The sequence below is a fragment of the Camponotus vicinus genome, unplaced genomic scaffold (genome assembly GCF_025532165.1).
Source record: "Camponotus vicinus isolate PSW18456_S1 unplaced genomic scaffold, iyCamVici1.0 SCAF_14, whole genome shotgun sequence".
Lineage (NCBI taxonomy): Eukaryota > Metazoa > Arthropoda > Insecta > Hymenoptera > Formicidae > Camponotus > Camponotus vicinus.
Window position 1 is genome coordinate 11,324,534 of NW_028141950.1, and position 72,089 is coordinate 11,396,622.

The 72,089-nt window shown below is 34.5% G+C and overlaps 2 protein-coding genes, 1 long non-coding RNA gene and 2 pseudogenes across 4 annotated transcripts; all 5 read left to right on the plus strand.

The window, feature by feature from the left end:
* The first annotated feature begins 22,409 nt into the window (after positions 1 to 22,409).
* Positions 22,410 to 22,834, plus strand: LOC145964994 (uncharacterized). The gene is made up of 3 exons (XR_014436585.1): positions 22,410 to 22,545; positions 22,621 to 22,696; positions 22,809 to 22,834. It is a non-coding gene; the product is annotated as an uncharacterized LOC145964994 (long non-coding RNA).
* A 151-nt stretch (positions 22,835 to 22,985) lies between these two features.
* LOC145964858 (uncharacterized) lies at positions 22,986 to 26,886 on the plus strand. Its single transcript, XM_083088020.1, has 2 exons — positions 22,986 to 23,050; positions 25,542 to 26,886. Exons 1-2 carry the CDS (start codon positions 22,986 to 22,988, stop codon positions 26,884 to 26,886), a joined length of 1,410 nt encoding a protein of 469 aa, XP_082944146.1.
* Positions 26,887 to 32,627: 5,741 nt separating this feature from the next.
* LOC145965340 (uncharacterized) lies at positions 32,628 to 35,302 on the plus strand (annotated as a pseudogene). The gene is made up of 5 exons (XR_014436674.1): positions 32,628 to 32,708; positions 32,984 to 33,069; positions 33,499 to 33,620; positions 34,127 to 34,365; positions 34,440 to 35,302. The product of XR_014436674.1 is annotated as an uncharacterized LOC145965340 (transcript).
* A 2,166-nt stretch (positions 35,303 to 37,468) lies between these two features.
* Positions 37,469 to 41,606, plus strand: LOC145965704 (uncharacterized). Its single transcript, XM_083089363.1, has 7 exons — positions 37,469 to 37,661; positions 39,447 to 39,680; positions 39,748 to 39,885; positions 40,031 to 40,272; positions 40,349 to 40,448; positions 41,121 to 41,189; positions 41,449 to 41,606. Exons 1-7 carry the CDS (start codon positions 37,469 to 37,471, stop codon positions 41,604 to 41,606), a joined length of 1,134 nt encoding a protein of 377 aa, XP_082945489.1.
* A 10,543-nt stretch (positions 41,607 to 52,149) lies between these two features.
* On the plus strand, positions 52,150 to 55,858 carry LOC145964859 (uncharacterized; annotated as a pseudogene).
* Positions 55,859 to 72,089: the final 16,231 nt, after the last annotated feature.

A 72,089-nucleotide genomic window follows, 5' to 3' on the forward strand; every position in this document is an offset into this window, starting at 1 on the left:
AACTGGGACATCTGATACACGGATGGCTCGGGGGCAGAAGAACGATTTGGAGCTGGAGTCTACGGCTCAAGGACTAACCACAGGGAATCTTACTCCCTAGGGGAGCTGGCCACGGTTTTCCAAGCTGAGGTTCTAGCAATCCTTGAGTGTGCAAACACCTTAACCTTAGTTAAAACCACCAATAGAAATATACTCATCTGCTCCGATAGTAGGGCAGCCATTAACGCTCTAGCCAAGACCACCACTGAGTCCTCAGTGGTTTGGGACTGCATGCTAGCGCTCAACAGACTAGGCGAATAGGATCACCTTAGCCTGGGTTCCCGGTCATCAGGGAATTCATGGCAATGAAGTGGCGGACGGCCTGGCAAAGCTAGGCACCCTCGAGGTCCCGGCTAGACAGGTCGTCGGTGTCCCCTTTACCATAGGTAAAAGACTCATCAAAGAGTCTTTAAAACGGGAACATCTGGTTTCGTGGGGCCAGGTTCAGGGCTGTCGTCAAGCCAAGTTATTGCTGAACCGATCCCTTTCTAAAAGGACGGATGAACTCCTAACCATGAGCAGAAAGAAGCTCAATATCTCCATTGGCCTGCTCACGGGCTATGTGGCCCTCAGGACCCACTTATTCAATCTCGGCTTGGCCGAGCGGAAAGACTGCCGGCTATGCGGCGAAGAAAAAGAGGACAGCATTCACATTCTGTGCTACTGTCCCGCACTTGCTCTTAGGAGATACACACTTTGGGGTCACATGTTCGTTGAACCCAGTGCATTACAAAACGTGAGGGTGGGCGATCTATATAACCTTCTTGTAAGGGCCAAATTGGATCGCCACATATAACCTCAGACAACCACGGGGTTACAGAAGATCTTTTAGATCTAGGTGACATCAGGGACTGATCTAGCCCCACCCGTTCTTATTACTACTACTACTACTACTACTACTAATTGACATAATTTTAATTTAATAGTTACAAACTACGTTTTAATATATATTTTAAGTTTTTTCATAATTTTTACATACAATATACAAAACTTAGTATAGACATCGCAAAAAAATTGCTTTTTGTTACGTTAATATATATTTGAAACAGTCATTTATTCACTTACTTGCCGTTGCAAAAATGCGGATTACTTTGATCGTGTCCCAATTTTCGGCGTCTACTTCCTCACACTCAGAAATTGCTTTGTGAAGTAATTTATTACTTTTATACGGTGGCCAAAAACATCGGATTTGCCGATCAGCCACGTGCAAGGCACTAAATGTAGCCCGTCTTCAAATTCGACGACGGAAAATCGAGGCATTTCCACTTTGTATTCGATATTGATAATACTATACATATAATAATAAATAATAATAATAAAAAATAAAAAATAATTTTTAAAAAATATTTTTTAAAGAAAAAATCTCCCGACTTCTGTCAATAAAGGTGCAACATTTAATTATTAACAAAATATAAAAAAGTTAAATAAAAAAAATATTTAAAATAAAAAAATAAGCTCTTAGAAAAGTTAGAAATAATATCTTTGCTTAAATATTGATATAATTAATTACAAATTATTAATAAATATTAAATTAAAAAAATACACATGTCAACAAACACTAATTATTATTAAGTATCAAGTATAAGAAATTACACAAATAAGTTTATTTGAAGTAATATTTATTCTTTATTATTTTAATTATGGCTACGCAAAAGATTCACAATACTTTATTCCGATATTCACTGCCTGTTGAAACTAGAAATTCGAACTAAATTATTTATTGTTTGAGATAGGATATCCTGTATATAGCACAAAACAAATAAAAAGTTATATACAATGAAAATATATAGATAAATTGTTTATTTCATTACTCTCTTCTTCTAAGTATGCACGATTGGGAAAACAACGAATTCATTGTGAGTATATGGCATTCTCCACATTTTACTCCGAATTTTATCATACGGCCAAAGGCGTACTGCAGTGTCTTCACACATAATTTGCACACCCAATTCTTTTGATGCACAAGGATATGTGGGATTTGAATACAAATTTCCGACTACTTTCAGTTTGTTACCAATTATAAATTTTCTATTGTCGTTACATTTAACAAAATTTAAAACTGACACTACAGTTCCGTTTTCAAGTAAAATACAATTATTATTTAAGCTGTTCGCATGGATTGTATATGTTTTCGTGCGTAATATTTTGAATTGACAAGAAACGTTACATTCTTCAATTAACGGTCCATTTGAGTGAGGTTTTTGAAAATATATTTGGTGACTATTTTCCCGTTTGTTAATAAGCGATAAGTTACAGTTGTTTCAGCATATCTTCTTGATAATTGTTGAAGAGGTTTCTCATGCTTTCGAAGTATTTTTTTTATATTTGACATATAATTTTCGAATCTGAAAGCACTAAATTCGTCGAGAGGTCCGTACTTCTGCACATCAGAACAAATGTATAACAAATTATGTAAATTGTGAGACATAAATGCAGCCCCGTAAATTTTTTTAAAACATTTAAAAAAATATTCCAATAACATTTGAGCCCACATAAAATATTATTATAATTATTTGAAAGAGTAGGACTAACAAGAATTGTTATGGCAATGTGTAGAGTTATAAAATTTATGTAACAATCTTCTCTTAATATGCCTTTTAATACAACAGGACCTGTGTAAAGAATAAATTGGCGTAATTCCGTTGCCTTCCACATTTTTATATCTTTTAACGATCGAGGGCGTCGAACAAAATCATTCAGTACACTATTTTGTAAATTTAATAAAGATCCGGAAATCTGATTGACTAATTGTTGAGACAATTTTACAGTACGAGGGCCTTGAACCCAAATTAATATTAATTTTTTTACAACTCCTAAGCATATCAAATGCATATAATCTAGTACTATGCTAGAAACTAATCCAAAATTAGGAATTTCTTTCAAAATTGTGTCTGCAGTTTGATAATCACCGTATTTATTATCAGCAAAATTTTGATCGGTTCGTAAATTATCAATTACTTTCGTCGTTGGAAAACATAACCGCCCATCAATGTATTCACCTTTAACAGTGCATCGTGTACAGCTATTATAACCACAATGATTTTTTATACCTAAAACGAAAGCTTTTGCCGGGGCATCACAAATCAAGCCATGTAAATTAATTTTTAATTTAATCTTTAATTCCGTTATTAAAATAAACCATTATTTATTATTAAAATCGTTTCATCGACAAAATATCGAAAAAATTCATTATTACTGTGTGGTTTGGTTTTACCATAATATGCACCGACAATAAAAACTGATTTTAAAACTGTGTCCGAACACAAAATAGGCCATAAAGCGCAATTATTTGATTTGGAAATCGGTAAATCGTCTATATTTATAAAAATGTCAAGATTATTAGTAATTTGACCTATAACTTTCATGTATTCATCTAACATACGCGTTAAAGCGTTTTTTAAGCCAAAATGGCAATATTGTCCAGGCCCCATTTCGACAATTGCAGTATGCCTTGGCGTTTTCAATAAAGTTCGAGGATCTTTTGGAAATGGATGGCTCGTGTATTTTCGTAATACAGCCAAAAGTGCCAACAGTGCAACATGACAAATATTGAATATAATAGCCCAAGAAACTATACCCTGAATAAATTGATTATCTTCAGAAGTTCCAATTTTATCGACAAGTTCATTTCCCATATTATAATCTGCCTCTTCTTCATCTAACTCTGTACTTGTATCATCATTTGCATCAACAATATTACTCTCTATCGGTTCTTCATTCGATTCCAAATCATCTACTGTATTGCTATTGATTAGATCATCATGTACACATTCTTCAAATTCTTCCATCAACTCTAAGTTATTAGTTGTGTTACGATGTGGTAATTCATCGTCCCTCGATTCAAAGTTTTTATTGATATTTGGAAAATTTGAAATGTTTAATAAATCAGAAGCAGTTTTATTTACTTATATAATTCTACGAATATGTCTTTCAGAAAGAGAAAAATATTTTTTACGTTTTCTATCCATTAAAACAGTGAAATTATATACACGTTTTTGGCTGAAATTATAAATACTTTGCAATTAAAGTATAAAGTAATATTATTGAGTAAATTATTTCAACTTTCTTAAATTTATTTTCAGAAACTATTCTAACTAAAAAGCAATATATTTATTGAATCACATACCATAATATATTAAGTGATCTGTGTATGCTACAAAACTGTGATATAAAAATGGAACGATATAATGTAAATATGTAAATGAAAATAAAAGAAAAAGAATACGATCCAGAGCAATAAGAAAAATAAAATATCAGATCTTAGGAGTAAAAAATAGATAAAGTACAATTTAAAAGTATATATACAAATAGCACTGTAAATTCACTTTGCGAATAAATAAAATATTTTGTAATTCTTGCAGTATCTATATACTAGCATTTGCAATAAAAAATTAGAAAAAAGGATATACATACCGTAAAAGTGAAGTATATACCAGAAAATAAATACAGAAAGTAAGTCGAAGATGAAAAATTATTTATAATAAGAATATATAATGATACGTAAAACTTTTAAGCAGGTGAAATGGCATCAGGTCCTAAAAGCCCTGTTAAACAAAAACATTATTTTATTTTTATTGTGTCAACGTACTTGTGTTTTTATTATAACTGCTTGAACATTTTATTGTAATTTGTTAAGGTTTTTTTAAATGCAAAGAATTATGAATAAAGTATAAAAGATTATTAATCTGCAATACATTTAACCTCAAAATTTTAGGGAACAAAAATTAAAATTACTGACAAACTCATATTTATTAAAATAAAAATAGTTTAAATAATGACATACATTAAGTAAAAAAGCATGCACTGGTTAAAAGTATCCAAAAATACGTGTGTTAATGCGGTTATAACCTCTTTTTCTCGATACTTAGAAATAAAATCATAAAAGTAATACCTTGAAAGTAAACGTCCGATTTCTTATTTTATTAAATGAGTGGATATTATTTAATATATTATTCCTTTATAAAACATTCCCTTTTGGAACCAATAGACAGTCCTATTTATAGCAGTCCAAGAGTCTACGATCTAGCAAGCGTGCTCCTGTTCTTCGTTGCCTTCGTGCGAGAGACCTAAAAAAGCGGGAAAGAACCTGATTGGTTGTTTCTATAAGAAACGATATATTATTAGGTATATACAGCGTGTTTCTAAATGATTCATCCGATTTCACAAGGCTATAACTTTGAAATGAATGAAGATAGAATCTTCGGGTAAATTTTAATATACGTATAAGAATACCAAGTTTAAGAATACCAAGTTTTCACAAATGTTCAATGTGCCCTCCACCGGACGCATGGCATACGTCTAAACGGTAGTCAAACTCGTTCCATACTCTTGCGAGCATGTCATTTGTTACTGCAGCCACTGCCGGACGCGCTCTACGTTTTGCTCAGTCACACGGGGGCGACCTGTGGATTTTCCCTTACATAAACAACCAGTCTCTTTAAACTGCTGGTGCCACCGTCGAATGCTCTGAGCGGTAGGAGGTTCAGTGCCGTAATGTCGACGGAAATCACGCTGCACAGTTGTAACTGACTCACACTTGTTGAAACGGAGAATACAAAACGCTTTTTGTTGCTGTGTTGTCACCATCTCGACGCATATTGAACGTCCACGCCAGTACCAGCTGTAGCAGCACCAGGGCGACACCTACCGGCAACCAAGTGAACCGGCAACATCCAACATGCGCCACGGAAAACTTGACGTTTCGATATGTAGTTTCACATTTGCCGCGAGGTTCTACCTTCATTCATGTATAAGTTACAGCCTTGTGAAATCGGATGAATCATTTAGAAACACGCTGTATATAAATTGTAATATACATATGCAGATATAAATAAAAGATTATATATAAGTTTTCATAATACATACCGCCAATTATTTTCGTTGATTTGTCATATAATATATGTATATACATTTATATAAAATCACTATTAAAAAATCATTTCACAGTTTCCAAAATTATTTAATGCGAAAGCTTTTTGCAACACTCAATTAATTTTTCAAATTTACTGCATGTGATAGATTTCAGAAACATTTCTATTGCATCATTTCATGTGACATATTGTAGAATTCTTTCAGAAATGTTGCACATGAAATGTGAAACATTGAAATGATTTTGAAATCTTTCTGTAACAATTTGTGCTGTATGGGTATTATAGATTTCATTATTATTGCATTATTCTTTATTATAAAATAAAATTTTGTTTCACGTATGAAGAATCAAAGAAAGTTTTAAAAGTTTAGATTTAATTGAACGATAAGACATGTTGCAATTCTGTCATTGTATTAGATCTTAAATAAAATTGAAATTTAGCCATTACTAGGTCTATAAGAAAAAAAGAAGTTAAAAATTCGAAATAACAAACAGATGTATGTAATAAGTAAATAATAATAATATAATTATCATAAAAGTTTGATATAAGTTTGTTGCATATCGTAATAAATATTATTTTATAAAGCAGCATCAACATATATAATCCATCCTCCCACAACTTAAAATATAGTATATAATATATATATTGGTGTAAAGAAAAAACATAGCTGTTTGAAAAAAAAATGGAATTGTTAATTGCAAATTACATATTTTTTCTTAAAAACAACTATGCTTTTTCTTTACACCGATTGATTCCTCTCATTATTTTGTACATAAAAGTATTAAGGTAAGATAATCGAAAAATGAATATTTTACTAGATATTTTATGGTTTATGTAAAATTAAGAAATGATTTCAAGCCTCATAATTCGGAAAGTACTTAATAAAAACTAACTTAATTATAGTGTTTTGGAAAACTCTCGAGATGAGCTACAAGAATATGCAAAAACATATAGGGTGTCCCGTTTAAAAAGTTGGAGGTGACCTGCACGTGACTTTCAGGTGATTCTTCGAGGTCAAACTAATTGCACCATCTTATGTCCCCCTTGAAACCATACAACTTTTGTCTGAAACATTTTTCTCCAAATTGCTTCGTTTCTGAGATATAAATTTGTAACACTTTACGTGGGCCACCCTGTATATATATATATATATATATATATATATATATATATATATATATATATGCAGAGGCAATTCTTGGGACATTTTGTGCAACGCAAAGGCAGTTTTCAGGACTTTTGTTGGCTTTCGGGACTGTCCTGAAAAAATTTATATATTTAACGGCAGTTTTCAGGACGTCCCGAAAATTGCCTTTGGACATATAAAAGAAATGTCCTGAAATGTACCTTTTGATATGTTGTTTATATATATATAATTCATTTGTATAATGGTGCTTTTTAGAACATGTTAACAAAATTAACAAATTAATATGTATTGATGTATATACAGGGTGTTTCATTTTAATCGCCCCAGACAAATATCTCGAAAAATATGGAAATTATGAAAAAATGTTTCGGACAAAAGTTGTATGGTTTCGAGAGGGCCATAAGATAGTAACATGATGAAATAATGAGAGGAATCAATTGGTGTAAAGAAAACACATAGTTGTTTTGAAGAAGAAATATGTAATTTGCAATTAACAATTCCATATTTTTTCTTAAAAACAACTGTGTTTTCTTTACACCAATTGATTCCTCTCATTATTTTGTACATAAAAGTATTAAGGTAAGATAATCGAAAAATGAATATTTATTACAAGATATTTTACGGTTTATGTAAAATTAAGAAATTATTTCAAGCCTCATAACTCAAAAAGTACTTAACGAAAAGGTACTTAATTATAGTGTTTTGGAAAGCTCTCGAGATAAGCTACAAGATTGTGCAAAAATATATAGGGTGTTCCATTTAAAAAAATTGAAGTGATCTTCACGTGATCTTCAAATGACTCTTCAAGGTCAAACCAATGGTACCATCTTATGGCCCCCTCGAAACCATACAACTTTTGTCGGAAACATTTTTTCATAATTTCCATATTTTTTGAGATATTTGCCTGGGGCGATTAAAATGAAACACCCTGTATATATCGTGAATGATCTCTAGTAATGATTCTGATAAATATAAGCTTTATATATATATTTCTTATTTAATATACTCTCAAATAAAATATTTAAGTTATTATAATGAGAATAAAGGTCCGTTAGATAAAATCAATAAAAATTATTAAATTTATTTTTCATACTATCTCTCAAAGACTAAAGTTTTTAATTTCAAATGGGAACTATAACGCTAGTGCTCCTACTCAATCCCCCCTTCCTCAACTCCTTTCTTCACTATTCCTTTTTCCTCAAGTTTCCAAGAGGTTTTGTTTCTAGCATAAAACACTATACGAACGGAAGATTAGCTTATACAGTAAATAATAGACTAAATTCCCTTATTAGATTATACAAGGATCCGGTATCTAAATTCCAGCACTTGAACGTTATTTACAAAATCAGCTGTTTAGACTGTGAAGCTTCGTATGTGGGACAAACTAAAAGGAAGTTGCTGACCAGAATCAAAGAACATCGTTCTGACATTAATAAGGCTTCTGGTTCTCTGTCGGTTGTGTCCCTTCATAGATTGGAGGGTCATGAGTTTGATTGGGAGAATGTTTCCATTCTGGGTGAGGAACCTGGATATAGAAAGAGATTGATTAAGGAGATGTTGCACATTTCTAACCAGAGTCATGGCATCAACATTCAGAGTGATACCGAATTCTTGGATAAGTTGTATTTGCCAATCATAAGGAAGCTTGCACATTAATTTTTGAAAAAATTACCGTTTGTCTTCCGTTCTGTTTTCTATCCTTCTGTGACATTTGCTCTTCCCCCTCTTTTGATACTTCATGGTACTTGTTCTTACATGTTCATATACTTCAGTTCGGCGCCTCTTATTGGAACGTGAGGTTGTGTGTAACTCGCTTTCCTGTCTGTGGGATTTATTTAATTTGATATTGCGTTCATTTTGGAGAACGCAATATCGGTATGTAACTTGTATTAGATTTGCATTAGTTTTATTTTATACGAAGGATTTTTCTTATTGTCAGGGTTTAATTTGTAGAGTTTATAACGCGCCGTGTGTTTTTTCTTTTACAGGCTGTCACCTCGGTTAAGCTTGTCTATACACATATTTTTCGTCGCTGTAAGGACCATTAAGATCTCAACTTTCCATCGAGTTGCGCATCTTTGACTTCATTTCTTCTTTTTTCAATTTGGAAATAAATGTGGACTTGCGTGTTAGATTTTGTTTCGTTTTTTGTTTCCGAGGTAATAGCGTGTTCTTTGTTATATACTGCGGATATGAGGGGGTGGGTTTATATTATTCGGTTTTCCGTTTGCGAATTTTCAGACATTACAGTTAATGCTTTGCGCTCTCTTTTAATTGTGTTGTTGTTATCCGTTACTTTACGTATGTTTGCTTCCGACTTTTTTGACTTTATTAACACCGTTTATTTTAGTTTGCGTTTTCCGAAACTTATGTACATTTTACCGTTGACTTTTATCTTTAATTTTATGTTAATACTTTCACTTTGCTATTCGACATTGAGAAGGATCCGAATTGGATTGAAACGCAGCGTTTGTCACGTTTAAATTAAATAAACATTGTCACATGGTTTATTAAATTGAAATAACTGTTCTATTTTTGCATACATTTCACCATTGCTCAGGTAGGTCCGTAAAGCCTTTTAAATAATTTTTATTGAAAATATTTAAGTCCTGGAAAGTGCCTATAAAGGCATTTATAGGCGTTTTATAGGCACTTTCCAGGACTTAAATATTTTATTTGGGAGTATATTAAATAACAATTATATATATGGGACGATCCACGTCACTTTTACCCCCCATCTGTCCAAAATTGGTATGGGCGGATTTTAATGACTAAGGGCGGAAAATGTTCGTCTTGAAAGGAGCTTTCGATAGGTGTGTGGCATATATGCGCAATTCAACATGGCGTCATAGTTATGGCGGCTTAAAGCGATAAATTCAAAATTTTGGATCCAACATGGGCAGATAAGGCGGTGAAAAATAACTAAATTCATCTGAAACTCAGTATTTGGGGGATCTTAGGGTCGCTGATTACGAATCTGAACTTAAAATTGTGAAATTCAAAATGGCGGATCCAATATGGCGGACCAAAAAAGGAAAAGTTGCTCAATTCATCTGAAATTCGCTATTTGAGGGTTTTTGGGGTCGCTGATTACGAATCTGAACGTAAAATTGTCAAATTTAAAATGGCTGATTTAATATTGCGGATGCAAATATGAGAAACGGACGAAAATGCCAGTGAATGATCTGAAAACTCTTACTGGAGGGTTTTTTTGGGTCGCTGATCACGAATTTGTAGCTAATTTGTTAAAAAACAATAGACAAACCGTGTTAATTAAAATTCTACTCTTAGCGTTACCCAGAGATGACGGCGTGGACGTGGTAGAAATTCATCTCCTTTGGGGTGCTTTATTTTCGTGAGTTCCCCTGGCCTTTCACGCTTCGGGGTGCTTTATTTTCGTGAGTTCCCCTGGCCTCTCACGCTTCGGGGTGCTTTATCTTCGTGAGTTCCCCTGGCCTCTCACGCTTCGGGGTGCTTTTTTTCGTTAGTTTCCTTGTATTGTAGAATGTTCAGTGGTCACTAGCAGAGTATTTCATGTACTGTAATCTCTTACCAGGCAGTACGAGAAACGCATGGCCTAAAGAAATTTTTGGAACTTGAGGTGCTGCAGCAAATCTTGTCGAAAGAAATTTTTTCATTTTTGCATGTTCCTTTTGAGAGTAGTACATGATATGCATGTTGTCAAACTTATTTCTTGCCCACTGTACCAGAGATTGTGCTGTCAAAATTGCATCATCTGGTTTTGCTTGTAGACTTGCACGTGTAGCTTCACGTTTCAGGATAGCTCCAACGCCATCAGAAGGTCCTTTTCCGTGCGCAGTGGGATGAAAATGCCAATCAGCTATAACACCAAAGTCTTCTTTGTGATGGATAAGATTGCACATTTGATATTTATTTTTATAGTGCTGCTTGGCACCATCGCTTACATAAAAGATTTTGGTGACTTTGGAGCTTATTTTCTTCAATTCAGGTACAATTAATCTTTGCATCATATAGACTGCGGCAGAATCATGTGTCGTGCACTCTGACAAAATCACAAAACATTTATGAGATACCATTTCACCTGATTTGTAATAACAAACCATTGGATGGACCGTGCATTGATCATTATTGTAATGGAATGCCTGGGCTGCATCTTGCGCTATATAAGCGTAATTTTCTGAAAAATCTGTATGAATAACAACTTCACCATCTTTCAAGTTATCCTTCAAGTTTTTTATGTATTCAGACTGACGTTTTGAAATGAAATGATGAGGAATTAACGTCTCCAAACTAGTACAAAAGTAATGAATAAAGTCTTCAGTAGAAAGGCATTCTTTCTTCAGAGTGCACCTGTCAGTCGCTTGCCAAATACTAAAAATTACTTGCGATATATCATTCTCTTGAAAAATACTGTCAAGATGATCAGAAAAACGTTCCTTTCCTGGACACAACTGACATTCACGAAGATAACAAGCTGGCAATGGATGTTTGCATAGAATAAAATCGAAACAATCCTGATATTTCTGAATCGGAATATCAGAGTTTTTAGTATATTTAACTAAGTTGGCTGCATCAAACATTGTTTTAAAGTTTTGATGTTGCGTGCAAATGCAAACACTGTGTGTTCCGTTAGCTCCAGCAAGGATGCACCATTTCGGTCGAAGTTCAGCGAATTTTGATTTGCCAATTGAAAACTGTGGATAAACTTTTTTGAACCGAGTATGAAGATTTTTAACGTCACACAGCATTAAACGTTTCTGTTTTTTTTCATTTTGGTTATTTACTTTTATTGTAACAACATCTTTCTTGTTCGGCATAATTCTACTATTTTCATCACTCTCATAAAAATTACGAACTGTATCAACAATGTCAGGTGATAACGTCTTACCAGCTCTTGCAACTGGCGATGCAAGGATTCCTTCAGTTTCTTTCAGTTTTCTCGCTTTCTCGACAAAGTATTTTGTAGTATTGAACTTTTGCTGTTTGATTAACACTCCAGCATTCAGGAGCTATTGTAAGAATTGATATACGCAATGGATCGTTGGGAGGCAAGCTCAGAAATTTTACTTTTAGTCCGTCCAGCATTTCCTCAAGCTCTTTTTCTCTAGACGTACAAGTCTTTTTACGTGGCTCTGGAATGTCATTCTCATCTGAATACAGTGAGGTGTTGCTACTTGTATCAAGACTCTCTGTATTGTACTTTCTGCAACCACTGCAAACTCGCATCAATGTCGAATATTGTGGTAAAGAATTCTGCATTTTTTTTGGAATTGATCGAAGATTTTTACCCTTATGAGCAGACAAATTATATGGATTTATACATCTATCAGAATGGACATCTGAAGGTGAGTTTTCCATATTTGGGGGATTTTTATCTTAGTAGGCTTCGCTTTATCTTAGTAGGCTTCGCAGATGTATTTGTTGCGTCATTCAAAAACGTGTGATGAAATGTGTAGCACTCGTTGTTGCGTTGCATAGGGAAGAAAGATTCGGTAGCTTAAGAATATCGACAAATTTCTTCAAATATGGCCAACTGTGTTTTGAGGAATTGTGTGCGTGGGGCTATATACCGCTACTCGTATATGTGAGGAGGGCCTGCTGCTTCGACGGGCCTGCTAATTCGTCAGGCTGGGCCTGCTAGTTGACAATTTTACGTTCAGATTCGTAATCAGCGACCCCAAAAACTCCCAAATAGCGAATTTCAGATGAATTGAGCAACTTTTCCTTTTTTGGTCCGCCATATTGGATCCGCCATTTTGAATTTCACAATTTTAAGTTCAGATTCGTAATCAGCACCCTAAGATTCCCCAAATACTGAGTTTCAGATGAATTTAGTTATTTTTCACCGCCTTATCTGCCCATGTTGGATCCAAAATTTTGAATTTATCGCTTTAAGCCGCCATAACTATGACGCCATGTTGAATTGCGCATATATGCCACACACCTATCGAAAGTTCCTTTCAAGACGAACATTTTCCGCCCTTAGTCATTAAAATCCGCCCATACCAATTTTGGACAGATGGGGGGTAAAAGTGACGTGGATCGTCCCATATATAAATCTTATATTTACCAGAATCGTTACTAAAGATCCTTTTTTGGAAATATATATTGCGATTCACAGTATATACACATCGATACATATTAAATTGTTAATTTTGTTAACATGTTCTGAAAAGCACCATTATACAAATGAGAGAGAATTTATATAAATAACGTATATCAAGAGGTACAAATACTTTAGGACATTAATATAAATTAATTATAATATTGAAGATTGTTATTTCTTTACGTAATGAAAAATCGTACTGAAATATCATCATTGAAAAGCATATACAGGGCGATCCCGAAAAACGATCCGTCTATAAAATGACGTATTCCTGACACCATTCTAAGACAATTTTTCCTTTACCAAAATTTGATTTGAAGCGTAGTTTTTGAATTATTAAAGGAAGTAGTTAACGTATGACGGGTCGAATACAAGAGGCAGGCAAGGATGGCGCGATTCACTGTCAGACGCGGGTGCTTACGCGGGGCGCCTGCTGCGATTAGCTGGTCCCTATACACATACAGACACACATGCGAACACATACATTCTCTCTCTGTCTGTCTGTCTGTCTGTCTGTCTGTCTCTCTCTCTCTCTCTCATTCGCTCACTCACCTGTAATTTTTTTTTTCTTTTTACGAGAGAGGGGAAAATGCATTTTATGCATACCCACCGGTCAATCCAGTGAGTTATCCGGTCTCCAGTGGAACTCGAGTACCAAGTCGAATTACCAACTCGGTACTCCTTACCCACTAAAAACCCCTCTCTTTTCACGAATTTCCTTTGACACACTGTCCCTCTGACTTCCCGAGATCTGTTTTCACATAACGTCAAAAAATAGTTATCATTACCTTGTTCGATGACTTTTGATGTATTGTTGTAATTGCTTAAAGGAGAAATGAATTTTCCGATAGATCGTACGTTCTCAAATTTAACGTAGATATCACGTTGCAAAAGACAAGAAATCCACACTAAATTATTAACTGAAAGTTTTTCTTCTTTCATGAACTGTATTCTTTTATAAACTTTAACGTAATCAAAATTATTATAATGAAATAAAGGTCCGTTAGATAAAATCAATAAAAAATTAGTTAAAAGGCTATAAGGACCAACGCAATGGTGGAAATATGCAAAAAATAATAAAACGGTTATTACAATAAAATAACCATATGAAAATGTTTATTTAATTTAAACATGACAAACGCCGCGTTTCAATCCAATTCGGATCCTTTTCAATGTCGACTAACAATGAGAATTTCATAATGAGAATTTTTCTTTTATTATTTCGACTTTATTAGGCAATGGTTATCCTATTAAATTTATTTTTCATACTATTTCTCAAAGATTAAAGTTTTTAATCTCTGACGTGAACAATAACGAAACTGCTCTCACTCAATCCTCCTCCTCTCTTATTCCTTTCTTCACCATTCCTTTTTCCTCAAGTTTTCCAAGAGGTTTTGTCTCCAACATCAAGAGTTATGCGAACAGAAGATTGGCATATACAGTCAATAACAAATTAAAATCCCTTATTAGACTGTACAAGGATCCGGTATCTAAATTCCACCACGTGAATGTCATTTATAAAATTAGTTGTTTAGACTGTGATGCTTCATATGTGGGGCAAACTAAAAGGAAGTTACTGACCAGAATTAAAGAACATCGTTCTGATATCAATAAATCTTCTGGTTCTCTCTCAGTTGTGTCTCTTCATAGATTGAACGGACATGAGTTTGATTGGGAGAATGTTTCCATTTTGGAGGAGGAACCTAGATATAAAAAGAGGCTAATTGCTGAGATGTTACATATCTCTGGTCAGAACCATGGCCTTAACAACATTCAGAGCGATACCGAATTCTTGGATAAGATGTATTTGCCCATTATAAAAAAATGTTCGCAGTGATTATTTGAAATTTTTCCTTCGTTCTGTCTTCTTTCCTTCTGTGACGTTTTGTTCCTCTCCTTCCTTTCCCTTCTCTCTCTCTCCCCCCCCCTCTTTTTGATGTTTCGCGTTCTGTGCTATATGTGATCCCCATGTGCCTCAGTTCGGCTCTGTTGATTGGAACGTTAAGTTGTGCTTAACTTGCTCTCCCTTTGTGTTCGATTTTTTGATTTGAGATCACTTTCAAATTTAGAGACCGGTATGTGATTTTATTATATTAACTTTACTCTTGCTTTATATGAAGGATTCTCTTAAGTAGTTTCCGGATTGTTTGTTAAATTATTGCTCTGTCTTGTTTTTCTTTTTTAGAGTGTCAGATTTTTAAGCGTTTACTCGCACATATTTGGACCATCAAGTTTCCAACTGGTCATCGATTTATGCATCTTTGACTGTTTTTTCTTTTGGAAATGGTCATGGACCTGTATGTGGGTTTTCCTTCCGGTTTTTTTGGAGAGGATCATCTCGTTTTTAACGGTATACTGGTGGTATGCGGTACGAGCTTTCGGGTTTTCTGTGGCGATACGTTGATGCGATGCGTTCTTTCCTTTTTTGTGATTGACGGTTTAAATTTTCCGTCATTGTACATATATTTGCTTCCGATTTTTTGACTTTGCGTTGTTCCGAAACTTATTTACATTTCTCCTATGACCGTTAATTTTAATTTTATCTTAATGTTTATTATTCACTTTGTTAGTCGACATTGAAAAGGATCCGAATTGGATTGAAACGCGGCGTTTGTCATGTTTAAATTAAATAAACATTTTCATATGGTTATTTTATTGTAATAACCGTTTTATTATTTTTTGCATATTTCCACCATTGCGTTGGTCCTTGTAGCCTTTTAACTAATTTTTTATTGATTTAACGTAATCACATTTATTTACTCACTTGATGAGACGAGAAATTTACTAATGACTCTATCACTAATCACTATTAATCACTGTCGAATAATAACTGTTGGCGATTAAAAATCACTCGATGAAAGAAACACGCGCGGACACGTTACTACACGACGCGACGACGCGACAATGCGACGATAATTACTCGGCGACTGTAAGCAGTTTTTTGTCATGGTAGATTGCGGTAGGTTAAGGTACTACTGGCGCTATCGAACGCGATCATGTGTTCGATTGAAGAATGCGGTAAACATAATAAACATTTAACATATTAATATTATTATTATCATGAATGTGTGTGATATCCATACATCGTATGATATCTATTTAAAAATTAATTAGATTAAATAAGTGTTTTTAAAATATTTATTACTTTTACTATTATCTTAAATAAATATTTAATATTAATATTTTATATGATAATAGTAAAAGTAATAAATATTTTAAAAACACTTATTTAATCTAATTAATTTTTAAATAAATATCATACGATGTATGGATATCACACACATTCATGATAATAATAATATTAATATGTTAAATGTTTATTATGTTTACCGCATTCTTCAATCGAACACATGATCGCGTTCGATAGCGCCAGTAGTACCTTAACCTACCGCAACCTACCATGACAAAAAACTGCTTGCAGTCGCCGAGTAATTATCGTCGCGTCGTGTAGTAACGTGTCCGCGCGTGTTTCTTTCATCGAGTGATTTTTAATCGCCAACAGTTATTATTCGACAGTGATTAATAGTGATTAGTGATAGAGTCATTAGTAAATTTCTCGTCTCATCGAGTGAGTAAATAAATGTGATTACGTTAAAGTTTATAAAAGAATACAGTTCATGAAAGAAGAAAAACTTTCAGTTAATAATTTAGTGTGGATTTCTTGTCTTTTGCAACGTGATATCTACGTTAAATTTGAGAACGTACGATCTATCGGAAAATTCATTTCTCCTTCAAGCAATTACAATACATCAAGCAATAGCAATACATCAAAAGTCATCGAACAAGGTAATAATAACTATTTTTTGACGTTATGTGAAAACAGATCTCGGGAAGTCAGAGGGACAGTGTGTCAAAGGAAATTCGTGAAAAGAGAGGGGTTTTTAGTGGGTAGGGAGTACCGAGTTGGTAATTCGACTTGGTACTCGAGTCCCACATAACTCACTGGATCGACCGGTGGGTATGCATAAAATGCATTTTCCCCTCTCTCGTGAAAACAAGAAAAAAATTACAGTTGAGTGAGCGAATGAGAGAGAAAGAGACCATGTATGTGTTCGCATGTGTGTCTGTATGTGTATAGCGACCAGCTGATCGCAGCAGGCGCCCCGCGTAAGCACCCGCGTCTGACGGTGAATCGCGCCACCCTTGCCTCTTGTATTCGACCCGTCATATGTTAACTACTTCCTTTAATAATTCAAAAACTAAGCTTTGGACGAAATTTTGCCAAAGGAAGAATCGTCTTAGAATTGATTCAAGAATGTGTCATTTCAGGGACAAGGGGGTTATTTTGAATCACCCTGTATATCAAAACCGAGTATTCGACAAAGTTTGTCGGAAAAATATACGTAATGGACCATGTCGCATTTCTCTTCTACGCAAGAAAGTTTCACAACAACTCTACCTCCGACTTTTAATTCCCAAACGATATGCGAATTTACCAATTTGGACGCGTAATTCATCGTTTCTATAATATCGGGTATATTTGAATAAACGCCTGGCGGTACTTCGGCATCGTCTACAGGAATTATCTCTTCGTTCTTCCTTCTAACATTGAGGAATTGTAATGTACCTTCTCCAGGGCGTATATGTAAAAAGCTACACGGAAACGGGATCTCCGTGAGCGCTACTTCCCAACGACCGCTTAAGTCTATACGTTGAGGTAATTCGGTGATGAAACACGTTGTTTTATTTTCCGGAAAATATCGCATGCTACTATTGCTCGGGAGGATTATGTAAAATTCTTCCCCTCTCATTTTGATATTAAACTCGAGGCTGGTATCCAAGAATCGAATTTAGAAGGATATCCCCGCCAACTAACTAGTAATTGTTTATTGTTATCTCGTCCCTTGGTTTTTATCACACGGTCTACGATAAATTCTCCCTCTCGCAAGTCTTTAATAACATGTGCTAATTCTTGCTCGTAAAAAATCCCGTCTATAACCTTGCCCTGTAAATCACTTAGTTCGTATACAGGAGGTCTTCTCCATTCGAGAACGCGATGAATTCGAAATATTTCTTCGCTCCAACCAGCCTCGTATCCTTTCTCAAACGCCGCTTTTGCTCTACTGATGCGTACGAGTTCGCCCGCTTTGTATTTACACTTTTGTTTGCGTCCGCGATTTTTTCTCCCTCCAGCATCATCATCATCATCATTGATATTCCAACGTCGATTCATATTTTCTCGAGCGATACGCACATTTTCCGACGTAACGACCGCGGGTTGCATTTTAATGCTAGAATGACGAGTATGATTGTAAGCGCGAACAATATCCTGCAAAATATCGATATAACGACGAGTATTTTTATGCGTAAAATAACGCCACATCCTCTCCTTAAGTGTTCTATTGAAACGCTCGACTATAGCTGCTTTAATATCAGGATTACAAGCTACGCGAAAACAGATGTTTTTTTCTTTTAAAAATTTTTGTACACCACCGGCGATAAATTCTTTACCTTTGTCGGTTTGTAGGTATATGGGTAAACGTTTTTTATTTCTCGAGAATATGTTCTGAAAGGCCTTTATCACGCACGCCGAAGTTTTATCGCGCAAAGGTTCTACCCAAGCAAATTTGCTAAGTACATCGATAACCACCAGTAGATAGGAATATCCGTCGTTATAACTCTTAAGATTACGAAGATCGATTAAATCAGCCTCCCATAAATCATCGATATTTGTCACGTTATAAAGTAAACGCGGAAATTTTCGTCGTACTGGACGATGCAGTGTGTACGCGTCTTGCGATTTAAGCCAGTCGACAACCTCGTTACGCGAGAAATTCGGCTTAGCCGCTCGTGATAAATTGACCGTCGCTGAATAACCCGCGTAGTGCGAAGGATCGTAATATAATTTTTCGAGTTCCATCTTAGAATTTGCTCCAACCGAATAAACCTCTTGCTTTCTTCGTCGGGGAATTCTCGTCCTTACTTGCTAATGTTTTATCGGCCTCATCCTCATCCTCATCGGCAGATATAAATACCGTATCTCCTTCGGATACAACCGTCTCGTTTAACCTGCTGCGTGAACGACGAGTTTTCGGAGTGGAAGTAACAGCTGCTAATTCGCTGCTTTTAATACGACGAGCTATTTTGCCTACGTGTAAAAAACTACGATTTCCTATGAGACTGGAAGGTGTGTTTATGTCCTGCAGTAATCGCGCAAACTGAACTCTTCCGATTGCTTTTACTGTTTTTCTCTCGCGTATCGCGTCATTTATGAGATCGCTAATATTCGAACCCGTTACAACCGCACCGTTTATAGTCACGAGTCCTTGTCTATCCCAACCGATCTTTGACGACGGAGCATCGAGTAAATATTTCAATAGCGTGTGAGCTTTGTAGCGATAAGTTTTCGGCACACTTTCGATTATATTTTTAATCATTTCCGCCGATTGATCGCGTTTTTTCCCGAAACTATTAGCGTCACCTCCTCCTCCATCTCCAACGCTACTAATTAAAGTACGCGTAAATTCTTCGGTATCGTCATCTTCCAAGTACATGTCGTCTTGCTCAGTTTTATCATCGGCGTCGCCGTTTAAAGCCCCACGCGAATTTTTGCGAAAACGCTTTTTTGCATCCCGAACAAAGTAAAGATAACGTTGAAGTACTTCTTTATACATTTTCCATCTTTCACCCTCATCGGCGGGAGTCGAGAGATTGAGAATACGACACATCTCCGCATCGAGTCGCGATAAAGGGTTCCCGGTGTCCGTACAGATTTATTATTATCATTTTCCGTATTATTAACATTTTCCGACTGTTGATTTTGCTGCTGCTGCTGCTGCATTCGTTGCATTTTTTCGAGATTTTCCGTAGAAATTAAAACCATTTTTTTAGCCTTTTCCATTTTTAATACTTTTCCAAATATTATTTTTCCTCACAAAGGATATAAAGAATTGTATTTTTTTTCACTCGCCGATAATCCGTGATAATAAAGCTCCGAGTATAGGACCGATAATATAGGGTAAATATCCTCCGCGTTGTACCAATAGTTTTCTTTTAGTCTTCAAATTACCCCGCTTTGCCGCGATGCGCCGTAAAGTCGTTTTATGCTTGGACAAGCGCTTTTTTTCGCTAGATTCGAGCGGTACGTTACCTTCGAGCGTATTGAAAATACACTCCTGAATACACTTTACAAATTTATTGTCGGCATCGCGTAAGAACGCCGCTCTTTGATTTTTTTTCAAATAGCATAGAGTTTTTAAGAGACACAGGTTCCTCTCTCCGATGCAACGTTTTGCAGTCTTTATTGCTCTATTCGGTAAATTCCTCGCTGTCGCTGTCGATGATGTTTTGTTAGGGTCTGCTTTTTTCACCATTGCGCCGTAATCGTGCAACTACAACTCGCGGGTGCGAATACCGTAGATACGCATTTGTCGCAATTAATTAATATCGTTGATACTGTCAATACATGTGCTAACTATATAATAAACGAAATAGAATTAAAACTTCCCTCATCGTACATAGATTGTGAAATTATAAAACTCACAATTAAAGGAAATTATGAAGAAATCGAACAAAGTGTCCGAACTCAAATTAATAATTTAACATTTTTAGATGTATATTTCAGCATTGTATTTGTAGAGATACTTTCGCTTAAATTTAATGAAATTTCTCGCGCGATTTTACCGAAACGAAAATTTTATGAAAACCAATAAATGTACGTCGATAAAATGTAATAATAAATATCAAGTTTTTCTTAAAAAAAATTCACAGAGTACTTTTTTTTACTACGTTTTCAATATATCTCCCAATATCTCCTTCTGTCCTTTACTGCGAACATGCAGCAACACGTCGTGTATTATTATTATTATTATTATTATTATTATTAGCATTAAACGAGTATTTTTTCTTATAAAGAAACAAATGATTTTAAAAATTTATTCTACTCGTGTAATAGCTATGGTCAACGCAAAATAAAAATCTTTGACAAATAAAATAATTACAAATTTTTTTTATTACGCTTAGTTTTTAAGAAATCATATACGTATACCAATACTTAATTAGGGTAATTAGAAAAATGCTTGGCGTTAGTTGCTTTTTCGAAAAACAAAATAAGAAATCAAAAATAGATTATTCGCGTTACGATGAAAAATATAATTACAATACGGTATGACTACAAGAAATTTCAAACTTCTACATTTTTTTCGAAGTTCTCCGAGCGGCGATAAAGGTTTGTTTGGTTTTCCTTTTTTGAGTGGAGAACAAAATATATAAATGGACAACCTTTAACCGAATATAGGCATTTTCGAGATTTTCTTCGTCCGAGGAAACTTGTACGATTTTCGCTCGCGTGTTATTCCTTTGAGGAAAAAAAAATGGCGTGTAATAAAAATTTGATATCAAGTTGTGTAAAGTTGGCTGCGAAATTTATCTTTGGAGATAAATTTCGCGAGCTACATTTTCAATTTAGCGGAAACGAATGAACATAATTATAGTGTATTTACGAGTTTCGCGTGTGCCTGCTCCGATACAATGCTTGCAATTTTATATAAATTGGGGCATTTAGGCGGCGACGCGAAATTGCTAAATATTGCCGGCGAAATAATTAGTGCACGAAGAGCCTTCAGAGAAGACGAGAAATACGAAGAAGAAGATGTAGGTGGACATGTAACCTACCTACTCCAAAACTACAGCAGGATCCGGTCGACGGGTAATTAATTTACTTATTTTATTTATTTTTACTTTCGATGAAAAAATACGAAAAATCGCGATTATAAAGTTAAATATTTAATTACTAATTAATCGCAGGAAACAATAATCCCGTGAGAACAGCGACGGTGCGACCTTCGCGTAGACGCCGCGCTGAGCAAGAACCCGAGGCAGGTCCTTCACGTAAGTTTGCACGTAATAAAAACGAGTGCTAATTTTTCTCAGATAAATTGTTCGGTAGTAATAAAAATAATAATTAATACTAATAAAAAATATTCTACATTTCAGGAAGACCGCGATTACTCGAGGAAAATCCGGCGATTCCCGTTGTCGTTCTTGACGATGACGACGACGGCGAGGAAAACATGAACGATGACGCTACCGACATCGCATACGCAGTCAGCAGCCCCGATAGCGAAGTGTTCTCGCCAGGTAAGATGATGTTGATGTAAAATATATACTAAAACGAAAATCCGAATATAAAAGTATTTTTCAAACTTTTTTTAAATTTTGTTTCTATAATATTAAATATTCAAATCTTAAAATATTATTAGAATTTCCGCGAGAGATGGAGGAGGAGCGCGAGAGAGTGGAGATTAATGAAGAAGAGACAGAGGAGACCGGGGAAGCAGAAGAAGGGCAGGAAGAGGAAGAAGTGATAGTGGTAGAAGAAGAAGAAGAAGAAGAGACAGAGAGAGAGGAAGAAGAGGGGTATGAAGAAGAAGAGGAAAATGTATACGCTCCCTCCAGAGAAGGTAACTTTATTAATTTATTTCTCGGTATATTTTTATGCTCGAATTTAATCTAACAAATTCTTAATTTTTCTTTAGAAACTCGTCGCAGGGGGATTAGCTATTCCCCGGAATATTAGTAACGGAATAAAAAACAACGAATATTGCTAAAAAGGTGAGTTATTTTGTTGTATTAACATTCATAGTACGGATTACATTCGAGTATAAAAATATTAAAATAGTAAAAATAGTATTTTATAATTTATACGGTTTTTTATTTTTAACAGTGCAATACGGAGGTGGTGTTGACGGCGAACAAAATTCAGCGCTATCCCGCAGCAATGAGGAAGAAGAAGAAGAAGAAGCGGTGGAGGAGGAGACTGAGGGCGAGGTAGCCGAGTTACCCCGCTCGGAAAATATTTCATCCGAGACTGAGGAGGGTGAAGAGGACGCGGAGGAGGAGCATGAGTACCAGCAGCAACAACAACATCAACAACAGCAACAACAGCAGCAACAACTTCACCATCAGGTCGGAAATAATAATTTTAATTTTGTATATTTAATATCGGAAAATGCGCGCCAATTTAGAAGATTCCGAGTAATCGGCAGAGAAGCGAGTTTTACGATACGACCGTTGACTGAAGGCGTCGATATATATCACTTGTTAGAAAACGCGTTTCGCGAAATTCACGCGTATGCGTTAAATTCATGCGAACCAGGCGATTACGTAGGATTATCGTTTGATTCGCCGAATTTATCGCGTGGTCCTGCGGGGATATCTTTTCGTCCGGCTCGCGATTTGAGTTATGAGGATATTTGGAGACTCGTGAGTTCGTTAGGACAGAGCGCCGGTGGTCTCGATATCGCCGATCAATTTAACATTCGGGTTTATAATGTCTCGATGCCTTCAGGTCGCGGTCGCGTCGCGTTAACACGCGGGGATGTCGCGAAACGTTCGATAGTCGAAATTAATAATTCGGATAACCTGTGCTTCCCTCGAGCCCTCGTAGTAACTCAAACTTATAGCGAGCGCGGTAATATCCGTACAGGCGAGCTGCATGAGAAATGAAACGCGATAAGATATCCGCATTCTTCGTTACAACGCGAATGTGCATTGCAATTAACGAAAAATGCCGGTGTCGTAATACCGGAAGAGGGTTGTGTAATTCGCGAAATCGAACGTTTCTAACGTTATTTCGCCGCAGACAATATCGCGATTGTTGTGTATAATTTTAATACTTTCAGTCGTGGCGAAAAACCGTTGTATGACGGAACCGAAATACTCACTTCTCTCGGACGCGAGTCCTCACGGCGATTAAATATCGCGTATTGCGAGGATTCGCAACAATATAATCCTATTTTAAATTTAAAAGCCGCCGCTGGTACTCGCGATTATTGTGTAGCGTGTAATGTAGGCTTTCGAAATGATAGGCCTAATAGTCACCGGTGTTTAAATAAATGCCCGCGATGTTTATCCGTACCGCCGTGCGATTCCACTTACACCGAAATAAAATGCGACGCGTGCAATCGGTTATTTTACGGTGTAGGGTGTTTCGAGCGTCATCGTAGCGACAAATCGTACGACGGTAGAACATGCGTTAATGTTTGTAGCATCGTGCGATTTTGCGACAGTTGCGGTCGTATCGTTAAATCGAATTTAAAACACGAATGCGGCGTTTCTTATTGCAAATTATGCCGTTCACAACAACCGCGCAATCATATGTGTTATATGCAACCTCTTCGACAACGTGTCGATATTTCCTCTGCTGAGCCATCTTCATCAGCGATGGTACCGGATGAGGTAGATATATCTAGCACGAGAGAAGAAGAAGCACGGAACATATGTGATAACGCGGAAAAGAACGAACGTGCATATGAACGCGGAAAGGGACGTGTGGCTTTCGTATTTTACGATTTCGAAACGCGGCAGGACGAGACGGTCGAAGGAACGGGAAATATAAAAAAACATATTCCGACGCTATGCATCGCGCAACAGATTTGTGAAGCATGCGTGGGGGAAAATAACATGTCCGTGTGATGTCGTTGGTGCGGAGTGCGAGAGTTCGTATTCCAACGCGATCCGGTTAAACAGTTTGTAGATTTCGTTACGCGTCCGGTAAAATATTTTAAACACATAATTTGTATAGCGCATAATGCGAAAGCGTTCGACGCGCAATTTATTTTGAAATATATCGTGGAAAATTGTAGGGATATTGAACCGAAAGTAATTTTAAACGGCACAAAAATTATTCTTTTAACCGCGGGACATACAAAATTCATCGATAGCGTTAATTATATGCCGATGCGCTTATCCGAATTACCTAAGGCTTTCGGGCTAAAGGATACTGAGGATAAGGGCATTTTTCCGCATTTATTTAATACTATCGAAAATCAAACGTATGTCGGACCGTTACCCGATGTATAATATTATTCTCCGGATAACATGAAATCGCAAGAGCGCGAACGCTTTCTCACATGGCATACCGAAATGAGGGAAAAAAATACCGTGTTCGACTTCCAACGCGAGATAGTGCGCTATTATCGTAACGATGTTGATATTCTTCGACGAGCGTGCGTAGCGTTTAGAAAAATTTTCCTAGATCGCGGAAATGTATGCCCGTTCGAGGAATGTACAACTATTGCTTCGACCTGCATGACGGTTTTCCGGAAAAACTTTTTGCAAGCCGATACGATAGGCATTATTCCTACGGGGGAATACAGATGTGCGAGCAATCATTCGCGTAAAGCCTTACAATGGCTGATATGGATGGAGCGCGAACTCGACCGTCGTATAAATCACGCGGGGCGTGCGCGGGAATATCGCACGATCGAGGGTACGCTCGTCGATGGTTATTTCGAAACGTCTGTTGCGGGAAGGACGTAGCGTCACGTGTTGCAATTTCACGGTTGCTTTTGGCACGGATGTCCAACTTGTTTCCCTGTAAATCGCGATAAAGCGCTTTCGTCGGGGGAGGATCGCAGAGATACATTAAATTCGCGATATGAACGAACTCTCGCAGTTACATGGCGCCTTCGTCAGCGGGGGCAAACATAGTGTCGGAAAAGTGGGAGTGCGCCTTCGACCAAGAAATGCGCGACAATCGCGTAATGTATGATTTTCTCGCAAACCATCCGATGGTAGAAACACCACCGCTCGATCCTCGCGATGCGTTTTTCGGTGGGCGTACGGGAAATATCGCAACTCAATACGAAGTCACAGGTACGGAGAAAATACGCTACGTCGACGTATGCTCTTTATACCCGTTTGTATTGAAGACGGGCGCTTTTCCGATCGGTCATCCGGAAATTTACGTCGGCGATGAATGTAGCGCGTTAGTCGGAAGGTCACCGAATTATAATTTCGACTCACTCGAAGGCCTCATACGCTGTAGAGTACTCCCTCCTCGTGATTTATTTCACCCCGTACTTCCGCATCGCGTACGAGGAAAATTACTCTTCGCGTTATGTCGTAGTTGCTGCGAAACATTTTCTCAGACACCGTGCACTCATAATGATAGCGAGCATGAATTCGAGGGTACCTGGGTAACCTGCGAATTACGTAAGGCCGTCGAGAAAGGTTATCTCGTAACGTCGGTAAGCGAAATTTGGCAATATAGAGTTAGCCAATACGATCGTGCGTCGCGGCAAGGTGGATTGTTCGCCGAATATATTAATACGTTTTTACAGCTTAAACAGGAAGCCAGTGGTTGGCCGAGCGAATGCGGGGAAAACAACGATGAGGCAAAAGAGCGATACTTGAGGGAATATGAAAAAACTGAGGGTATCGTTCTTGATAAGCGAAACATCGCGCGGAATCCCGGTTTACGCTCGGTTGCGAAACTGTGCTTAAATTCATTCTGGGGAAAATTCGGCCAACGATCCAATTTGCCGACTACCGAAATCGTAAAAACACAACAACGTTTCGCGACATTACTAACGAGCGCCGAATACGAGATAACCGACATATTACCCGTGAATGACGAGGTAATGTATGTTTCGTGGCGACTGCGACAAGAGGCTCTCGTTCCCTCGCCGATAACAAACGTCGTGATAGCAGCGTATACGACTGCACTAGCGCGTTTAAAATTGTACGAGTACCTAGAACGTTTAGATCGTCGTGTATTATATTACGATACGGATTCGTGTATTTTTATAAGCACCGGTGATTCGAACGAATACATGCCGCCTACGGGAAATTTTCTAGGCGACATGGCGGATGAACTCGAAAGCTACGGCCGCGGTAGCTATATCGAGGCGTTCGTGTCCGGGGGCCCGAAATTTTACGCCTACATCGTGCGAACACCGGAAGGTAATACTCACGAAACTTGTAAAGTTAAGGGTATTACTCTCAATTACGAGAACTAGCGACGAATTAATTTTAATGCTATAAAAAAGCTACTATTAGCGAGAGAAAAAGACACACAGGAAAACGAAGAAGAAGAAAATAACGAAACTTCGATAAATCTACGCTTTAATGCGATTCGACGTACGGCGTTTCATGAAATTGTTACGCGAAGTGAAACAAAAATATGTGCGCCGGTATTAGTAAAGCGTAGATTTATCAATAGCAGATATTCGCTACCATACGGATATGTGGCGGTATAACAATATTCTTATTTCTTGGGTGACTTTTTCTTTTTTAAATAAAAGTCGCGCATTTTCCGATTTTATTTTAAAAAATAGAATTATAAATATTGTAAGTAGCATAAGAAAAATGTAAAATTTATAACAATATAAATATAATTCTTCTTTGTATATATTTCTGTATATTAATAATAAGCAAAAATTTTATTAAAAAATGGCTGGTTTTGAAAAATATTAATAAATGTGAAAATTTTTTATCTTAATTCATGTTTAATACTTTTAGCTTTTCCCTTCTTCCTTTATAACACCCCACCTCGCGTTCAATCATCCGCATGCTCATCATCTTTTTACCTCTATAGTGCAATGTAGTCTAATTATAATTATTGTCTCGCGCCGAGACTTTGTCTTTTCCGATAAAGTGCGTCATGAACCGTTCGAGCGGAGGGGCTTGTTTCGATATTCCATAGCGGGTCCCGAGACGGAGTGGGGAGGTAAGGATTGTTTCCTCGAGACATATACCGCCGGCTACCCTCCGAAAGTCGGTAGGTGGGGGGGTTCGTTCTGCCAAGACGTAGCGAGAGCGACTAAGGGCTAGGTAACGGAAATTTGACTCGGAACCCTATACAGGTGGGCCAGAGCTGGAGTGGGAGGAGGATTGCTTCTTCGAGTCTAGTACCGCGGAGGTAGGGAAATAAAAATTTGATAAATCGGCGACACAGCCGGCGTCGACTAATCGCAGCTCTGGGCCACTATGGTGCAAGCCAATCAAAATCGAGACTTCGGGAGGCGGGGTATTTTTTCCACCAATCAGAACGCCTCCCTCCACTTCACCTGGCCACGCCCACGGCGCCAGGGGTCGAGTGGTGGGGGTTTGTTTTGACGCACCATAGTGGCCCATATCTACTACTTTGGGCAAACGTTTCTTGAGAAAAAATCATTTTCTATGAAACCTTGTGATTCTGCAATTCTACGTATTTATACTGTAAGCCTTCACAAACTTAGTTGTTTAAAAATATATTTATTTATAACGAGTCACCTTTCCCGACGCCGCGGATCGACTCGCCGGAGTCAGGATTCGGGAGAAGGGGGAAAACCAACTTGTGCGAACATTACGGTTAAATATGTATTTATTGGCTCATGAAAATATTTACAGTGTATGTGTGTGTTTGTGTGAATGTCAGTGTATGAGAACTAATACTACGTGTAATAAGAAAATAATGATAAGCGACAAGTCCGGCGCGTGCAGGCGGTATCTAGCGGGTGCACGGATAACGCATACGGGCGATCTATCGCGGGTTCTGGACAGCACGGATCACGGAGCTTACTTTTACGGGGACACGAAAGTCTTATGGGTACTCGGGACGGACACGGAAACACGGAGCCTAGGACTAGCGTACTGTCGACGGGGTTCGGTGTCAGGACGGCTCGGTTACGCCGGAGACACCCCGTGGAGTCAGGTAACACCGTGACTCAGACGGGAAACCGGAGATACCCGGTGAATCGCGAGACATACTGTCTCGGACTGGTACAGGAAAACCGGAGACACCCGGTGGATCGCGAGACATACTGTCTCGGACTGGTACAGGAAAACCGGAGACACCCGGTGGATCGAGAGACACCTCGAACGAAACTGGTACTGGAAAATCGGAGACACCCGGTGGATCGAGAGACACCTCGACCAGGACTGGTATCAGGATGCCGGAGACACTCGGCGAGAGTCGAGAAACACCTCGACCAGGACTGGTACCAGGATGCCGGAGACACCTGGTCGAGGGACACCTTGACCAGGACTGGTATCAGGATGCCGGAGACACCCGGCGGGAGTCGAGAAACACCTCGACCTGGACTGAATGACCGTAACCGGAGACACCCGGTCGAGCCGAGAGACACCTCGGCCCGGGCGAGATCTGGTCGGGATCTGACCCTGATGCGCTGGTCGTGCCGGCTTTTATACTCGGCCGGGGGATTCCCCTACCTGGCGGATCGCTCAGGTGGGATACGACTGCGAGAGAGATGCGGATAGTCGGGCGAGCGAGTGAGCGAGGCAGCATGCGCAAAGCGGTGAGAGCAAGCGAGAGAGCGTGTGAGCGAAATAGCAAGCGAGCGTATACTGTTGCAAGCGAGATAGGTAGTGCGTATCAGGAATATAGCGGGTGAGATAGTTAGACGAAGCGAGTAAAGTAAGAAACATAAATATATTTATTAACACAAAACCGAATTAGTAACGGTGCGTAAACGCATTGTTACACATTATTAGAAATTAAATGCAAATTAATGTTGTTGCCATATAAAAATAATAATGCAGTAATTTTTCCTTTGTTACATATGTAAATAAAATTTTAATATTTTTCATACCTTTTGTAATAAGTTCCCTCAAAAAACAATAAGTTTTAACTAATCATTTAATTATTAAAATTTTGTATCTGTTATTCGTGTCTCATTAAGTTCTATCCATTTCTGGTAAACGCTATGTAACGGTGACGGTAACGATTTAATGGTTGCTGTCACCGTTACTAGAAATGTTGCTAAGGTATTAACACACTTTGAAGTGTTAAATAATGTTTTATTATTAACTCGATTGTAAGCTTAAGACGAGATTTTAATTGACTCTGATGTTGCAGTCTTTATCTAAATAATTGGCAGTTTTTATGTATAAATCTTCGTACACTTTGCATTCTTTCCATCCAATATTAAATAATTGTAAAAATTAAAGTGGTTAAGAAGGCATAGAGAGCTAAAAGTACAAGGTTAAGATGGTAACAGTAATATATATTAATAAATCATAAAAAGTTTACAAAACTTCAATAAGATACATATAAGCGAAAATAAAGATTGGGACGCAAAATATCGATTAAAAAACATATACGTGAAATAAATTAGAGCGGACGTTTCAGCTTATTTTTAAGCCATCTTCAGCGCAAAAACGTATGGGTGAAATAGGGAATTCGATTAAAAAAGTTCGCAAGGAGAGGATAAATAATTTATAATTTATATGTTCGGGGGAAAGCGACTTTGAACAATGCGGATTAGTTTGTCGGCTTACGATTATTCTCCTATTGAAGGGGTTATCTCTAGTTTGGGTTAATAGGCCCAAAGTTGAGCGTGAACCAAAAGGAAGACTGTAAAAAATTATAAGGCAGTAAAAAATATATGATTGAGAGTTCATTTAAATAATGGTTAAAAATAAAAATAAAGATATATGGAAAAACCGGTTCGACAGGATGAGAGATTACTTACAATGCCATGATTATATTAAAGAATCAGTGAGTCGTTAAAAAGTTGAACAAAAAAGCCGCAGATAAAGAATTATTAAGAATTCAGTGCAAGTTTTCTTTAACGAAGATAAATACAAATGGTACAAGTAACGAGTGATTTCGAAATTTATAAGTTTCTGTGTGTGACCCTCAGACATTAGGAAGTTTGTTTATTAATTCGTTGTATATGTCCGGAAAGCAATCGGTGTCAGTTTGTAAATTTAATCCGTTATGTTGTCGTTTAATGTAGATCATTTCAGAGATAAGCCTTTTATTATAACCTGTTTCTTTATCCAATATTTTAACCTCATCCCATTTAAAATCATGATTGAAATTCAACCTATGCTCAGTAATGACAGATTTATTAGTAGTCAATTTATTAATCTGTTTCTTATGTTCATTGATCCTTGTGATTAATTTCCTACCTGTCTGCCCAACATAGGAAGCATCACAATTATCGCATTCAATTTTATAAACGATATTAGTATTCAAGGTTTTCGGGATAACATCTTTATGAGCCTTAATAATTGAGTTAAGTTTGTTGAGACTATAGTAAGACAAAGTAGTATTGGTATCTTTTAGGATGTGTTTAAAATTGTCAGTCAATGTAGGTAAAAAAGGAACTGTAAAATAGGTAGATGTTTCTTTTTCAGTTAATGAGTTATTAGATTTCCGTAAATGATAAAGTAATCTGTGATTAATAGTATTAAAAATAAATTTCAAAGGATATCCATGATTAAGTAAAATCTCTATGATGTGTATGATGTTCTTACGATGAAATTTGGGATGCGACAACAAGAAGGCTCTGTCAAGTAGACCAATAATTGTACCTCTTTTTTGACAGTCGGGGTGTTGTGACAAAAAGTTCAAATATCTACTGGAGAATGTTGGTTTATGGTACCAATCAAAATGTAATTTATTGTTTTCAGACATGATAGTGATCTCCAAGAAATTGAGCGACTTGTTGTCCTCAACCTCAAGTGTGAACTGTAATCTCTGATTAAAAGAATTAAAAACAGTTAATAAATAATCTGTTAGGTTAGATGGACAAACCGTGATAATATCGTATTAAATAATTGTATGAAATAAAATACGTCATTTTAAAAAACAGTCTTTATTTTTGAGTATCTCGATTCCATTATATATTGTACTTTGAATTTGTCTTCATCAATCACAAATTGATTTTAAAGTTTTAGATCATTTCCTATTTTTTCCTTTGAAAGATTTTTTGATCTTTCTTTGAAAGATCTTTAATGCCAATTATTTTTATACATGGATTTAAGTTTCATTGTATAAACGCCGTATGATTGATGCAACCTATCTTGTAAGCATTCTTTCAGTTTCATATTGTCAATTTCGTTATTTATTTTTATTACTATTTCATCATCTCAAATATACTTTTAACATTTTTAATATTAATTTTTAATTGTGTTTAATTTTTGATTGTACTTTTTGTTTTGTTGCATTATTATTTTATTTTTTATTATTTAGTTTAATATTATTAACAGAATATTTACGTTTTTTTTTTATCGTTATGATATTTATGTTTTCTATGTTACTTACTACATTGCCATAAAAATTTTATTGTTTGAAAGATTGCTTTGAATATTTATTAAAGTAATAATTTCATCCATTTTTAGGTTTTAAGCATGCAACTCTTAAATCGCATACGGACTTTTTACGTATCTTCGTATCATCAACGATATGTGTAGATATATTACCAATTTGATACAGAATGAAAAGGCAACGGGCAACCCATGCACGTTCAAACTTGTCTATATATATGTATATATATCCGTTGCCGTATCATCTTTTGATTTCAGCGAAATACCGGCATTGAATTGATCCATTGTGTATCATTGTGTCAATGATACACAATAGATACTTATACAATATTGTAACTAGTCCCATCTTAATTGTAATAGTAGGGGGATGTAATACGGGCAACAAGTCCGTACGTAGCTAAACTTCATTTTGCTTTCCAGATAGCACACAATATTCTATGAATATTCTTATAAAGTACGAATGTTCTTAATTTTGGAATATTCGAATTGAATATTATATGAATATACGTAGAATGTTAAAATCGTAAATCATATATTTCTAATAGAGAAGAATATTCTTAGAATATTCGTTGAATTTATTCATTGCACATTTTATTGCGCATGTGCAGTATACAAGAAATTCGAATTAAATTAAGTGTAAAAGAACCCTTAAGACCATACGCACTACGAACAAGCCTTTAAACGGCCATTATTCATGAGCGGGTTTGTTTTTTGTTGTCATGTGTCGTTAAGTGTTTGGCCATGTTTGCCATGTGCCTTACATGAAATATCGTTTTAATTAGAGGTAATCATCTTTTTTCTTTTATTAATTTCATTTTATCAAATATTAAATAAAACTTAAGAATATTTTTTTATATATTTTTAGTAATATTTTTTACATTCTTTTAACAGTTCAGGATAAATTTATTTCAGTACATTTAAGGTTATGCTTGAAGAAAATCACACAAAATACATACCCAGCAAACACCGAGTAACAGTTATATAACTATTACTTGATGTTGGGTATATTGTATCTATTTATTTTCTTATTCTTCATGTAAAATTCTCTTTATATTACAGTGTTCAAGCATCTATATTCTAATAATATTACGTTGCGTCATTTTTGGGTGATTACACACTGGGTCATTAGGACACGAAGCATAAAAGTAAGTACAAATCAAAAACTACTTTATTAGTTTATTTCTTCTTTTTTTCACATGTCATTGCCAGAGAAAATTCTATAATTATTCTTATACATTTAAAAAAAAATTTGTTTCACTTTAAATTTAAATTGCTTGAATTTTGTTTCAATTTTAGATTTTGGTACTAGCCTTATATTATATTATAATAGTATTGTTTTTAAAATTAAATAATGCTTAAATGCAAAAAAAGTCGTACTTTTTTTAGAAAAGTTAAGAAAAATACAGACACGTGTTATGAACTTATAAATGATAATTTTAATACACGTACTGATACTATTGTTACTTCTACAGAAATTTGCAGAATCAATTGTAGTAATGAACATAACAGCTTTGACGAGATAAGTGATAATGAAAGCTATATTTCTAATGAAAATTTTTTTGATATTTTTATAGAAAATAACAACAATAGTTTAAACAATTTTGATAACCAATGCTCTACATCGTGAGTTACCCTCTACTATCTGCTTACAATAAATCTTCATTTGAAACTGTAAAACCATCTGCTAATCTATATGGTAATATTATACAGGGTGAGTCAAAAGTATGTTTTAAAAATTTGTGAGCGTGTTCCTGGATAAAAAGGAAGAACAAATGTTCATATGAACATATGGTCGCAAATGCTTTGTTGTCGAGATAATGGACATAAATCAGCAGTATCAAATAATGCTTTATTTGAACGTTTACAATTTTGTTATTGATGTTACGTTCAAATAAAGCATTATTTGATACTGCTGATTTATGTCCATTATCTCGACAACAAAGCATTTGCGACCATATGTTTATATGAACATTTGTTCTTCCTTTTTATTCAGGAACACGCTCACAAATTTTTAAAACATACTTTTGACTCACCCTGTATATTACATTCTATTTTTATTTTTACTAAAAAATATTTGTTAGATGTTGTGTATTTTTTCTTTAATGTACATTATAATAATAGTTTACATTAATGTTTGTTATATCTAAAAATGGACATTACTAATTGTAAAAAATGTATGTTTATAAAAATACTTTGTTTCAGATCATAATTTCAAAAGACAAGTATTACGACAATTGCAAATAATTAATCTAATTGTAAGACAACAACAAATTTCAGAAGATCTGAGCGTTTTATTGATGAAAGCAAATTCTGAAAAAGATGAACCAAATATATCAAATGAAGAGTCTATATTTAAAAATTATAATTTTCCTTTAAAAGAAATAAAAGAATTAGAAGCTATAGAAGAATTTCTAATCGAAGACAATAATTTCAAAAAGTTTGTAAGTAAATTTATTTACTGATGCATTTTTATTGTATTTATATAAATTTAGAAATTTAGAAATTTGTATTTTAGGTAACGGAAATTATAAAAATTGGAGGAACATCCTACAAACAGATGGTGAAACGCGTTTTAACAAGAATAATATCTAATGATTTGTCTAAGACTTATAGTTGGATAGGTTTTAAAGAAAAACGTAACTTTTCTAATCTTCGAATTTGCTCAGCAATATTAATTGCTGTACAAAAAACGCATGGCTGTTCCGAAGCGATGATAGAGGCTGTAATAAAATATTGGCTTGTAAAATCTATCGAACGACAGAAGTAGTCAACAAAAAAAAAAAATTCGTAAGATTTACAAGTACAAGAAAATTTTATTTTGAATGCATATTCTCAAGTAAAAGATAATTTTATTTTAAGTGCAACTTATGTGCAATTTTATTTTGAAGTTTTATTTTGAATGCATATTCGCAAGTAAAAGATAATTTTATTTTAAGTGCAACTTAAGTGCAATTTTAAGTACCAAAGATAAAAAATGACATTTGACATTTTTTAAAATGATTATTGTTCATTTCTAAAACACTTCAAGTTTTTAGAAATGAACAATAATCATTTTTTTCTAGTTTTCACTTTTGTTGGAATGTATAATTATTTTTATAAATTGTGTTTTTTTCAGATTCATATGTATACTTAAATATTAGACACTTAGACATAATCTTTGGTAATTCTGTTATGTTAAAAAATTTTGATTTTATGAATTCTAGAATTAAATTCAAAAGTATTATTTCCATTATAAATATAATATATTTTATATTTATATGATATTTATATAAATATTATAAAATATTAATAAATACGTGTTTATATGTATTTTTATAAAAATATGTGTAAAAAGTTTTAAAAATTATTTTTTAAAATAAAAAAATGAACTCAAAATTACTTTATGTATTTATTAATTACATAATGTAAACTTCTGTAACATATATAATCAAATAATCAGTTTTAAAAAACATGAAATTGTTCATTTTCAAAAGCAGTTAAATTCATCTTTTTTATAAGAACAAAAATTACTTAAAATACAAAAGAAATTGATAATATGGAAGTGTTAAAATTAAAAAACAGATATCAGTTAATAGAAAAAACTAATACTTTAACATTCTCAACTTATATTATTTTCTATTTAATTTTTTGTTTTTTTCGTAAAAAGGTGAAATTTAGTTGTTTTTGAAAATAATAATTTATGTTTATGGAGAGACTATTTATTTTATTCTAATGTAAATACATAAGTCCATATTCTGAATCCTCTTTTATCGATAAAAGTGCTTCTAAAAGTGGCTTATAAGTCTTTTCATTGGCTACAAGCCACTTTTAGAAGCACTTTTATCAATAAAAGAGGACTCAGAATATGGGCCATAGAATGAGTATAGAATATTCTGTGTAATATGTTACGCACATTTATAGAACATTCTATTAGAACATATATGGAATATTCTATAAATATACATAAAATGTTACATAGAATATTCGATAGATTATTCTAGTCACATTGTGCCGGACAAGTGATAAGGAAATTCAGTGAGACTGTAAATAAATGTAAGAACACTGCACAGATTTAAAGATTTTACTTAATCACATCAGAAAGATAAATACAAGTGTCTTCTTCGTTAAACAACACCAAAATTTATACAAAGAAAAGAAATCCCGAATATTCATTCGTGTTAAAAAGTCCTATATATTAACTTATTATGATTAATGAAATAAAAGTAAACAACGTAATATATCTAAAGGTAAATTTCAACGATTAATAAAGATTAAGTCTTATAATATAACGATAATATCAAAAGAAAATTAATGCTGGACTATATAATACTAAATATTTAGAATAATAAAAGGTTTCAAAATCTTAAATACTTAAAATTGATCATATAAGTTTACAAGTAAGTAATTGATGGAGTTACCTGGAAAAATATATTGAGAACTTGAATTACTCAAGCCGTTAGTTTAATTATTACTTATCTGAGAATCGTACGACCATTTAGCTGAGTGATTTTTATTCTTATTGTGAGAATCGTACGACCAATCGGTTTCCTCCACGTTTGAGCGTGTGTAGGCTTAGCGGTCCTACAGGAACTTTCCGCTGCGTGACGTCAATGATTAAAAAAAAAAATGTCGGATTCGTTCCGACCTTGCTGGGAGAGATCTCTCGCGGTATTCGATCCCTGATCGACACCGCCTCTGGCCACTGTTATAAGAGAGAGAACTCTGAGCACGGCACGAGGCCGCCTTGGTTGTATGAGAGAGAGAACTCTGAGCACGGCACGAGGCCGCCTTGGTTGTATGAGAGAGAACTCTGAGCACGGTACGAGACCGCCTTGGTTGTATGAGAGAGAACTCTGAGCACGGTACGAGACCGCCTTGTCTTTCGTCAAAACGACGAGAAAGTTCTGAGAACGGTCCAAGGCCACCTGCGTCGTTCGTAAAACGACGAGAAAGTTCTGAGAACGGTCCAAGGCCGCCTGCGTCGTTCGTAAAACGATGAGAAAGTTCTGAGAACGGTCCAAGGCCGCCTGCGTCGTTCGTAAAACGACGAGAACTTTGAGAACGGGTAAACACCGCCTGCGATTACTTTGATTTCTCGATCTTTCGAATTCTCGGAAAACTTTCTCCTTTCTCTATATGAGAGAAGGCCGTAGCGAACACTGTCGATCCCTTTTCCGTTTCTTTTCGCAGTCGTTTCGAAGAGCAACCGCACGTAACGAGAGCCGAACAACGAAGAAGCTAACAATGGCGGACAGAGAGAGAGAGCCTTCTCAGCGCCTCTACGGATCTCTTCTTTTGAAAGAGGCCCTTCGCTGCGCCAGCAGCGCCGTGTACATCGGTGGATGTTTTCGATATTGCGCGCGAGTTCAAATTTCTTGAGATCTTTTAACACACATTCAAAAAACATTTAAAATAGTGCCATTCGAATATACTGTAAACATACTATAAATATATAAGAATGTCTTATAGAATATTCGAAACATTCTTAAAGAATATTCATAGCACGTTCATAGAAATGTTTAGTGTTATCTGGGTTGTAACAGGCTATTTGCATTTTTCAGAAATATGGCGTGGTGCGTTTGCTATTTTCAAATAGATGACTCCGTACAAGTTGTCCCAAATAATTGGATAACTAGTGAAAGCCAATGTGTGTGGCCATTGACGACAAAATCATCTAAATTATCTGAGCTTATTAAAAAAAGAGAGATTCCAAAAGATGATTGGAAAACAATGAATGTCAGAATTTTAAGACGATATGGTAAATATTATATCAAAATACTTTAATATATTTAAATTGCAGTTTCTTATGCTTATATATTTTTAAGAATTTTTATACAATTTTTTATAACTTAAATAGTACGTAAAACAAAATGAATGTAATAATAAAGTTGAAACTATTGCATCAGATTAGATCTTGTATATTTTATGAAAAAAGATCTTTTGAAATATATAATAAGTTTGAAATTCTATCATAGAGTTACCTATAATAGAAAATGTAGTTTTATTTTATGCATTTTTTTCATCTACATAATTGTAAATATGCACTTAACACTATATAGTTTGATGTATTTAATTAATATTAGGTGTACAACTTTGCTTCCGCCGTTTTCCTATAGATGGCTTTAGCGGTAAGTAGCGGTCGAAATAAATAGATCATAGACGTCATGCAATAAACTTGGGCATCTGTCAACATAACCCCATAGAAACATTAGTCGATTTGTATCTGCATCATAAAGTTATTCTCGATTGAAAATGTCAGTTTACGAGCCTAATTCTGGTCATTTGCGGGAGGTTTTAATTTTCTGCTTCAATATGAAGAAATCTGCGGCTGAGGCTCATCGAATGCTCTCAAATACTTATGGTGAGGCCGCTATTAGTGAAAGAATGTGTCGTGAGTGGTTTCAACGCTTCAAGAACGGTGATTTTCACGTCGAAGACCGGCATAGCGGTGGAAGAGAGAAGGTTTTCGAAGATGCAGAATTGGAGGCATTACTTAATGAAGACTCGTGTCAAAGTCAAGAAGAATTGGCACGATCATTGGGAGTGACTGAACAAGCAATTTCAAAGCGCCTCAAAGACATGGGAATGATTCAGAAGCAAGGAAATTGGGTGCCGTACGAGTTGAAACCGAGAGATGTTGAACGGCGTTTGTTTGCTTGTGAACAGTTGCTTGAAAGGCAAAGACGGAAGGGATTTCTGCATCGCATTGTGACTGGGGATGAAAAATGGGTTCATTACGATAACTCCAAGCGCAGAAAATCATGAGGATATCCCGGCCATGCTTCCACGTCGACGGCCAAACCGAATATTCACGGCTCCAAGGTCATGCTCTGTATTTGGTGGGACCAGCTCGGCGTAGTGTATTATGAGCTGTTAAAACCGACTGAAACAATTACAGGCGATCGTTATCGAACGCAATTAATGCGTTTGAGCCGAGCATTGAAAGACAAACGGCCGCAATACAACGAGAGACACGATAAAGTGATTTTGCAGCATGACAATGCTCGACCCCATGTTGCGAAAGTGGTCAAGACATACTTGGAAACGTTGAAATGGGAAGTCCTACCCCACCCGCCGTATTCTCCAGACGTTGCTCCCTCTGACTATCACTTGTTTCGATCAATGGCACACGGCCTGGCTGACCAGCACTTCCAGTCTTATGAAGAAGTAAGAAATTGGATCGATTCGTGGATCGCTTCAAAAGATGACCAGTTTTTTCAACGCGGGATTCGTACGCTGCCCGAAAGATGGGAGAAAGTAGTGGCCAGCGATGGACAATACTTTGAATCATAAATGTATAACCAGTTTTTTACAATAAATCCTCGAATTTCGGAAAAAAAACGGCGGAAGCAAAGTTGTACACCTAATATATAAATGTTTATGTTTTGTATATTCTATATTTTTATAATTTTGGCTTTTAGTTTATTTATTGAAAATTGTTCAATTAATTAAATAGTATATAGAACTTTACTATATGAATAAGATTTTTTAAAGAACGAATTTTTGTCAAGTAATTATAATTTAACTATAATATTTTTTCTAGACGACTATAAAACAGCTCAAAGAAAATGCAAAACAGCATTGGATAGAGATAATCTCTCATCACTATCTGAATCTGTTGAATATGGAAAAGGATTTCGTGTACCGAAACGTAAAAGAAAATATAGTGATATAGACACCGATACGGAAAGCGAGTATAATGAAGAGGAATTGGCCATTAATTTTCGGACATATAAGGCAGATAAGACTATGTTTTCACCAAATTCGGCACATAAAGGTACGGTTAATTAAGTGAAAAATTATGAAGAATTTTGACGTTATTCTTCTAAGAAGTTTCTTTTCAGATTCAGTTAATAAAGCACATATCAATAAATCGAATAATAATAATGTTTACCAGTTCGGCGAAAACAAGAATCAAAATTCTGACAATATTTTAGCTGAGATCCATGCTAATTTTCGAAAACACGCAAATGAAATGAAAGGTAATATGTATGGAGAAAATATGTTTCAGTGCATATTACAGTGCATATTGCTCTGCATACTTTCTAATTCACTAGCAACAGCAATTCGTAAAATGTGTTAACACTTTGTTTTGTGTTCATTTATATGTTTATATGAATTTTTTAGAATTTCAACGCCAAGTTCTACGACATCTACATAGCATTAATGGCCGAATGAGGGAATTAAATGAGCACGTAGAATCATTAAAGCAGCCTAATTTTCTCGTTGATCAAGAAAATGCTAATCAAAATATCACAAGTGAAGTCTCATTACAATGCATAGAAAGTTTACCAGTGAAATCGAACATCGAGCTTCAAGAAATTGAGAAAACTTTACAAGATAAAGAAATATTCCATGATAAGATGATTGTTATATTACTAAAATTATACCATAATTATATATAAATTAATATATGTACATATATTTTATATGATAATCTTTTAGGCTACGGAATTGTCGAAAATGGCCGGTAGTAATCTACGAATCATTGTCAAGAAAGTGATGTGCCGAATTTTAACACCGGAAATTGGAAGAGAGTACCCTAGTAGTACAAAACACTGGCAAAATATTGGTTATATTGGAAATGTCTTGGCCAATATTTCCCAATGTAAAACTAATATTGGTTGTTAACAAAATGCAAGTGTTCTGCCAATATTGGCTACTAAATAAATATAAATGTGTTGCCAATATGGTTGCATCCATTATAATACCAATATTGGTTATGAAGTAAATGTAAATGTGTGCCAATATTGCACGTTCACACATTATATGTGAGCTTCGCGCGTCGCCACTAGGTGGCGAAAAGGAAAACACCTAACCCGAGAGTGGGACTCCATCTAAAGCAGTATATAAGACCGCGGCACAGGTCCCACGAGTCACGACTTATCAGTCAAAGAGTGCGGACTATTATAGCCGCACCTCCTCTAGCTTTTGCGAGGAGCTCCAGAGCTCCATAAATTAACCACAGACGGTTAATTTTTTTTTTTGATGGCGAATTCCGTCATATATTAGAAACTGATCTATATCCAATGTAAAAATATTTGAGTATGTATAATTAGTCAATCTTGGTTAAAGATGAAAATAATATATTGGTCCAATATTACAATTCAATATTGGCTTATAATGAAATCGCGTCTACTTTGCAATATTGCACCAACATTGGGAATATTGGATATATATTGTTAGCCAATATTGCTCCAATAAAGTGTGCTACTAGGGTACAGTTGGGAGGGACACAAGGGAAATCTGATTTTTAAGGATTTAATCCTGGCGAAATTAGTCCTTAGCAAGTATTACAAATTTTATCTTAATTTCTATATGATGTTTAGAAAGGTTATATTTTATTTTTTTTTGTTAAATTAATTAATAAATTAGTGGGAATATTTCAACCCACTCAAGGTTTTAGACACTCAAGAATTTTAGTGAAATTTATTTGTTCAGAAATGTTTGAATTGCAATGAAAAATAAAAGAAATTTCAAAGAAATTTGCTAAGATATATCTATTTGAAAAAAAACAATCAAAATAATATTCCTTATCATTTCAGAATCCGTAAGACTCATCACAAAGAAAAGTCATGTAAATTTAACAGATAATGAAATTATCAACATCATTAAAACTTGGTTGGTAAAAGCTAAATTAAAAACAAAACAACTAGTACAGCAAAATGAAACCAATCATTCAATGTGTGACAGCGAACATTAAAAATGTTAGAAGTTCCTTGAAGTACCGCCTTAAAGTACAAATTTAATAACTGTGATAGTTATTATGAAGACCTGCATAACATTGAATAATATATTGGATTTGTGATAGTTACTAAATACTAAATTTAAGTCAAAAATGCAAAATCAAAGCAAATATTAGATGAGCAAAAAAGTTCTGAGCTTTTTTTTGCAAAATTCAATCTTTATTAAAAAACAAACAACAAAATATTAATCAGCGAAATATTCCCCGTTTGCATCGATGACCTTTTGCCATCTTTCGGGTAGTTTGCGAATTCCTTGGTGATAAAAGCGCACCGGCTTCGAAGCGATAAAGTCATCAATGCATTTTCGTATCTCTTCATGTCTCACGAAATGTGTATCAGCCAAGTAATGCTGCAGCGACCGAAATAGATAGTAATAGGAAGGCGCCATGTCTGGGCTATACGCCGCGTGCGGGAGAAGTTCCCAGCCTGACGCAAAGATATAGTCCTGAGTCGCTTTCGCAACATGTGGTCGGGTATTGTCATGAAGTAGGATTACTTGACGACTTCCATGGCCAGTAAATGGCCTCTTTTTCTCTAACGCATCGCTCAAATTGATCATTTGTTGTTGATAGCGGTCTGCTGTGATTGTTTCACCCGGCTGCAGCAGCATTTTTTTTCAGATGAAACGCGAAGTGGATGGAAAATCGAATATGCTCTTTTGTTATTGCCATCGTAAACATTACTGATTTTTGAGGTTATGTGTATCAAACGCCAAACTGCACGACATTTTAAAAAGCCAAATGTCAACGCTTTAAAACCGTAAAAGAGCGGGAAGATAAATAAAATTTAAATTGTTGTTTTGGTTGTATGAAATCTAAAGCTCAGAACTTTTTTGCTCACCTAATATAATTTATTTTAAGCCCGTTAAATTTAATTGTATTTGTTTATAATTTATTTTATTTTACGTTTTTAAATATGTACTTCAATAAGATTTTATCAACAATTATTACGATTTATTTTATTTTGTGTTAAAAATAATACAATTTTAAGTTTTATTCAAAAAGTACATGGTAAAACTGAGTAACACTGACATGTAGGAATCGTGGATATATATATTTTTCTTATTTTATTTTCTTTTAATCCTAGAGGAGAACAATAATTCACGTTTTCCATAATAATAATAATAGTCTTTATTTAAAAAACTGAAAAATGTTTTCCACGTATTAATTCTGACATGTTTGACAGAAATATTATTACCGGGGAAAATTTTTAAATACGTGAGAGTGTATCCTGCATATCAATATTATCTCGTTTTATCTATATTTTATCCAAGATCTCAACATTTATCAAAACAAATACGATTTGATCTATTTTGTATTAATAAAAAAATATGTATGTGTTTTATTTTAAAAAAGTACTAATGTAAGAGAATTTTATAGTTCCAAATAAATATAGATATATACAATAATTTTAAAACTTCAGTTATTGAATTTCAAGTACTTTTTCAGTAGTGCTTTAATAATATTTACATATATAGCATAGAATATCCTATAAATATTTTTTAGAATATTCGTAAATAATCTGTAATTGTTCTAAGAATGTGCATAGAACGTTTGAGGTCCGCTTTGAATGTTCTATAAATATTCTCGAATAATCTACAAATGTTCTATGAATATTTCCGAATATATTAAGAAAAATGTCTATATTCCAGGAATGTTTTACGAATATTTGCGAATATCCTATAATTATTCTATGAATGTACATAGAATGTGCGATGCCCTGTTTTGAATGTTCCTAGAAAGATCTATAAATGTTCTATGAATATTCCCGAATATTCGGTAATATTCATAAAACATTTATAGATTATTCGAAAATATTTATAGAAATTTCTAGGAACATTCAAAGCGGGACATCGCACGTTCTTTGCACATTTATAGAATATTCCAAAGAATATTCATAGAACATTCATGGAATATTTCATGCTGTATGGGATTTATTAATTGATTTTTTCGCTTTTTGGATAAATATCATATATCTTTTGGCATGATGGAATCTGCTATTCTCAAATATAATATAGCATCTACAGTGAGATTGCTTGATTGCGTGATTATTACTGATAATACAATAAAGCTGTAAAAATTAGAATAAATTCATATTTACGTTACTGTTTAAATGACTTTTGTTACAAGATTTTGTTGTGTACTTATAAAGTTGTCCATTATCACGTAAATCATAATACTATATTAATTTAAAATTAATTCTCAGTATTCAGTATTCTTTATACATTAAGAAATGAAAATTATTATTACATTATTATAATGAAATAAAGGTCCGTTAGATAAAATCAATAAAAAATTAGTTAAAAGGCTACAAGGACCAACGCAATGGTGGAATATATGCAAAAAATAAAACGATTATTACAATACAATAACCATATGAAAATGTTTATTTAATTTGAACATGACAAACGCCGCGTTTCAATCCAATTCGGATCCTTTTCAATGTCGACTAACAAAGTGAATAATAAACATTAAGATAAAAGCAAAATTAACAGTCGTAGGAGAAATGTAAATAAGTTTCGGAACAACGCAAAGTCAAAAAAAGTCAAAAAATCGGAAGCAAATATATGTACAATAACGGAAAATTTAAACCGTCAATCACACAAAAAAGGAAAGAACGCATCGCATTAACGTATCGCCACAGAAAACCCGAAAGCAACTCGTACCGCATATCACCAGTGTACCGTTAAAAACGAGATGATCCTCTCCAAAACAAAAACCGGAAGGAAATCCCACATACAGGTCCATGACCATTTCCAAAAGAAAAAACAGTCAAAGATGCATAAATCGGTGACCAGTTGGAAACTTGATGGTCCAAATATGTGCGAGTAAAAGCTTAAAAATATGACACTCTAAAAAAGAAAAACAAGACAGAGCAATAATTTAACAAACAATCCGGAAACTACTTAAGAGAATCCTTCATATAGAGCAAGAGTAAAGTTAATATAATAAAATCACATACCGGTCTCTAAATTTGAAAGTGATCTCAAATCAAAAAATCGAACACAAAGGGAGAGCAAGTTAAGCACAACTTAACGTTCCAATCAACAGAGCCGAACTGAGGCACATGGGGATCACATATAGCCAAGAACGTGAAACATCAAAAAGAGGGGGGGTGAGAGAAGGGAAAAGGAAGGAGAGGAACAAAACAGAAGGAAAGAAGACAGAACGAAGGAAAAATTCAAATAATCAATACGAACATTTTTTTATAATGGGCAAATACAACTTATCCAAGAAATCGGTATCGCTCTGAATGTTAAGGCCATGATTCTGACCAGAGATATGTAACATCTCAGCAATTAGTCTCTTTTTATATCTAGGTTCCTCCTCCAAAATGGAAACATTCTCCCAATCAAACTCATGACCGTTCAATCTATGAAGGGACACAACAGAGAGAGAACCAGAAGATTTATTGATATCAGAACGATGTTCTTTAATTCTGGTCAGTAACTTCCTTTTAGTTTGTCCCACATACGAAGCATCACAGTCTAAACAACTAATTTTATAAATGACATTCACGTGGTGGAATTTAGATACCGGATCCTTGTGCAATCTGATAAGGGATTTTAATTTGTTATTGACTGTATATGCCAATCTTCTGTTCGCATAACTCTTAATGTTAGAAACAAAACCTCTTGGAAAGCTTGAGGAAAAAGGAATGGTGAAGAAAGGAATAAGAGAGGAGGAGGATTGAGTGAGAGCAGTTTCGTTATTGTTCACGTCAGAGATTAAAAACTTTAATCTTTGAGAAATAGTGTGAAAAATAAATTTAATAGGATAACCATTGCCTAATAAAGTCGAAATAATAAAAGAAAAATTCTCATTATGAAACCGTGGATGTGAAAGTTCTATCAGTCAATCCAATGATAACTCCTTTTTTATGTGACAGAGGATGGTGTGAGAAAAATGATCTTCCTGAAAAGGTCGGTTTCCTATACCAATTAAATTCAATATAGTTATTGTTGATTATGATAGTTGTGTCCAGGAAATTTATACTGTTGTTGTTTGAATATTCAATGGTAAACCGTAGTCTATTGTGAAGCGAATTAAAAACCTGGAAAATATGCTGGAAGTATTGTTTAGGAGCAGCAAGAACAATATCATCAACGTAGCGAACATAAAAGGGAAGGGAAACAGGAAGAGACGAAATTGCTCTGTCTTCTAAATCAGACATAATAATATTCGCTAAGATCGGGGAGAGAGGAGATCCCATGGGAGTGCCAAAAATCTGTTTATATATGACATTGTCAAATTGGAAGTAGGTGGAGTCCATAATAAGATTTAAAGAAATCAAAAATTCCTTATAAGGAATGTTGATGTTGTTTTTAATTAAATGCCATCTTTTAGCAATTCCTCCAATAACCAAATCTAATGGAACATTAGTAAAAAGACTCTCCACATCCAATGAGATTAAATCGTACCAATCATCTAAGAACATATTGTTAAGTTTTTTAATTAACTCAAAGCTATTCGCAATATGGCTATTCGGATTAGGTAAATTTTTAGACAAAAACATGTTGTGAAGGAAAGACGCTAGTGAATAAAGAGGACTATTAATACAAGAGATGATGATACGTAACGGGCAATCTTTCTTATGGATTTTTGGCAGTCCGTAGGCACGTGGTAAGATCCCATCTGTACTCAATAGCGCTCTATAAGTACCGTTAGAGATGTAATCATTTTTACGCCAACGCTGTAACAACTCCCTCAACTGGGAGATGACTCTATTCGTCGGATCGCGGTTCACTACCATGTACGTGTTCCGGTCTGATAGAAGGTCATGCATCTTGTCAAAATATTCGTTCTTATCAAGAGAAACAGTTACATCCCCCTTATCAGCTTTTGTGACAATGATATCAGGATGGTCAGAAAGGAATTTTTTTGTAATTTTAGTTAAGGATAGCAAACGAGAGTCCAAATCTGAAAAATGAGGAGGAGATAATAGACATTTATTGAGAGTCTGGACTGACAAACATCTAATATTGTTAGCCGTTTCCTGATCCAAACTGGAGATATTATGTTCAATATTTTTAATGAAATCGAATACAAAATGTTGCGAATTAGGAAGGGAACGCAAACAAAATTTCTCTCCCAATTGTAAGAGGGATTGAACTTCCTGAGGAATATCGGTCTTAGACAAATTTACAAACCAACTGTTATTAACCGAATTAATAAGGGATAAATTATCTTTCATGTGAAAATTCTTGGGATTAATATGTACATTAAAAGGAGTATGAGAGGGAGGTTGAGGAGTGGGTGAAAAGGAAAATGTGGGAAGGGGGTGCTGTTCATGAGGGCAAGAACCTGTAAAAGATCTTAACTTTCGCTTGTAAGAATTCATGGGAGGATGGGGGGGGGGACGGAACAAAAATATTTGATAAGAGGTACGTTAGGACGAAGGAAATCCGACTGTTTTTTAGCGATCCATTTTAGTTTGTTATTGATTCTCTTATTTTCTACAATATTAAAATGATTAAGAGAGGAACGTTGTCTCCTGATAAACTCATTGAGAATACGAACCGGGACCCGTCTAAACAGAATCTTAGAGCATCGCAGTAATCCTTTTTCCTCAAGCTTTCCAAGAGGTTTTGTTTCTAACATTAAGAGTTATGCGAACAGAAGATTGGCATATACAGTCAATAACAAATTAAAATCCCTTATCAGATTGCACAAGGATCCGGTATCTAAATTCCACCACGTGAATGTCATTTATAAAATTAGTTGTTTAGACTGTGATGCTTCGTATGTGGGACAAACTAAAAGGAAGTTACTGACCAGAATTAAAGAACATCGTTCTGATATCAATAAATCTTCTGGTTCTCTCTCAGTTGTGTCCCTTCATAGATTGAACGGTCATGAGTTTGATTGGGAGAATGTTTCCATTTTGGAGGAGGAACCTAGATATAAAAAGAGACTAATTGCTGAGATGTTACATATCTCTGGTCAGAATCATGGCCTTAACATTCAGAGCGATACCGATTTCTTGGATAAGTTGTATTTGCCCATTATAAAAAAATGTTCGTATTGATTATTTGAATTTTTCCTTCGTTCTGTCTTCTTTCCTTCTGTTTTGTTCCTCTCCTTCCTTTTCCCTTCTCTCACCCCTCTCTTTTTGATGTTTCACGTTCTTGGCTATATGTGATCCCCATGTGCCTCAGTTCGGCTCTGTTGATTGGAACGTTAAGTTGTGCTTAACTTGCTCTCCCTTTGTGTTCGATTTTTTGATTTGAGATCACTTTCAAATTTAGAGACCGGTATGTGATTTTATTATATTAACTTTACTCTTGCTTTATATGAAGGATTCTCTTAAGTAGTTTCCGGATTGTTTGTTAAATTATTGCTCTGTCTTGTTTTTCTTTTTTAGAGTGTCATATTTTTAAGCTTTTACTCGCACATATTTGGACCATCAAGTTTCCAACTGGTCACCGATTTATGCATCTTTGACTGTTTTTTCTTTTGGAAATGGTCATGGACTTGTATGTGAGATTTCCTTCCGGTTTTTGTTTTGGAGAGGATCATCTCGTTTTTAACGGTACACTGGTGATATGCGGTACGAGTTGCTTTCGGGTTTTCTGTGGCGATACGTTAATGCGATGCGTTCTTTCCTTTTTTGTGTGATTGACGGTTTAAATTTTCCGTTATTGTACATATATTTGCTTCCGATTTTTTGACTTTTTTTGACTTTGCGTTGTTCCGAAACTTATTTACATTTCTCCTACGACTGTTAATTTTGCTTTTATCTTAATGTTTATTATTCACTTTGTTAGTCGACATTGAAAAGGATCCGAATTGGATTGAAACGCGGCGTTTGTCATGTTCAAATTAAATAAACATTTTCATATGGTTATTGTATTGTAATAACCGTTTTATTTTTTGCATATATTCCACCATTGCGTTGGTCCTTGTAGCCTTTTAACTAATTTTTTATTGATTATTATTACATTTGTATGTGCTACTTTTAATATAAATTTTTAAAATGAAATATATATATATATATTTTCTATATTTTTATATTAATACTTTTTCCAATAATTATATATAAGTCATAATAGTAACATAACTTTAATTAATAAACCATCATATATAAGATTGTAAATGTTGTAATCAAATAATCTTTTACTCACTATTTGCAACTAATGGCTTCATTTTTTTATTTCCTTTCCGTCAAAGACAAGATTGTATTATACACTGCAATAATTTCATTTATGATTTTCTCTGTCGAAGATCCTATAATATTCAAACGTAATATTATTTTTAGATATAAAAATACTGATATTTTATGGTTACTGTATATCAAAAATTAAAGTTTATAGTTGATATCTTTAGGAAATATTATGATAAATATTTATATTTAATTAGAAAGCTTATTTTATATCAATCATTTATTCTCAATTGAAAGTGTAAACAAAGATTAACATCAAAGAACGACATCAAATTAATACGTTACAAATATAATAGGAATATATGAAATTAAACTGTTATAATAGAAGTATAAAACCATAAAGTATAAAACCATAAGCTCTATATAAAGCAGGAAACATATTTTAAGAAAGTTTTAAATCATCTATTCTGTGCTTAAACTCTCACTCTATTAAAAACTTTTAGATTAAATTAAATTTAAATTCGTTTACAAATTAAAATTCGGTTAATCTGCGTGGCAAATTAAATGAAAACAATAAGAAGCAAAAACAGGCATTTCAGAAATTCGCAAATTTCAAAACTAATAAATTTTAAAGTTTTTAATGTAAAATTTTCTAACTTAACTTCTAGGTTTCCGATAAGCACTTTTCCTGTTTTCGTAGAAAATATGTATAACCACATAAAGGAAATAAAGATGTTACTAAATATAATATAAATAATAGTAATGTGTATATATTTATGAACTTATATGATTAAAAATTAAAGGATTACCTTTGATTCAAATTTTCTATCACGTTTTAGCAACCGTTCGTCAGCAAACGTAGCAGGAAAGTTAGTCACCTACACACACATCACATAGGCTACAGTCGGGGAGATGTTCTGGATGCTTTGAAGCGTTCGAATGACCAATTAGGTTAAAGAAATCTTTACTCCTTTTGTCCTGATTGGTCAATCAAACGCTTCAAAGCATCCAAAGCGTCTTCCTGCAGCCATATATACCATAATGGCTGCGTTATCTGTGATTGGAGTAGTCGTTTAGATTTTTCAGGAGAATGTACCAATCAGGAGCGATGATCACTAAGCGCTCACTGAACAGTTTTTACCGCTGAATTTAATCAAATATTGATTTGCCGTGTTGCACAAAAAAAATACCGTATAAATCAAAGAATATGAATATGTTATATGTATATATATATATATATATATATATATATATATATATACATACTTAGTGATCATCGCTCCTGATTGGTACATTCTCCTGAAAAATATATATATAATTATATAATTATATCTATATGTATATGTTATAGAAAAATTATTAATTTTTCAACATATACTTAATTGCAATACTTCTGCTTTCTTGATACATGTACAAAATATATTTTAAATGTATGTAATGTAACATGAATATAACATTAATATAATATCTATGTATATAATATCAAAGTAGTAATAATATAGCACTTGTAATATTACGATTTATGTTCCAGTTCTATCGCTTTTTATATTGTTATAACCAGTAAATAACACAGCTATAAAACAGTTTTACAACACAATTATATTACAGTTATAAAAAGAAATTATGTAACATTAATGTTAATAACGTGTAACAGCTGTTATATTACGTGTTATTTCTGTGTTACATAACAGTTATAATCTGTGTTTGCTGGGTTACTTCGATTTAAAGACTGTGCGATTTAAAACTTGCGTAAAACTTTTTTTTTAAATTATATACCCAGCTAGCCAAGAGTGATAAAATCACGTTTCGCTAAAGCTTTGCGGCAAAGTTTACTTTAATTTTAACAACAATTTTCTGGCAAACATTTGCCTTGCTTCGTCTTGTCTAAATATTTCGAGCAAATTTACGGCAAAACTTTTCGTTACATGATGCTGCAATTAACAGAAAAAAGCTTGTTCGTAAATTTTACTTATAGAAGAGAGCAAATGATGTTATCATAGTGAAATACAAACTTTACGTCAATAATAGCAAATCTTGTTATACGCGATATAAAGCAAATTTGTGACAAAAACAGAGCAAATCTTGCCATGCACGGTATAACAGACAATTTACGAAAAAAATAGAGCAAAGTTTACTCTAGTACGATAAGACGCAATATTCATGCAAATAACAGAGCAAACCTTGCCGTGCATGGCGTGATAACAAATTTGTGGCAAAAATAGAGCAAGGTTTGCTCTGGCACGATGAGACGCAAAATTTACGCAAATAACAGAGCAAACCTTGCCGTCCATGACGTAGTCATATGTGTCACGTATGTTTGCGCGCGTTTAATGCGCGCTACTACGCATGCGCGAATTTTTGTCCTAGCACCTCCAGCACTGTTTCCGTGTTCTTCTGAATTCAACCACCGTGAGTGCTACCACGTGCTTCAAGGTTATCGCAGAGGTCATAATTCTAGAAGATTCTGAGACTTTCGAGACGAGCTTTCGAGTTTTGAGTGTCGCAAGGTTATCGCAGAGGATATAATTAGAAGATTTTTCAGGCGAGTATGAAATCAGTTAAATATTCTGTTTCGCGTAAATCTTTTCACCGGTTGTCTGCGAGACAACGAAGGCGAATTACTTTGGAAATTAAAAATACTTTACATTTAAATGTTTCACAAGATCCTGTTACGCCCGAGCAGCCGGATAATGCTGCTTCCTTTCACGTTGCTGATTCTTTTCGGACAGACAATGAAGTTTCTTTTACGGATAATGTTGCTAATAATATCTATAATATTACAGATACCAATAATATCGATAATGGTATATTGTCTAATAGTAATAGTAATGACAGTGAAGATTCCACTTCCTCATCTCTCAGTATTTCTTCCATTGAAGAAACATTTCAAGATCGTTTAGCCGCGTGTTTTGTCAATAATAATTTTACACATGTTCAGAGTAATAATATTTTATCTGTTCTTCGAACACACACATGCTTCTCTTCGTTTCCAAAAGATGTTAGAACTCTTTTAAAAACTCCACGAACACCTGTTGTCGTATCCGAAGTAGATCCAGGAAAATATATTCATTTCTCTCTTGAGGCAGAAATTGTTAAAACATTATCACGTCTTCCTTCGGTATCTGTACCATATGAATTAGAAATCGATTTTAATACAGATGGATGTAGTTTAGATAGAGTAGGAAGTAATCACATCTGGCCAATTCAATGTAGACTTGCAAATATTAAATATACACAGTCTGTCCTAGATCCGATGAGACTGGTCTAAAAAAAAATACAAAGCGTTTATTATTTTGATTTTTTATTCTTGTTTATTCAAAATAGTCTCCTTCTGAGTCAATACAGCGCTGGAAACGTTCAACAAATTTTTCGAAACATTTTTTATACTCATCGGCTGGAATGGCCTTTAGTATGGCGGTCGAAGTCTTTTGGATGACCGGGATGGTATCGAAACGATTTCCTGTCATCGCCAATTTCAGTTTGGGGAATAGCCAGAAGTCGCACGGAGCCAAATCAGGTGAATACGGTGGATGATCGATAATAATGATGCCGTTTTTGGTCAAGAATTCACGTACCATGATGGCTTTGTGCGATGGTGCATTATCGTGCAACAAAAACCAACTGCCTGGCTCTCGATATTCCGGTCGAACTCGTCGAATTCTGGTCAGACGGTGAACGCAGAATATTATCTGGGAGTTCTACAACGATTGTGGGCCAGAATTCGACGAGTTCGACCGGAATATCGAGAGCCAGGCAGTTGGTTTTTGTTGCACGATAATGCACCATCGCACAAAGCCATCATGGTACGTGAATTCTTGACCAAAAACGGCATCATTGTTATCGATCATCCACCGTATTCACCTGATTTGGCTCCGTGCGACTTCTGGCTATTCCCCAAACTGAAATTGGCGATGAAAGGAAATCATTTCGATACCATCCCGGTCATCCAAAAGACTTCGACCGCCATACTAAAGGCCATTCCAGCCGATGAGTATAAAAAATGTTTCGAAAAATTTGTTGAACGTTTCCAGCGCTGTATTGACTCAGAAGGAGACTATTTTGAATAAACAAGAATAAAAAATCAAAATAATAAACGCTTTGTATTTTTTTTTAGACCAGTCTCATCGGATCTGGGACAGACTGTGTACAAGGCCAATAGTAATTGGAATATATAGTGGCGCTGAAAAACCACATGATCCTAATTTATTTTTTGAAAAATTTGTTACCGATGTTAACAATATAATAAGTAACGGTGGTATAGATTTTGCTGGTAATAAGATACCAATACGTTTAAGATGTTTTATAGCCGATGCACTAGCTCGTGCTTTTGTTCTTAATCACAGAGATAATACATCTGGAAATCCTTGTTCGAAGTGCAAAGTTTCTGGTTTGCGATGTGAAGGCAGATATACATTTGGTGGTATTAATCATCTTCTTCGAACAAATGAAGAATATCTAAGGTGTATAGATGAAGATCATCACAAAGATGGCAAAAGTCCATTGTCAATGTTACCCATAGGTAAGGTTTCACAAGTTCCCTTTGAATATATGCATCTAGTATGTTTGGGCGTTATGAAGAAACTTTTATCCGCATGGATATGTGGTAAATATACACGTTTCTCAAAATTACCAGCAAAATCCATTGCTGTAATATCTCAAAGATTAGATAATCTTAAAACATATTGTCTATCAGATTTTGCAAGACGTCCTAGAACAATTAATCAATTTTCTAAATACAAGGCAACAGAATTTCGTCAATTTTTATTGTATACAGGTCCAGTAGTAACATACGGTCTTCTGAATCAACAAGTATATACTCATTTTTTGTTTGTGCATACTGCCATAAGAATATTGATTTCTACTTCACCATCACAAGCATATTTAAACTTTGCTGAGATTGCTCTACAAAAATTTGTTGCGCGATGCGAGAATCTGTATGGTTCAGCATTCATTTCATATAATGTGCATGGTCTTCTTCATCTCACAAATGACGTGAGGCAATTAGGTCCCCTTGATTCATTTTCTGCTTTTCCTTATGAAAATAATATGCCACTTTTCAGAAAATATTGTAGAAAACCTAATTTTCCTCTTCAACAATTTTCCAATAAAATGTCAGAGATGGAAGCTTGTGAAACAAATTTGCATCGTAGTCAAACTTATTTTTCCAAACTCACTGATTCTTCTACGCAAGTATTTTCAGCGCATAATAAAGGTCCTCTTCCGCCTAATATTAATCCAAACAACTGTCAATATCGGAAATTGATATTCAACAGAATTTTGCTGAGTTTGGATACACGAGATAATTGCTGTATTTTACATGACGGATCGATTTGCCTCATTGTTAATATCTTCATGGACAAAACCACATATTATCTGGTTGTAAAAAAATTTTAAAAGATAGATTCATTTTATGATATTGGCATTTTATCCTCAGCACTTCAAATATTTAATGTTCCGCAATAAGTAGTGAAATTTTTTGTATTCAAGTAAATGAGGTACGCTTTAAATGTTATAAAATGTCTTATTGGAGTGGTTCATCAATAGATAACAGTAGTAGTGATGAAAATGAGTCAAAAGTTAGCAGTGAGTATATAGTTAGTGCAATTATACATACAGATAATCTGTAAAAAAATAAAAACACATTTACAGCTGTTCCGTTAGATATAATTTACAGGAAGAAAAACAAAATCTCCAGGATGACTGGAATACAGGTTAGTATAATTGTGTCATATAATTTTCACTCAGTTTAATTATAATGGATATAATAATTACTGAATTCTTCAAATATTTTAGATGCTCTCTACATTTCTGCGCTTGAGGAGAATCAAAACAGGAATCATACTTAAAACATATACAAATGTAATTATGTAAGTTATATGATTATTCATTTGCTTTTTCTGTCGTTTAATTTGCTATTTTCTGATTTTCTTGCATAAAATAATATCTAATTTTTTAATTTTTTCTAGGAACTGTTTTGCATGTATTGATTTTCTTGAATGTTCTATATATTCTCCAACTACTGGTGACTTCTGGTTTCCCTCTTTAAGAATAATATTTGAATATGTATATGTATACTTTTTTATTTCACTTTATTGGGTGTTTTCCATTCAATGACACAAATTTAAGGTCTGTTCTTTTTAGCTGCACCAGTTTAAAGTTTATTTTTTTACTCCACATTGAAAAGGAAAAGATAAACTCTGAATTCTGCAGCTAAAAAAACAGACCTTAGATTTGTATCGACTTGTGTCACTAAATGGAAAGTACCTATTATTAATCCCATATATATATATATATATATATATATATATATATATATATTTACAGAAAGGATATGGAGAATCGTCCCAAACGGAATATTATCAAACCGCGACGATTTCAAACATCTTCGGACGAGGCGGAAGATTCAGGAAGAAAGATGACGGAGCTACAGGGCACTCAATTAGAAAAGGATGTCGCTGAGTTACGGGGAGTATTAGAGAGTCATTCGCCTGATACTAATATGTATGCTAATCATTCACTCACTAACTCACAATCATTTATAGTCACTCCCACAACACAAGTACCTTTTATGCATGAAAGCATACAGTCATCCTACGCCCAACCATCAACAGTCACTCACACAACACAAACACCTTTTATGCATGAAAACACACAGTCATCATCCTACGCACAACCATCAACAGTCACTCACACAATACAAACACCTTTTATGCATGAAAACACACAGTCATCATCCTACGCACAACCATCAACAGTCACTCACACAACACAAACACCTTTTATGCATGAAAACACACAGTCATCATCCTACGCACAACCATCAATAGTCACTCACACAACACAAGCATCTTTTATGTATGAAACATCACAGTCATCATCCTACGCACGAAATTTTCATGATACAACGCAAACATTCACATATAAACCACATGCTGCCGCTACTCATACACAACACATTGGTAGCCAATTAAATACACCACATAACACTCAGTTACAGGCTTTAAACATCTGGCCAACTTCATCGTCAAGTCATCTGCCAAGCTCTTCGTCATCAATATAAGCTTCAGAAGAATTTTACAATTTTCATGTGAGACCGGAAATTCAGTGAGTGTACATTGAACAGAAATTTTTATAATTGGAATATACCCAGATAGCAAAATGATGCAAACTTTACGTAAAGTTTGCAGCAAATTCGAGCATGCCTTTGTAGCAAAATTACGACAAGGTGTGTCCGCAAAAAGCTTATCTTTTGCTGACAATGCTTATCGCAATAGCATGACGCATATTTTACGTTGCGTTAAATAATACGGCAAATTTTGCGATGTACAGTACAACAGCAAATTTGTAACAAGAACAGGGCAAACCTTGCCACGCACGGCAGGATAACAAATTTATGGCAAGAATAGAACAAACCTTGCCTTGCATAGTATGACAGCAAATTTGTGGCAAGAATAGAGCAAACCTTGCCACGCACGGCAGGATAACAAATTTATGGCAAGAATAGGACAAACGTTGACTTGCATAGCATGACAGCAAATTTGTGGTAAGAACAGAGTAAACCTTGCCAGGCACGCCAGGATAGCAAATTTGTAGCAAAAATAGACAAAGCTTATCGTAATAATGCGGATCGTATAAATTAATGAGTTCCATTAAACAGGTTTTAATAAAATTAATTAAATTTTACATCATTAAATTTTACATCAACAAATAAATAAAAATAATTAGATTAGAAATGTTCTTATTTTTTGTTTTCTAATTTAATTATTATTTTTATTTATTTGTTAATGTAAAATTTAATTAATTTTATTAAAACCTGTTTAATGGAACTCATTAATAATTTATACGATTCGCATTATTACGATAAGCTTTTATCTATTTCTGCCACAAATTTGCTATCACGCCGTGTATGACAAGATTTGCTATTTTATATATTGATAAGAATTATATTATTGATAAAAATAAATAAATATATATATATATATATATATATATATATATATACATACTTTTCAAACACACTATGTGTGTGTATGTATGTATATAAACATATGCATATACACATACAATGCTATCATTTGAAGAATATTATATTTAAAAAAAGGCATATTATAATAATTAAATAGAAATCAGAGATACTATAACTAGGTACATATAGATCTATACATCCACATTAACATATTGCGTAACTTTTACATTTATCTATAATATTTTATTTTTTTCTATGTAAATAGTTATAAATCTCATGGAAAATTATTATACATTCAGCTGCATATAAATTACATACATTATTTAAAAAATGCGACTTATATTTAACACATTATGCTGTTACAAACTTCCTCTTCAATGGGCTTAAATGTTATTGTGTCTTCATTATAAATTTTTTAAAAGTAAAACCTTTTATCCCTGCAGATTTGAATTTTCCTTGATAATGCGTGCCATCTTCGAATATCATTACTCCATGACCCTTCAACAGACACACACAATGTCAATATATATATTTCAATTATCAATATAATTTATATCTTCAATGTTTCTTATATTAAGAAGAGATTCGTGAATGTATAGTCATCTTAGGACATCTTGCGTAAAAGCTCCTTCATAATAAATGCCATCAAGTGTTACAATTAAACCATTGCCATGTTTCAAATCGTTATTCCATAATCCAAAATATTTTTCACCTGTAACATCATTGAATAATAATTTCGATATTGTAATTTTAATTTATCCCAAAAATCATATCAGATTATTATTATTATATTATATATTATATTTATTTCCAGGACCATGTTATATTTTATTTCTTTTTTGTACCTGTCATGATATCATCCGTTATTCCACAGCCTTGTTTAACACCAGCAGCATTCTCCAATATAGATGCAACTAATGCCATAAATAAATGATCTTCTTTTTTGACACCATGCATGATCATGAGATAATCCATCTTTAAAGTATCTTTTATAAAAATCCCCATTAATGTATCTAAAATATTGCATATAATTAATGTTTTACGAGAATATAATAAAATAAAATTTTTACATTATGTTATATGACATATAAAAGATATATATATATATATATATATATATATATATATATATATATATACAGGGTGAGCCATTTTAATTAACGCACGCAATTATTTCGGAAACAAAGCATTTTAGAGAAAAATGTTTCAGACAAAAGTTTTATGGTTTCGAGGGGGCCATAAGATGGTATCATTGGTTTGACCTTGAAGAGTCATTTGAAGGTCACGTGAAGGTCACCTCAATTTTTTTAAATGGCACTCCCTATTTTTTATTTCTTATTCTTGTAGCTTATCTCGAGAGCTTTCCAAAACACTATAATCAAGTATTTCTTTATTGAGTACTTTTCGAGTTATGAGGCTTGAAATCATTTCTTAATTTTACATAAACCGTAAAATATCTTGTAAAATATTCATTTTTCGATTACCTTACCTTAATATTTTTATGTACAAAATAATGAGAGGAATCAATTGGTGTAAAGAAAACACATAGTTGTTTTTAAGAAAAAATATGGAATTGTTAATTGCAAATTACATATTTTTTCTTCAAAACAACTATGTGTTTTCTTTATACCAATTGATTCCTCTCATTATTTTGTACGTAAAAGTATTAAGGTAAGATAATCGAAAAATAAATATTTTACAAGATATTTTACGGTTTATGTAAAATTAAGAAATAATTTCAAGCCTCCTAACTCAAAAGGTACTTAACGAAAAGGTACTTAATTATAATGTTTTGGAAAGCTCTCGAGATAAGCTACCAGAGTATGCAAAAATATATAGGGTGTTCCATTTAAAAAAATTCAAGTGACCTTCACGTGACCTTCCAATGACTCTTCAAGGTCAAACCAATGGTACCGTCTTATGGCCCCTTTGAAACCAAACAACTTTTGCCTGAAACATTTTTTTCTAAAATGCACCGTTTGTGAGATATTTAGGGGTTTCCACACTTTTGACAAACCCTGTATATATACATATATATATATACAGGGCGATCCCGAAAAATGTTCTGTCTATAAAATGACGTATTCCTGACACCATTCTAAGACAATTTTTCCTTTACCAAAATTTGATTTGAAGCGTAGTTTTTGAATTATGAGCAAAAATAGTTAGTAAATCACGCGTCGGGTACAGAAGGCAGGCAGGAGCAACGCGGCGTGCCGCGAGCGCGGGCGCAGCTAACCGCCCGATGGGTGATTACCACCGCATGAGTCGCTAACTATTTTATCTTATAACATAAAATTATGCTTTAAATAAAATTTTGGTAAAGAAGAAAATGTCTTAGAATTACGTCAGAAATACGTGTTCCTTAAAATAACGTTATTTTAATAATGAAAAGTTGTTCCGGATCGCCGGCCGTCCGACGTTGCAATCAGCTAATTGCTACACGCGATGTGTGTATGGCGGAGTGTGTGCGTAAGAGAGAGAGAGAAAGAGAGAGAGAGGGAGAGAGGGAGGGTAGGAGGGACAGACATTCATACACACGCACGCACATTTTTTCTCGCTCTCTTTCTCTCTTTTACGCAACACTCATACACTCTCTCATTCAGTTTCTCACTCACACTCTCTCGGTCACTCACTCACTCACTCACCTGCTTACTCACTTGCTCACTCACCTTGTAGTAGCGTAGCGAATCTTCATGCTATGTATTGTTGTTATCTGCTGCACGGTTATGATTGCTAGAGATGTGCGACACATCGAAATTTTTTCGATTATTAGTCTCACACTCGATTGACACAATACAGATTACGCGATAACGAGTTTACTGTTTATTCACTCACTATTGATTTATCGATACCAAAAATTACTTTCAAAGAAACGCGAATGCAAACAGCACATGACTCGACGCGAAGCGACGGACCGCGGAGACTGCGCGACCACAAGAGTTATTTTTTTTTTATTCAGAATAAAATGGTGGCATAGGCAGCGCCATCATGCCTGTACATCTCTGTAGATACGTACAAAGTCGATAAAGTAGTACAAAATCGATACTAAGTGTAGTTATAAATATCTGAGTAGTATTTAAAAAAAAACTCCAATCACAGAACCGCAACACTAGTACACAAGAGTTATGTTGCCAGAAACGCGACACGCGACATCTAACAAACGACTTGCGCGTGGCGCGTGATTGACGCGAGATAAGACGAACGATCGGCTAAAACCTTCGCATTGCGAATGCGGTAGAAAACATGAAACGTATAATGACATACTTAAAAAATTAATTATTTATTATAAATAATAACTATTTCTAATTATAATAAATAATTATTATTTTAAAAAGCATGTGTTATACGTTATTACGTTTTCGAAATTATTGCATTCACGATGCGAAGATTTAAGTCAATCGCAAGAATAATGTAATTAAAATTACATTTGGAAAAATTTATTTTTATTCTGCTCACAATGAAATGTTCCAACGTGAAAATGTATTGGTCGCTCTGAAAAGAGCGGATTGACTAAAAAAAATTTTAAAGCAGATGCTCAAAATGCCCGCCATCCATCCTAATGCAAGCTCTCATGCGTTTTAATAAGTTTCTTTCGACGTTTTCCATTATTTCTTCGTCAATATTCCAAATAGCGAATCGTAATCTTGTCTCCAGATCTTCAATATCTTCGGGAAGCGTTTTATAAATTACTTCCTTGCAGTATCCCCATAAGAAAAAATCTAGAGGATTGAGATCCGGAGATCTTGCGGGCCAACGTATCGGGCCGTACCGACCCATCCAGCGTCCGGGAAAATTCTCGTTTAAGTAATTCGTAACGATCCTGGCGTTGTGTGACCCAGCACCGTCTTGTTGGAAGATAATATCGTTTTTTTCAAATAATGGCACATCTTCTAAGAAATGTGGTAGATTTTCTGTTAATAAATCGACGTAGGTTCTTCCAGTTAAAATATCTGGAAGAATAACTGGACCAAGTATTTCAGTGCCCATTATTCCAGCCCATACATTAATCTTCCAACGAGTTTGAAAATTTCGAAATTGCGTGACTCTGGGATTTTCTTCGCTCCAAAAGTGCATATTATGCACATTAAAAATTCCTTCTCGTGTGAATAGCGATTCATCGCTGAATATCACACGAGAGGAATATCTGGGATCTCGATCGACGTTTCGCAGAAAATTTTCGCAAAACGTTCGTCTTGATAATCGCAGGCTTATTGATTGCATCATCGATCGTGCGTCTAATTTATACGATCTTCGCTGGGGGTCTATGTCCCTCCTCGCCTCCCGCGACCAATCACTAATTAGCGTCCGCTACATTCGCGAGCGCCGAGCGCCACACGTACACGGTTCTTTTTTTGTGTGCGTAGCATGCAGCGGGCCAAAACTGGCATCCCTGCCTCTCATGTAAGCCTGCCCCACTCAAAGCAACGTGCAGTGCATTCATTCGACTTAACGGTTGCGCAGTGCCGACGGTGCGTCCCGCAATAATCCAGCCCAACAACGTCTTTTGCAAAATTGGATGCTCCGATGTTGCTCCGATTTGACCTACGCATAAAAGTCCCCAGAATAAATCCGCCCCGATAAGCATGTTAATGCCCGCCGATACGTTAAACCGCGGGTCCGCTAATCCCGATGGTAGCTTAAACGCTCGACGCATAATAGTAGTTGCGGGAATCCTATCTGTGATTCGATCCACGACCACGCATTCCAAGCGTGTCGCGAACGAATTCACACATGATCGAAGCTTTATTTCGGCGACTCGATTCGACGCTGACAATGCTCCGTTTACTCCCGAAACAGAAACATTTACCGGGCGAGATTCTACCTGCAATCGCTCGAGAAGGCTGCTCGATATGAAGCTGGCCTGCGAACCCGAGTCGAGCAATGCCCGACATGGTCTGCGCGACCCCTGTCTATCCAAAACATAAACAACCGCCGTCGACAACAACACGTCGTGATCGCCCCGCTTAACACTCGCATGCATGCTCGCGGCTACGCGACCCGAAAACCCCGACGATCGCTCCAACATCGACGCGCCATCGTTATTCCTTGTCTCTACTTCCGCCCGTCGCAAATGCAACAACGTATTGTGCTTTAATCCGCAAGTCTTGCATCCGCCCGACACACACTTACTCGTCGTGTGAGTTGTGGCACGCAAACAATTAAGACACAGACCCCGCCGCCGCGCTTCGGCAATTCGTCGATCAACAGAAAGCGCGATGAATTCCCTGCATGCATAAATAGCATGCTCTCCGGTGCAATAATTGCATCTGCCGCGAACCACTGCCGCGCATACCGTTTGGCGCTTGTTATTAGCTTGACGTTGCGAACGCGTATCCATTCGACCGGATGCATCCCCGGCTCCTTTCTTTACGGACTCTAATATTTGACTGCGGTGCGCAATATATTCTAAAAATTGTTTTAATGTGGGCAATTCCGAGCCCTTCAGTGAGGCATGTCATTCGCGAGAAGTAACGGGATCCAGCTTTGAACTCAAAATATGAATCAATAAGTCGTCCCAGCTATCAGCCGGACGCTTCAGCGCGGTTAATGCTCTCACATGTCTCGATACGCCATCCGACATCCGCCACAACTCGATCGCATTTTCTTTAGTCATTGCCGAAAGTTCGAGCACCGCCTTTATGTGAGCCTGAACGACAACACGTTTGTTGTCATATCGTTCTTTCAATAGGCTCCAAGCTACATCATAATTTCGATCCGATATCTCCAACGGTCTGACAATATTTATCGCTTCGCCGGTCAAGGACGCCCTAAGATATTGAAACCTTTGAACGTTTGATAGCGCGTCATGTTATGAATTATCGTCGTGAAGGTATCACAAAATGGAAACCACTCATCGTATTTGCCAGAAAACGATGGCAAATTTAATTTCGGCAGACGAATATGAGTGGCTGAATCCACGGACTCCGCTGACCCCAGCTCCGATCGCGGCCGCACCGCCTGCTGCGCCGGAACAGGCCGCGTCAAATGCCGAATCCGCGCTGCATAAAATGATTCTTCGAAAATCACTCGATCGCTCGCTTCCTGTTCATCAATCGCTTCGATCCGCGATTGCAACTCGTCGTATTCGCTCCAAATTGCATCCAATCGAATACGTCTTTCTTCTATGTGCGCGATATTTTCTGGCATTTCGGCGTTTGCGTTATTAACAAATGTTTCGATTCGCGTACACGATGCCTTCAACGTGGCTCGACGCCGTCTAAACGCTGCCGTGTCACTCGAATGAGCCCCCGGCGCGCCCGACGCCGGTGCGCCCGACGCCGACGCGCCCGACGGACTATGTTCGATGGGCATGATTTATCTTGAGTGCCTTCGCGATAAATTACAAATCACAATTACGCATGATTGGCACAGCAAAAGAAAACGAATAGCTCACCCAACCTTCACAGATGCAGCGGTCGAGACATGCAGTCAGTCAAAAGTCGCCTCGAGAATATGCTCCCTCCGTGCTGCAGCAGACTCCGTGATCTCGCTCGCTCCAAGATGAATCCGGCTCGAAGGACCATATAATGTATCGTCGAATTATCGACGTCCCAGTTATTTGTCCACAATTTCGTTTGAAATTTGCTGGTATGTAACGGCCGGTTCGTCGAAGACAAACTGGGAATACTGGATATAATTTATTCAGTAAGGACTCGATTCTTGATCTCACAAGATTTATTGTGGAAAAAACGAGCTCGAATCACGAAGCTCGCAGTCGTTACAATTAGATAGCCGCGCGTATAATACATATAATGAGCACGAAATTAATAAAATGTGACTGTGTCGATCAAGGACTCGAGGCGAAGTGCCTGTTCGTCTCACTGATTTCGGTTATTGCCCGATTCCCGAGAATCGCCGAATTTTCCCGAATTCTCTCGATGATGCCTTATTTTGATCGTCGCTATTATGCGGTCGTGACACATCGACGACCGTTTGTACCAAACAGTGACAAACAGACATTTCCGTAGAATCGCTTATAATGAATATCGTAAGACCAGAGAACAATTACATGTTAATAAAATACAGCATTCTTTTTATAATACTTTTGAAAATATTTTAAACACGCCTAATTCAAACATGTCTAATTCGAACACGCCTAATTCAAATGATGCTGATGAATATAAGAATGTTAATTTAGTTTGCAATTTTTCTAAATTAACTGAACCAGTACATTTTAATGTTGATAGAGATGTATTTCAGTCGCAGAACAAAATTACTTTAGCAGATAAACTCGCTCATTGGATTATTAAAAATAATATCTCACATAATTCTACAAATGAGTTATTATCAATAATGAGATCAGAAAATTTGCTTGTTCCAAAAGATTGTAGGACATTGCTAAAAACTCCATTATGTAATGATATTGTAAATATGCCACCTGGTGCATATATACATTTAGGTTTTGAGAAAGGCATACTTGAAAAATTACATCACAATATACAATTAATAGATAATTTAAAAATCCTTCCATTAACACTTAATATTGACGGCTTACCATTAAGTAAATCATCAAAAAGTCAGTTTTGGCCTATTTTAACGTCAATTGATCTATTAGAAATTTCAGAACCTTTTATTGTAGGTATTTATCACGGATTTAAAAAACCAGAGTCAGTAATAAATTTTTTGGATGCATTTGTGAAAGAATATTTGTTTCTAAAAAAGAATGGTATTATCTTAAACAATAAATTAGTTAGACCGACATTAAAAAAAATTATTTGTGATGCACCTGCTACGGCATTTGTTCTTTCAATAAAAATCATACAGGGTACTTCGGTTGTAATAAATGTATGCAAAAGGGTAAATTTTTTAGAGGCAAAATGACATTTCCAGAACTCGATGCTACATTAAGAACTGATGAAAGTTTTGCATTGCAATCACAGCCAGAACATCATAAAGGTTTCACTCCTTTAGAAAAAATAGATATCGGTTTAGTTAGTAATGTGCCACTCGATTATATGCACTTAGTATGCCTTGGTGTAATGAAAACACTTATAATGTTTTGGACTGGAAAGAAGGGAAATAATCGCTTCAAATTAAAGGATTATAATATAAAATTAATATCAAAAAGTATGAAAATTTTTCGTAAATATATCTCTGAGGAATTTTGTCGTTTACCAAGATCTATAGAAGACGTAGAGCATTGGAAAGCAACCGAATTTAGACAATTTTTATTATATACAGGTCCCATTGCATTGAAAGAAAAATTGCCTAAAATGCAATATAAACATTTTTTATGCTTACATATCGCTATAAGAATTTTGTGTTCATCAGAATGTATCAGGCTTAATGCATATGCAAAATCTTTAATTCAATATTTTGTTGAAAAGTACAAAAAAATATACGGTCATGAATATATTACATATAATGTACACAATTTGCTGCATCTTTGCGATGATGTATTATTATTCGGAAAAGTTGATAATTTTAGTGCATTTAAATTTGAAAGTTATATGAGTAAAATAAAAAGAAAAATGAAAAATTCACGGTATCCTTTGCAACAAATATATGTAAAGAAAATATATTTCTTTAAATATTGCCGGGCCATCCGAACGTCGGTAGAGTAGGTCATGATATGCCGGGTTGGGATCACGGAGAGTGATAGAAAGATAAGGCACGTGTTAACGCAGGTTAAACCTCCACAGTCAAAATTTATCGATATCGTTTTAAAATTAGGGATTGACATTGTAATTAATAACATTAAATGTCGTTTCTTTTATTACAGGTAGGAGCTTTTGTTAGCTTTATTAATAGGATAAAAAAGAATATGTAATTAACGAAATATAACCTCCACTTTTATTACAGAAACTCAGTTGTGTGAATTGATTGATGTCAAATCCTCTAAACGGAAAACAGACACATTATAAAACGACATTTATTGAAAAATGGAGAAACTAAAATTTGTGTTTAAAGCGAAAGCGACAGTGGACGGAAAATCCAATTACATTGCCATAACCTCAATTATCACCCAAGATGACAAAGCGTTCTTGCTGCCTGAAGAGCTCCAAGCAGCAACGCTACATAAAGAAATCAGTAATACAAAAGCTTTTGAAAATATCAAAAATACAATTAAAAAAAGACACCAAACCAGAAGTATTTGGATAAAACTAACAGATAAAATGAAAGGAACATATTTTGATGAAGATGAAAACATGGTGTTTCAAGATCAATATTTAGAAGAAGTGACTCAAGACAAAAAACTGATTGCTACAGATACAAGGAATTCAGAAGACCCGATTGTAAAAATTTTAGAAAAACTAGTGGAATAAAATCAGAAAAAGGAAGAAAATAAAAATGTAAAAAAATTAGCAGAAAGATTTGTCTTAGAAAAGTTTGACGGTAAAAATGTAAGTGCACATCAATGGGTGGAGATTTTTGAAAAAGAATGCGTAAGATTTGGTGTAACAAGAGATGAAGAAAAAATTGAAATTTTTAGACTATTTCTTGAAAAGTCTTGCTTGGACTGGTACAACTCCATGATGATAAAATTCACCTTGCAGTCAGAATGGGCAGAATGGAAACAAAATTTCTGTGAAACCTATGCAAACAGAGGGTGGTCTACTAGCAGATATGCACTATCCTTTAAATACCAAGCGGGTTCTTTACTAAAATACGCCATAAAAAAAGAAAACCTTTTGCTTGAAATGAGGAAATCAATTGATCAAGGTACCCTCATTGATATCATTGAAGCGGGCCTTCCAAACTTTATAACGGATAGAATCAATAAAGAAGAAGTACTGGAAACAAAAGACCTATTCAACGAAATTGGAAAACTGGAGCACCTAAGTAACAGGAAAAAAGGGGTAGAGAAAAAAAACGATACAAAGAAACAAAAATGCGGCATCTGCGAGAAACTAAAAAAAGGTATTCGGTTTCATCCAGAGGCCGCATGTTGGTTCAGAACAAAACAGAATGAAAATGAAGAGAAAAACCGGATTAAAGTAATTAATAATTCTGAATTGGAATGTGAACTGGAAACTGAAGATCAAAAAAACTAGCTGTGCCGCCATTAATCAGAATCAAGTTAGTATTGAACGATAAGCTGGAAATATTTGGAATCTACGACTCAGGCTCAAACGTTTCTTTAATAAATGCAAGACTATTGAAACTGAAGGATAAAAGAACAAAGGATCAAAAAAATACTAATTTGAAGACAATTAATGGTGTAAAAAGAACAACGGGGATGGTAACACTAAAGGCTAAAATTTTTAATATGGAAGAAACAATCAATGTTTTTGTGATAGATAAAGAAAATTTCGATTACGATTTTCTAATTGGACTGGACTGCATAAAAAAGTTTGGTTTAACTCAAGATGAAAACCTAAAAATCACACAAAAAATTTCTGCAACAGAAGAATATCATAAAGAACAGAAAAAAATAAAGATTTCTAAGGAAATAAAAATAGATTCTAAAAATAGAAAAAAACATTTAATAAACTTTAATGAACATGTTGAAGAAAAGAATTTTGATCTAAGGACAAATCACTTACACTATAAGCAAAAGTCTACAATAGACAAATTAATACTCGACCATAAATCAGTTTTTGCCAAAGATAAGTATGATATTGGCACAGTGACAGACTATGAGGCACACATTGATTTATTAATAGATAAATATTGCAGCAAAAGGCCGTACCGATGCACGATTGAAGACAAAAAAGAAATTGAAGAACAAGTCTCAAAACTATTAGAGAAAAATTTAATAGAAGAATCGTACAGCCCATTTGCGGCCCCGGTAACGCTGGCATACAAAAAAGATGACAATAAACGATCAAGATTGTGTATAGATTTTCGGGATTTAAATAAAATTGTTGTCCCTCAATCACAACCTTTTCCACTAATTGAAGACCTAATGGTAAAAACAAGAAATTGTAAATTTTTCTCAACTCTTGATATAAACTCAGCATTCTGGTCAATACCTTTACGTATTTCCGATAGACAGAAGACAGCATTCATTACACAAGAGGGTCATTTCCAATGGACCTGTCTACCTTTTGGCCTAAAGACCTCGCCAGCAATTTTCCAACGAATATTAAGTAACATAATTAGAAAATACAAACTCACAGACTTTGCAGTAAATTACATAGATGATATATTAATATTTTCAAAAACATTTTCCGAATATAGTACACATTTGGCACAGCTTTTTCAAGCAATAAAAAAAGAGGGCTTCAGAAATTTTCAAAATGCACTTTTGCATCCGATTCAGTAAAGTATTTGGGCCATACAATACAGAATAATTCAATTCGACCGATAAAAGATAACCTAATTGCAATAAAAAACTTCCCCATCCCAAAAACACAAAAAAACGTAAGACAATTTCTAGGGAAAATAAACTTTTATAATAAATATGTACCAAACATAGCGATTACGTTGGATCCATTGCATAACTTGTTGAAGAAAGGACAACAATTTATTTGGGAAAAAAAATGTCAAGAATCATTTGATAAGATAAAAAAACTATTATATTCACAACCTATTTTAACAATTTTTTATCCAGATCGACCTATACATATCTACACAGATGCAAGTTTGCAAGGAGTGGGAGCAGTACTAAAACAGCCACAAGAAGACAAAGAAGAAAAACCAGTAACGTATTTCTCAAAAAAATTAAATGAGGTGCAAAAAAGGAAGAAAGCCATATATTTAGAATGTTTAGCGATTAAAGAAGCGGTAAAATATTGGCAATATTGGCTAATAGGTAGAAAATTCACTATTTTTTCGGATCACAAACCGCTAGAAAAAATGAACATCAAGGCGAGAACTGACGAAGAATTAGGAGATATGACATACTACCTATCACAGTATGAGTTCGAAATCAAATATTCTCCAGGAAAGTACAACTTAGAAGCCGATTGCCTTAGCAGGAATCCTGTATTAGAATCACATGAAAATGAAGAAGAAGAATTAAAAGTCGCGAATCTAATAAACCTAGAAACTATCATAAGTGATCAAAGAAAGAATGAAGAAGTAAAATACAAGAAGGATAAACTAATACAAAAACACAATGTGTATTACAAGAAAGTAAAAAAAAAAGAAAAAATTGTATTGTCAGAAGATCTCAGCCTAAAACTTATCAAAGACGTTCATGAACGCTACTGTCATATAGGCATAACACAAATACAGAAAAAAATAAACCCGATATACACTGCGAAGAACCTAACGAAAAATATAACAAAATTCTGCAAAAGCTGTGAAATCTGTATAAAAAATAAGTCCAGAAGACAAAGTAAAATTGGTTTGATGTCTCAGTTAGGACCGGCCACAAACCCTTATGAAATAATGTCCATAGACACAATAGGAGGATTTGGAGGATCCCGATCAACAAAAAAATATTTACATCTTCTGGTCGATCATTTTACGAGATACGCATATATTTTAACGTCAAAAACACAAAAGTCAAACGACTTTATCAAACTTATAAAAAATGTATCTGACAGCAATGAAATTAGTATGATCCTGACAGACCAGTACCCAGGCATAAACTCTACGGAATTTAAGGAGTATTTAAACGAAGAAAACATACCAATGGTTTTTACAGCAGTAAATACACCATTCTCTAATGGTCTGAATGAAAGACTAAATCAAACATTAGTCAACAAAATCAGATGCAAGATAAATGAAAATAAAGAAAAGAAATCAGCATGGACGACTATAGCACAAGATTGTACAAAAAAATACAATGAAACTGAACATACTGTCACTAAATTTGCTCCAAAATATCTACTGGAAGGTGCAGATATTAGGATTCTGCCAAAGGAATTAAAAAAGAAGACAGCCAATAATTTAAGGATCGATAGAAAAACAGCAATAGAAAACACAATAAAATCACATAATTATAATAAAAAGCAATTTGATAAACACAGAAAAGAGCACGAATTCAAAGTAGGAGACTGGGTATACGTTGAAAATGGAAATAGACTAAACAGAAAAAAACTGGACGAACTAAAAATTGGGCCATATCAAATTTTAGAGAAAATATCAACCTCAATATATAGGATAGATACGAGTTATAAAAAATCGGAATCGAATCTATTTCACATCACGAAGCTTATTCCAGCCCCGGCTTTGAACAACGAAAAATAATGAATGCGGTAGATTTAAAGTATTTATTAACAATTTGTAAACATTTTCTCCCCTGAGGGGGGGTGATGTAAAGAAAATATATTTCTTTAAATATTGCCGGGCCATCCGAACGTCGGTAGAGTAGGTCGTGATATGCCGGGTTGGGACCACGGAGAGTGATAGAAAGATAAGGCACGTGTTAACGCAGGTTAAACCTTCACAGTCAAAATTTATCGATATCGTTTTAAAATTAGGGATTGACATTGTAATTAATAACATTAAATGTCGTTTCTTTTATTACAGGTAGGAGCTTTTGTTAGCTTTATTAATAGGATAAAAAAGAATATGTAATTAACGAAATATAACCTCCACTTTTATTACAGAAACTCAGTTGTGTTAATTGATTGATGTCAAATCCCCTAAACGGAAAACAGACACATTATATATATAATAGAGTTGTTGAAGACAGAAAATCAAACATCTGTTAACATGTTTAATTTGTCTAAAAAAGATGACGAGCCCTTAATAAGTAATGAAAATGGAACAATTTATAAATATTATAAAAAATTTTCTCATGGCAATTTTACAATATCATTATGTCAAAGGAATAATTGTGTCCTTTTAAAGAATTCTAGTTACATGCTTATTTCAAATATTTATAAAAATGAAAATGATAATATAAAAATAGTTGGAAAAATTTTTCAAAATGCATATAATTTTATAGAAAAGCCTTCATTTAGTTTAGCTATAAAAGTCATTAATATACATGAAATATCAAATACATCGACGTTTGATTGTAAAGATATTAAAGCAAAATGTTTAATCTTACCAATACATGATAAATTTGCAGTAATTCCATTATTACATAACGAATTGTAATTTATTGCACTTATAAAGTATAATGATGCGCTAATGTAAAATTTTAATATTATTTAATTTAATCTATTTATTTTATTTTATTTTATCTTTATAATAATCTTCTTTAACTTATTCTTATATTTATAATATGTCATTTTTATTCATAATAAAATAAAATGTATTTTCATTCATAATAAAATTATTAATTTAATACAGATGCTGTATGCAAATTAACATCAGTAGTTATTCTTTGTGATTTTACATAATATAGATAACATTTGTGATTGTTATAAAATTTATATGTTAATGATAAATTAATGATAAAATAAATAAATTCAAGTGTTGCATTACCAAACATTATATTTTGCAGCATAATCTAATTTATTCAGTTATCAAATTTAATACTAAATATGGCGAAGACGAAACATATTCTGTGATTCCAACTTTATGGTTAAAAGAGAATGATAAGTATTCTTTTTGGCCAAGAAAAGATATACGTAATTGTATTATAAAATGTAAAAAACCACAAAATGATTGGGTTCTTTATCCAGTTACTGTACTTGCTAAATATGGTATGTATTATAATTTTATATATCTAATATACAGTATCTAATATATTTAGTAAACTACATACAAAATATTAATATTGTCTTGGAAAAATTTAATTTTTTTTAGATTCATACGAACATGCTCTACAGAAGGAGAAAAGATTGATGGTAGAAAGAAGCACTACCGAATCTGAATCTCAATTAGGTCGTGGTTATAGAAAAAAAAAGATTTCACGTTACATTTCAAAAGAAAATGGTATAAAAATTTTTATAAAATTTAATACTTTTTATAAAATTTTATAATTTTTAAAAATTTATTATAAGATTACATACTTTGTCCTGTTGATAAATGTATATACAAAATTATTCTTTGCTTAGATATTATTTTATTGTTTTTTTATATTAGATAATGTTAAAGATATTTTTTTAGATAATATTAAATAATAAATATTTTTAGATAAATCATCCAGTAATTCCAGTAAAAACGAAATCAGTGACAATGATTCCATTCCTGAATTAAATAACAGTTTACATGAACAAGGTATAATCGATATTCTACATTTTACTATTTATATTTTTTTCATTTATAGAACAATATATTTATAAAATAAAGATAAAATTTTCATAAAGTATGTATTTCTAGATGATGGTACCAATCAAAATATTGATGATCATAATTCACAAATCATAAATATAGACGAAATTCCTATTGTCATAGAAGCAGAAAACAATGTTATTCCTGCAGAAGATGATATTATTTTTGCACGCAATCGTAATAAGTTATAGTACATTTGTACTTAATGCAATAATTCCAACAAGTTGTTGTTAAAAAATTGTATTTCGTAAATCTCTATTACGATATGTTCTTGAAATAAAACTAATGTGTAAACGAATAGACGAAC

What these genes read in the sequence shown, in the direction of transcription:
- LOC145964858 (XM_083088020.1), top strand. Translation starts at nt 22,986, where the DNA reads ATGAGTACCAGCAGCAACAACAACATCAACAACAGCAACAACAGCAGC. An exon ending in AGCAACAACTTCACCATCAG is followed by an intron (nt 23,051 to 25,541) that starts GTCGGAAATAAT and finishes GAACTCTCGCAG; the next exon opens with TTACATGGCGCCTTCGTCAG.
- LOC145965704 (XM_083089363.1), top strand. Translation starts at nt 37,469, where the DNA reads ATGGCGTGGTGCGTTTGCTATTTTCAAATAGATGACTCCGTACAAGTT. An exon ending in ACCAAATTCGGCACATAAAG is followed by an intron (nt 39,681 to 39,747) that starts GTACGGTTAATT and finishes GTTTCTTTTCAG; the next exon opens with ATTCAGTTAATAAAGCACAT. An exon ending in TATTCCATGATAAGATGATT is followed by an intron (nt 40,273 to 40,348) that starts GTTATATTACTA and finishes ATAATCTTTTAG; the next exon opens with GCTACGGAATTGTCGAAAAT.